This window comes from Anomaloglossus baeobatrachus, chromosome 2 (assembly GCF_048569485.1).
Source record: "Anomaloglossus baeobatrachus isolate aAnoBae1 chromosome 2, aAnoBae1.hap1, whole genome shotgun sequence".
NCBI classification, from domain to species: Eukaryota; Metazoa; Chordata; class Amphibia; order Anura; family Aromobatidae; genus Anomaloglossus; species Anomaloglossus baeobatrachus.
Genome location: NC_134354.1, coordinates 342,469,162 through 342,541,250, shown reverse-complemented (window position 1 = coordinate 342,541,250; position 72,089 = coordinate 342,469,162). Strand labels below are relative to the sequence as shown.

General features: G+C 44.5%; 4 non-coding genes across 4 annotated transcripts; all 4 read right to left on the bottom strand.

Moving 5' to 3' along the window:
• Positions 1-32,021: 32,021 nt before the first annotated feature.
• On the bottom strand, positions 32,022-32,094 carry TRNAV-UAC (transfer RNA valine (anticodon UAC)). Its single transcript has one exon. It is a non-coding gene; the product is annotated as a tRNA-Val (tRNA).
• A 416-nt stretch (positions 32,095-32,510) lies between these two features.
• On the bottom strand, positions 32,511-32,583 carry TRNAV-CAC (transfer RNA valine (anticodon CAC)). Its single transcript has one exon. It is a non-coding gene; the product is annotated as a tRNA-Val (tRNA).
• A 2,134-nt stretch (positions 32,584-34,717) lies between these two features.
• Positions 34,718-34,790, bottom strand: TRNAV-UAC (transfer RNA valine (anticodon UAC)). The gene has a single exon. It is a non-coding gene; the product is annotated as a tRNA-Val (tRNA).
• A 1,152-nt stretch (positions 34,791-35,942) lies between these two features.
• On the bottom strand, positions 35,943-36,015 carry TRNAV-UAC (transfer RNA valine (anticodon UAC)). Its single transcript has one exon. It is a non-coding gene; the product is annotated as a tRNA-Val (tRNA).
• Between the last annotated feature and the right edge of the window lie 36,074 nt (positions 36,016-72,089).

Genomic DNA, 72,089 nt, shown 5'->3' with positions numbered 1-72,089 from the left:
TTGGTGATGGAAGCCAAAACATCCCGTCATTCGGCAACAATGCCAAGAACTTCATATATTGTAGTTGCATAGGGTATTATTTCAACACCAAGAACAGATTGGTTTCACTGGGGATTGAACCCAGGACCTTTTGCATGTGAAGCAGACGTGATGACCACTACTCGATGAAACCTGTGAAATCCTGCAAAGCAATGGCAATTGGAGACGATTTTGACCGCCAGGGAAAAAAAAAAAAATTCAAAGTTCTGTTGATGATGGAAGCCAAAACATCCTGTTATTCGACAACAAAGCCAAGAACTTCATATATTGTAGTTGGATAGGGTATTATTTCAACACCAAGAAGAGATTGGTTTCACTGTGGATTGAATCCAGGACCTTCTGCGTGTTAAGCAGACGTGATGACCACTACAGTATGAAACCTGATGAAAAGTTACTGTGTATTGGCTAGCAGAGCAGAATTGTGACTGACGGGGCCTTTTTATTGCTGAAGGAAAGTATTTTTGATAATGAAACATTTACAATTTTTATTACATATTTTACCAGTTTTATTCCTACAAAGGGATATTGCTTAAATTGAAGTTTACATTGAATGTGTTACTTTTTTCTACACAGTTTAGTCGTTTGCTTTTGTATTTATGGGAACTATATATTTTTAAACAAACAGGATTTTTATAATATGGGATTATGTTTTCTGCTAAAATGGTCAATAAAAAAGAAAGCCAAAATCGTAGCTCTTTGTGTTGGAAGCCAAAATGTATTGTCATTTGGCAATGAAAGCAAGGATTTTAGATATTACAGGTTGATGGCAAATTACTTCAACAGCGAAAACGGCTTGTTTTTACTGGGGATTGAACCCAGGACATTCTGCGTGTGAAGCAGACGTGATGACTACTACACTTTGAAACCTGTGAAATCCTGCAAAGTAATGGCAATTAGAGACGAGTTTTGACCACCAGGGAAAAAAAAACTAATTCGTAGTTCTATTGGTGATGGAAGCCAAAACATCCCTTCACTCGGCAACAATGCCAAGAACTTCATATATTGTAGTTGCATAGGGTATTATTTCAACACCAAGAACAGATTGGTTTCACTGGGGATAAAACCCAGGACCTTCTGCGTGTTAAGCAGACGTGATGACCACTACACTATGAAACCTGTGAAAACCTGCAAAGCAATGGCAATTGGAGACGATTTTGACCGCCAGGGAAAAAAAAAAAAATTCAAAGTTCTGTTGGTGATGGAAGCCAAAACATCCTGTTATTCGACAACAAAGCCAAGAAGTTTATATATTGTAGTTGGACAGGGTATTATTTCAACACCAAGAAGAGATTGGTTTCACTGGGGATTGAACCCAGGACCTTCTGCGTGTTAAGCAGACGTTATGACCACTACACTATGAAACCTGATGAAAAGTTACTGTGTATTGGCTAGCAGAGCAGAATTGTGACTGACGGGGCCTTTTTATTGCTGACGGAAAGTATTTTTGGTAATGAAACATTTACAATTTTTATTACATATTTTACCAGTTTTATTCCTACAAAGGGATATTGCTTAAATTGAAGTTTACATTGAATGTGTTACTTTTTTCTACACAGTTTAGTCGTTTGCTTTTGTATTTATGGGAACTATATATTTTTAAACAAACAGGATTTTTATAATATGGGATTATGTTTTCTGCTAAAATGGACAATAAAAAAGAAACCCAAAATAGTAGTTCTCTTTGTGATGGAAGCCAAAATGTATTGTCATTTGGCAACGAAACCAAGAATTTTATATATTACAGGTTGATAGCAAATTACTTCAACAGCGAAAACAGATTGGTTTCAATGGGGATTGAACCCAGGACCTTCTGCGTGTGAAGCAGACGTGATGACCACTACACTATGAAACCTGTGAAATCCTGCAAAGCAATGGCAATTGAAAACGAGTTTTGACCGCCAGGGGAAAAAAATTATTAGTTCTGTTGGTGATGGAAGCCAAAACATCCTATTATTCGGCAACAAAGACAAGAACTTCATATATTGTAGTTGGATAGGTTATTATTTCAACACCAAGAACAGATTGCTTTTACTGGGGATTGAACCAGTGTGAAGCAGACGTGATGACTACTACACTATGAAATCTTCTGGAAAGTTACTGTGTATTGGCAAGCAGAGCAGAATTGTAACTGACGGGGCCTTTTTATTGCTGAAGAAAAGTGTTTTTGGTAATGAAACATTTACAATTTTTATTACATATTTTACCAGTTTTATTCCTACAAAGGGATATTGCTTAAATTGAAGTTTACATTGAATGTGTTACTTTTTTCTACACAGTTTAATCGTTTGCTTTTGTATTTATGGGAACAATAAATTTTGAAACAAACAGGATTGTTATAATATGGGATTATGTTTTCTGCTAAAATGTTCAATAAAAAAGAAACCCAAAATCGTAGTTCTCCTTGTGATAGAAGCCAAAATGTATTGTCATTTGGCAACGAAACCAAGAATTTCATACTTTACAGGTTGATAGGAAATTACTTCAACACCGAAAACAGATTGGTTTCACTGGGTATTGAACCCAGAACTTACTGCATGAGAAGCAGACTTGATGACAACCACACTAGAAAACCTGTGAAATCCTGCACAGTAATAAAAATTAGAGACGAGTTTTGACTAGAGTTGAGCGCGGTTCGTGGTTCGTGGTTCATGGTTCTCCAGTTCGCAGCTCGAGTGATTTTGGGGGCTGTTCTAGATCGATCTAGAACTCGAGCTTTTTGGTAAAAGCTTGATAGTTCTAGATACGTTAGAGAACGGTTCTAGCAGCAAAAAAAACAGCTAATTCCTAGCTGGCTTTCCGCTGTAATAGTGTAAGTCACTTTGTGACTCACACTATTATGACATTTCAGTGTATAGTGTGCGGGAACAGCGCATTCAGATCACTGCTGTATGGATAATGGCGATCGCCATTTTTTTTTTTCCTTGTCTTCCTTCCCTAAGCGCGCACGTGTAGTGGGGAGGGCCAGCATGTCAGCCAATCCCAGACACACACAGCTAAGTGGACTTTTAGCCAGAGAAGCAACGGCATGTGTGATAGGATGTCCATGTCACATGTCCCTGCATTATAAAAACGGACATTTTCCTCCAGCATGCCATTATCTGCCTTCTGCGTCCTTGGTGTCAGACATCACTGGCGCAGCTCCTATCGCCGATACAGCTGTTTACACTCCATACACAGCGCTGGACAGCATAGGGATAGCACTTTCTATCAGTCCTTTTAAGGGCTCATACCGGCAGGGTCAGAGCCATGGGTGACAGGTCCTGAAAACAGAGTTTAACAGCTACACAAGATGACAGCGTCTATATAGCTAAGGCCAGGGATTTCCTCGCTGCATTTCTCCATTAGGAGGGATAGAAAGGCAGGCTTTCTTTCCTCTTCCCAGAGACCCACAACCCTGCCACTGTACCCTCCTGCCCTTTGCACACTCCAACACATTGTTACTAAGCCATTATACTAGCAAACACTGAGTGAACTTAGTGGTATCCTAAACGTGGCTATTGGACTTCTGTATAGTCCCAGTAGTGCACAGATATTTTCAGCACCTCTGCCTGCATTGCACACTCAAACTCATTGTTACTAAGCTATTATACTAGCAAACACTGAGTGAACCTAGTGGCATCCTAAACGTAGCTATTGGACTTCTGTATAGTCCCACTAGTGCAAAGATATTTGCAGCACGTCTGCCTGCATTGCACACTCAAACTCATTGTTACTAAGCTATTATACTAGCAAACACTGAGTGAACTTAGTGGCATCCTAAACGTGGCTATTGGACTTCTGTATAGTCCCAGTAGTGCACAGATATTTGCAGCACCTCTGCCTGCATTGCACACTCAAACTCATTGTTAATAAGCCATTATACTAGCAAACACTGAGTGAACCTAGTGGCATCCTAAACGTGGCTATTGGACTTCTGTATAGTCCCACTAGTGCACAGATATTTGCAGCACGTCTGCCTGCATTGCACACTCAAACTCATTGTTACTAAGCCATTATACTAGCAAACACTGAGTGAACCTAGTGGCATCCTAAACGTGGCTATTGGACTTCTGTATAGTCCCACTAGTGCAAAGATATTTGTAGCACGTCTGCCTGCATTGCACACTCAAACTCATTGTTACTAAGCCATTATACTAGCAAACACTGAGTGAACCTAGTGGCATCCTAAACGTGGCTATTGGACTTCTGTATAGTCCCACTAGTGCAAAGATATTTGCAGCACGTCTGCCTGCATTGCACACTCAAACTCATTGTTACTAAGCCATTATACTAGAAAACACTGAGTGAACCTAGTGGCATCCTAAACGTGGCTATTGGACTTCTGTATAGTCCCACTAGTGCAAAGATATTTGCAGCACGTCTGCCTGCATTGCACACTCAAACTCATTGTTACTAAGCCATTATACTAGCAAACACTGAGTGAACCTAGTGGCATTCTAAACGTGGCTATTGGACTTCTGTATAGTCCAAGTAGTGCACAGATATTTGCAGCATGTCTGCCTGCATTGCACACTCAAACTCATTGTTACTAAGCCATTATACTAGCAAACACTGAGTGAACCTAGTGGCATCCTAAACGTGGCTATTGGACGTCTGTATAGTCCCACTAGTGCAAAGATATTTGCAGCACTGCTGCCTGCATTGCACACTCAAACTCATTGTTACTAAGCCATTATACTAGCAAACACTGAGTGAAATTAGTGGCATCCTAAAGTTGACTATTGGACTTCTGTATAGTCCCACTAGTGCACAGATATTTGCAGCACGTCTGCCTGCATTGCACACTCAAATTCATTGTTACTAAGCCATTATACTAGCAAACACTGAGTGAACCTAGTGGCATCCTAAACGTGGCTATTGGACTTCTGTATAGTCCCACTAGTGCAAAGATATTTGCAGCACGTCTGCCTGCATTGCACACTCAAAGTAATTGTTACTAAGCCATTATACTAGCAAACACTGAGTGAACTTAGTGGCATCATATAAGTGGCTGTTGGACTTCTGTATTGTCCCACTAGTGCAAAGATATTTGCAGCACGTCTGCCTGCATTGCACACTCAAACTCATTGTTACTAAGCCATTATACTAGCAAACACTGAGTGAACTTAGTGGCATCATAAAAGTGGATGTTGGACTTCTGTATTGTCCCACTAGTGCAAAGATATTTGCAGCACGTCTGCCTGCATTGCACACTCAAACTCATTGTTACTAAGCCATTATACTAGCAAACACTGAGTGAACCTAGTGGCATCCTAAACGTGGCTATTGGACTTCTGTATAGTCCCACTAGTGCAAAGATATTTGCAGCACGTCTGCCTGCATTGCACACTCAAACTCATTGTTACTTACTAAGACATTATAATACCAAAAATTGAGTAAACTTAGTGGCATACAAGAAGTGGCTGTTGTACTCCATTAGTGGCCCACTAGTGCAAATCTATGTGCAGCACCTGTGCAGGACACCCTCCTGCTCTGTTTTTAATAAGCTATAATGATAGCAAAAAATACTGCCATTTAGTGGCATCATAGAACTGGATGTTGTATTCCATTATTGTCCAACTGGTGCCAAGCTATTTCTAGCACCTGTGCAGGACACCCCCCTGCTCTGTTTTTAATAAGCTATATTGATAGCAAAAAATACTGCCATTTAGTGGCATCATAGAACTGGATGTTGTATTCCATTATTGTCCCACTGGTGCCAAGCGTTTTCTAGCACCTGTGCAGGACACCCTCATGCACATTTTGCTACGCTAATGTTATAGCAAACTCAGGGAATTCATTGCTGCATTTGATAATTCGGAGGGATAGAAAGTGAGGCTTTCTTTAGCTTTTCCTTCTGTTCATAGACAGCATCTCCAAGTCCACACCCGAAGAGCAATTTCTCCTCCACATGTAAGTGTGGAGAGGCAGCTAGTGCACATGCGTGTTCCGATTTACCCCAGCTGCAGCCCAACTACAGTGTTTCTCCTAGTGAGTATGCTCAGCCTGACTGTGCCATTCCTGACGCTAAGTCTTCATTTCGGGATACAGCGCATGCTCCCACACTTAGTGTGAAAAGCCTCTTTGCACAGGTACTTGCATTCCGTGCCGGGTCTAAGTCCTGTTTTGTGCCGAGACACCATGCTAAAGCTGATAGTCTTTTTTCAGAGACTCTATTTCATGCAACTGACCATGCTCAGGCACTTACTGCATCAGAAACTAGGTCCGGTAATGAACTCTTTGGCCCTGCCCCTGATGTGGGGGGGCCATATAGACCACAGGGCATCAGGTGTCCTGACGATGTGGCGAGGCCACTCCCAAATGGCTTGCAGAGGCCCGCCCCTATGACTTGTCACCTCATTATTGATGGTCAGACGATGACTTGTGAGGTGTTTGTGTTGTGGCAGTCATGAGGTCATTATTGAAGTTGCGGTTCCAAATAGGACGCTAGTTATGCCACTCATGACGTGTCACTCTGCTTTTGTCTCCAGGAGGTGCATTGTGGTCCACCCTGGTTTGGGGCGGACCCAGGTTATAAAATGGGCTGGAGCCAACAAGGAGGTGCGCAGTCTTCTATTATGCTCCGAAAGAGCACACCTCCATGTGTTGAACCCATTGCGGCTTTAGGCCAGAGGTAGGCAGGGATAGGGCGTCAATGCAGGCCGCCACCACAGTTGGTAACCCAGAACGGTTAAGACCAGCTCCTCTGCTTCAAGTCCTGCTTGTGCAGCCCAGTGGCATTAACAGGCCTGCTGCTGCTGATGTGCCTGCTGTCCACAGGTGTGGCCCCAATGCACACGGTCAGCGTACTCAATGGCCCCTGTGATGTTAACAGGGAGTTCCTGGGCTGGGTGGGCGTGTGGACCCTGTGACGCTAACAGGGCTCCCAGTCTCAAGATCCGAGTGGCGTCTAACTCGGTTCGGGCAACTATTAGTTTCATAGCCACACAGATCTGTATCCTCCACCTAACTTTCCATTTGCCAACCTCTCCTTTTCCATCTGGGAGCACGGTGGACATTGACTGCTGATGGGGATATATACCTTTCTCTTTCTTTTCTTACTAATTTTCGTTATATACCAGTAACATAGTATATACCACCTTATCCAAATCTGCCAGTCCCACCGTAACAGATGGTGTTTCTTCATCAAATGTTACTTTTGCTTAACCACCAAACCCACTCACAAAAACTTTTTTCCCCTTTCCAACACACCTGTTCCCCTTTCCACCAGCATTTGTCCTTTTTCAACTCATTTGGTATATGACCAAAAGTGCAACTCTGCAGGGACACCATACTTAATGCCATCTCAGCCCAGCAGCCAGCCCTCGGTCCCTCAGATGTGGACAAGTAAAAGCCCATTTCCTCCTATCCATGACAAAGCGTTGAGATTCACTCTGTGCAGCACTGGTGTTTACTGGAAAAGCAGATCTAAGAATCCGTACCACCTTCTGCAGATACTCCTGTATACGTGCGTCCCTTTCTATGGCTGATATTATTTCGCCAAATTTTGTCTTGTAACGGGGATCTAACAGTGTGGCAACCCAGTAGTTAGCATTACTTCGAATTCGTACAATCCGAGGGTCATGTTGTAGGTAGTGCAGCAAGAAGGCGCTCATGTGTCTTGTGCATCCAGGAGGACCAAGCCCTTGGTTTGTTGGTGGCAGAGAGGTGAGAATCGTGCCTCCTTCCTCTGCCCTCTCCCCCCAACCTCGCACAACCGAAATGTGAGCAAGCTCTCACTCATCTGCTGAGTCTTCCATGCCCATCGCAAGTTCGTCCTCCATTTCTTCATGGGCTCCTGCACCTTCCTCAACAATTTTTGCTGATACTATGTGCCCTTGTTAATCCCTATCCCCCACCATGACTGCCGCCTAGGTGCCGCTCAACGTATGGACCTTGTACATCTTATTATCCCTTCTGCATATGACTCCTCCTGTACTTCCTCCCCTTCCTCTTGGACCAACACCTGACTCCGAATAATGCTTACAGTGTGCTCCATCTTGTAGATGACCAGAATTGTCACGCTGAGAATGGCATCGCTAGTGCTAAACATCTTCGTCGACATTTGTAAACTGTGTAGAAGGGTGCATAGGTCCTTGATCTGACACCACTCCAGCAGCGTGATCTGCACCACCTCTGGATCAAGTTAGCCCAGGGTATACATCATACCGTATTTCAGCAGGGCTCTGCGGGGCTTCCACAGACGCTGCAACATGAGCAGATTCCAATTCCTGCGTTTTGGAACATCGTATTTCCAGCGTTTAACCGCCAGACCCTAAGACTTCAGGAGCGATGAAAGTTGTTGAGCTGCTGGGTGCGAAGGATGAAAGTGAGCACATAGCAGCGTGCCCGCTGCACAAGGCCATGTAGGCCGGGATGGTATTTTAAAAATTGCTGGAGAATCAGATTCAACACATGAGCCATACAAGTCATGTTTGTCACATTGCCCTGACGAAGGGCCGCAGACAGGTTTGCATCATTGCCGCACACGGCTGTTAAGTTACCAACGTAGTCCACTTAATCAATTTGTACTCCGGTCGCCAGGTGACAACGTGTTCCTTTCGTGCATAGTGCTGATGATGGGAAAGGAGTCGATGCCTGCGGCGCAGGTGGACGCAGGTTATGGTCACCCACTGGGTTGCGTTACCTTGACAGATACAGAGCCACAGGCTGAATGTAGGTGGTGGGTATCTCACAGATGAAGTACCATCATTCAGCTACAACCAATGGGAAGACACCACACCCTTTTTTAGGCCCCTCCTGTCTGCAGACCACTGCCAGACAAAGCTATGAACCTTTTGTTACTGTTACCCCCAGTTCAGTTTTATGAGTTTGTGTGCTTGTTACCTGACTACTTTTCCTGCTTGCTGTTTATATACTTCGTTGGCCGATCCGCATTTCACCTCTGCTTGTTTTCTGATTAAGTCCTGGCCATCCCATTCTGTTCCTCTTCCTCAATTAATGTTTTTGACCCTGCATGACTACTATTCTCTGGAACTGCAGCCTTCCACAGGTATTGATCAACTTGTTCCCTGTGTAATTCCAAATCACTGTATAGGGGTTAAAGGGTTTCAGGGTTCTGGGTGTCCAGCTTGGTGAGTGGCTTGCCTCTAGCCTATCCTTTACAGCCCATCTGAGTGTGTCGATCCAGGCAGGCGTTACACCGTGCCCTCTGCAGAAGGCCATGTAGGCCGGGATAGTGTTTTAAAAATTGCTGGACAACCAGGTTCAACACGTGAGCCATACAAGGCACGTGTGCCACATTGTCCTGAAGAAGGGTCGCAGACTGGTTTGCATCATTGTCGCACCCGACCTTCCCTGGCTGCTGGTTGAGTGGAGACAACCATTGATGAAACTCGGTCTCACTCTCCAGAGCTAACCGTCCACAATTCCTCAGCGGTGTCTCACATTTCCCCTACATTTCAAAGTAAACATTTGACCGCCTGATGGCCTTGAGCTCTGCTGCCAGCATAGTAAGGAGGTGTGTGGGATTCCTTGGGCGCAGTTACAAGGAAGGGTGGACTGACCACACAGGGTTTGGGCCGAGGTGGAGGACCCACACGAGGTTGAGGAGGCAGAAGCAGTGGAGGAACTTGTACATACAGAGGAAGGATTGACTTGTACAGCAAACCCTTCTCCATCTCTCACCATAGTTACCTAGTGCCCAGTCAGCAACATGTAACTCCCCTGTCCATGCTTACTGGTCCAAGTATCTGTGGTGAAATGCACCCTGTCACACACAGAGTTTCTCAAGGAATCGGTGAGGTTGTGTGCGACCTACTGTGGTAGCGCGGGCACGCCTTTCTTGGAGAAGGAGTGACGACTGGCCATCGGCTCTTGGGGTACTGCAATGGGCATAAGGTCTCGAAAATCCTCGGTCTCAAAAGGGTGTAAAGGCAGCCTTTCTGTTGCCAACAAGTTGCAGATGATGAAACTCAACCTCTTAGGCATGTCATGCCCTTCGAAAATCATGTAAAACACAGCGAAGGGACTCCAACCACAGTCTCCCTCGTTTCCACTAATTGGGCCCCACACACCCCACTTGACTGGCATCACTTTATCCCTCTTTTCAAAATGAAAACGATGCTTTGCATGAAGCACTCTCAAAAATACACGTGTCTTTCCCGTCCCCTGGCTGACCCAAGGGAAGAAAAGTCCTCTGAGAGCCATGACTTGTTCATCTTGGTTCTTTTAGAAACACAGCGAGGGGACTCCAACCACAGTCTCCCTCGTTGCCACTAATTGGGCCACACACACCCCACTTGACTGGCATCAGTTGACCCCCCTTTTGAAAAAGAAAAAGATGCTTTGCATGAAGCACTCTCAAAAATACGCGTGCCTTTCCCATCCCCTGGATGACCCAGGGGAAGAAAAGTCCTCTGAGAGCCACGACTTGTTCATCTTGGTTCTTTTAGAAACACAGCGAGGGGACTCCAACCACAGTCTCCCTCGTTGCCACTAATTGGGCCACACACACCCCACTTGACTGGCATCAGTTGACCCCCTTTTGAAAAAGAAAAAGATGCTTTGCATGAAGCACTCTCAAAAATAGGCGTGCCTTTCCCATCCCCTGGCTGACCCAGGGGAAGAAAAGTCCTCTGAGAGCCATGAGTTGTTCATCTTGGTTCTTTTAGAAACACAGCGAGGGGACTCCAACCACAGTCTCCCTCGTTGCCACTAATTAGGCCACACACACCTCACTTGACTGGTATCAGTTGACCCCCCTTTTGAAAAAGAAAAAGATGCTTTGCATGAAGCACTCTCAAAAATACGCGTGCCTTTCCCATCCCCTGGATGACCCAGGGGAAGAAAAGTCCTCTGAGAGCCATGACTTGTTCATCTTGGTTCTTTTAGAAACACAGCGAGGGGACTCCAACCACAGTCTCCCTCGTTGCCACTAATTGGGCCACACACCCCCCACTTGACTGGCTTCAGTTGACCCCCCTTTTGAAAAAGAAAAAGATGCTTTGCATGAAGCACTCTCAAAAATACGCGTGCCTTTCCCATCCCCTGGCTAACCCAGGGGAACAAAAGTCCTCTGAGAGCCATGACTTGTTCATCTTGGTTCTTTTAGAAACACAGCGAGGGGACTCCAACCACAGTCTCCCTCGTTGCCACTAATTGGGCCACACACACCCCACTTGACTGGCATCAGTTGACTCCCCTTTTGAAAAAGAAAAAGATGCTTTGCATGAAGCACTCTCAAAAATACGCGTGCCTTTCCCGTCCCCTGGCTGACCCAGGGGAAGAAAAGTCCTCTGAGAGCCATGACTTGTTCATCTTGGTTCTTTTAGAAACACAGCGAGGGGACTCCAACCACAGTCTCCATCGTTGCCACTAATTGGGCCACACACACCCCACTTGACTGGCATCAGTTGACCCCCCTTTTGAAAAAGAAAAAGATGCTTTGCATGAAGCACTCTCAAAAATACGCGTGCCTTTCCCATCCCCTGGCTGACCCTGGGGAAGAAAAGTCCTCTGAGAGCCATGACTTGTTCATCTTGGTTCTTTTAGAAACACAGCGAGGGGACTCCAACCACAGTCTCCCTCGTTGCCACTAATTGGGCCACACACACCCTACTTGACTGGCATCAGTTGACCCCCCTTTTGAAAAAGAAAAAGATGCTTTGCATGAAGCACTCTCAAAAATACGCGTGCCTTTCCCGTCCCTTGGGTGACCCAGGGGAAGAAAAGTCCTCTGAGATCCATGTCCACATTGTCAGTGGACAGACACGTGTGCTTATCTGCCAGCAGACCTTCAGCAGCACTGAAGAAAGGTTCCGAGAGAACGCTGGCTGCAGGACACGACAAGATCCCCAAAGCGTACGTGGCAATCTCAGGCAATTTATCCAGATTGGAAGCCTAAAAAGAGCAGGGCTCAAGTTACACAGTAATGGCATCGATGTTTCCTTGCATATACTCATATATCTGTGTGTCCTCCTCTTTTTCCTTGTCCAGCTCTTTTGTTTTCGCATGAGTATATGTCCTTGTCACTTTCCCATGTGTTTGTGTTGTATTGTGAGTTGTTTGTCACCTTTTGGACACCTTTGAGGGTGTTTTCTAGGTGTTTTTATATCTTTGTGAATGCCAGCCATTGTTTCCTATGCAGTTCGAGTCCGGTTCGTCGAACGTTCGACGAACCAAACTCGAACGGGAGCTCAGTTCGGTGAACCGACCTCGAGCAGAACCGCGACTGGTTCGCTCATCTCTAGTTTTGACCGCCAGGGGAAAAAAAAAAATAATTCGTAGTACTGTTGGTGATGGAAGACAAAACTTCCCGTTATTCGTGAACAAAGCCAAGAAATTTTTATATTGCAGGTTGATAGAGTATTACTTCAACACCAAGAACAGATAGGTTTCACTGGGGATTGAATCAGGACCTTCTGCATGTAAAGCACACATGATTACCACTACACTATGAAACCTGCCAAAAAAAATTATAGAGTATTGGCTATCGGAGCAAAATTGTGACTGACAGGGCCTTTTTATTGCTTAAGAAAAGTATTTTTGGTAATGAAAAATTTACAATTTTTATTACATATTTTACCAGTTTTAGTCCTACAAAGGGATATTGCTTAAATTGAAGTTTACATTGAATGTGTTACTTTTTTCTACACAGTTTAGTCGTTTGCTTTTGTATTTATGGGAACTATATATTTTGAAACAAAAAGGATTTTTATAATATGGGATTATGTTTTCTGCTAAAATGGTCAATAAAAAAGAAACCCAAAATCGTAGTTCTCTTTGTGATGGAAGCCAAAATGTATTGTCATTTGGCAACGAAACCAAGAATTTCATATACTACAGGTTGAGAGCAAATTACTTCAACACCGAAAAAAGATTGGTTTTACTGGGGATTGAACCCAGAACGTTCTGCATGTGAAGCAGACTTGATGACCACCACACTAGAAAACATGTGAAATCCTTCAAAGTAATGGCAATTAGAGACGAGTTTTGACCACCAGGGGAAAAAAAAATAATTCGTAGTTCTTTTGGTGATGGAAGCCAAAACATCCTGTTATTCGACAACAAAGCCAAGAACTTTATATATTGTTGGTTGATAGGGTATTATTTCAACACCAAGAACAGATTGGTTTAACTGGGGATTTAACTCAGGACCTTTTGCGTATTAAGCAGACGTGATGAACACTACACTATGAAACCTGATGGACAGTTACTGTGTATTGGCAAACAGAGCAGAATTGTGACTGACGTGGCCTTTTTATTGCTGAAGGAAAGTATTTTTGGTAATGAATAGTGATGAGCGAGTATGCTTGTTACTACTCGATACTCGCACGAGTATCACTGTACTCGGGCAACTTGGCGGGGACTAAGTAATCTCGCGATACTCGTGCTGTACTCGTGGTCTTCATCCCTGCATGTTGGCGCTCTTTTGAGAGCCAGCCCTTATGCAGGGATTGGCTGGCAGACCACTGCAATGCCACAGCCCTGTTAGTTGTGGAATTGCAGTGATTGGCCGGCCTGCACAGCGTGACCGAGCCTTTATACCGGCGGGCGCGCTGTGCTCTGCACACAGCCATCCAGACAGTCAGTGCAGGGAGAGTGTTGCTGCTTCAGGGAAAGGTTTGCGGCCCTTTATAGCTATTTCCGTAGCAGGGCTGCAAACAGTGTGACCAGAAGTCCTTCTTAGGACTATTATAGTTGTATACAGGCAGGCAGGGTATAGCCAGGTCGGAGTACAGTAGCAGAGTCTTTCTCAGGACTATTGTTGCTGTATACAGGCAGGGTATAGCCAGGTCGGAATACAGGCTAGTGACTAGAAGAGTCCTTGTCAGGACTATTGTAGCAGTATACAGGCAAGCAGGCAGGCAGGGTATATAGCCATTCCTAGTGGTGACCGTATACCAGCCTTCATCATATCTGGGGCTGGTGTACAAAGTCTAAAACAATCCAGATAGTGTCAGACTTCTCAGTAATTGTCGCTCCTAAAAACCTGTTAGGTTCTTAGTGCGTCCGTGCTTGCATTTAAAAACCGCACGTGTGTGCCTGTCGGTGGCAGCGTACAGGTTCACGTTTTGCACAAACTATTATATAACGCACAAGTCTAGTGAATAATACACGTCAGTCAGCAGTGTCTGATAGTGTCAGACTTCTCAGTAATTGTCACTCCTAAAAACCTGTTAGGTTCTTAGTGCGTCCGTGCTTGCATTTAAAAACCGCACGTGTGTGCCTGTCAGTGGCAGCGTACTGGTGCACGTTTTGCACAAACTATTATATAACGCACAAGTCTAGTGAATAATACACGTCAGTCAGCAGTGTCTGATAGTGTCAGACTTCTCAGTAATTGTCGCTCCTAAAAACCTGTTAGGTTCTTAGTGCGTCCGTGCTTGCATTTAAAAACCGCACGTGTGTGCCTGTCGGTGGCAGCGTACAGGTGCACGATTTGCACAAACTTGGATATAACGCACAAGTCTAGTGTATAATACACGTCAGGTAGCAGTGTCTAATAGTGTCAGACTTCTCAGTAATTGTCACTCCTAAAAACCTGTTAGGTTCTTAGTGCGTCCGTGCTTGCATTTAAAAACTGCACGTGTGTGCCTGTCGGTGGCAGCATACAGGTGCACGTTTTGCACAAACTATTATATAACGCACAAGTCTAGTGAATAATACACGTCAGTCAGCAGTGTCTGATAGTGTCAGACTTCTCAGTAATTGTCGCTCCTAAAAACCTGTTAGGTTCTTAGTGCGTCCGTGCTTGCATTTAAAAACCGCACGTGTGTGCCTGTCGGTGGCAGCGTACAGGTGCACGTTTTGCACAAACTATTATATAACGCACAAGACTAGTGAATAATACACGTCAGTCAGCAGTGTCTGATAGCGTCAGACTTCTCAGTAATTGTCGCTCCTAAAAACCTGTTAGGTTCTTAGTGCGTCCGTGCTTGCATTTAAAAACCGCACGTGTGTGCCTGTCGGTGGCAGCGTACAGGTGCACGATTTGCACAAACTTGGATATAACGCACAAGTCTAGTGTATAATACACGTCAGGTAGCAGTGTCTAATAGTGTCAGACTTCTCAGTAATTGTCACTCCTAAAAACCTGTTAGGTTCTTAGTGCGTCCGTGCTTGCATTTAAAAACTGCACGTGTGTGCCTGTCGGTGGCAGCATACAGGTGCACGTTTTGCACAAACTATTATATAACGCACAAGTCTAGTGAATAATACACGTCAGTCAGCAGTGTCTGATAGTGTCAGACTTCTCAGTAATTGTCGCTCCTAAAAACCTGTTAGGTTCTTAGTGCGTCCGTGCTTGCATTTAAAAACCGCACGTGTGTGCCTGTCGGTGGCAGCGTACAGGTGCACGTTTTGCACAAACTATTATATAACGCACAAGTCTAGTGAATAATACACGTCAGTCAGCAGTGTCTGATAGCGTCAGACTTCTCAGTAATTGTCGCTCCTAAAAACCTGTTAGGTTCTTAGTGCGTCCGTGCTTGCATTTAATAACTGCACGTGTGTGCCTGTCGGTGGCAGCGTACAGGTGCACGATTTGCACAAACTTGGATATAACGCTCAAGTCTAGTGTATAATACACGTCAGTCAGCAGTGTCTGATAGTGTCAGACTTCTCAGTAATTGTCGCTCCTAAAAACCTGTCAGGTTCTTAGTGCGTCCGTGCTTGCATTTAAAAACCGCACGTGTGTGCCTGTCGGTGGCAGCGTACAGGTGCACGATTTGCACAAACTTGGATATAACGCACAAGTCTAGTGAATAATACACGTCAGTCAGCAGTGTCTGATAGTGTCAGACTTCTCAGTAATTGTCGCTCCTAAAAACCTGTTAGGTTCTTAGTGCGTCCGTGCTTGCATTTAAAAACCGCACGTGTGTGCCTGTCAGTGGCAGCATACAGGTGCACGTTTTGCACAAACTATTATATAACGCACAAGTCTAGTGAATAATACACGTCAGTCAGCAGTGTCTGATAGTGTCAGACTTCTCAGTAATTGTCGCTCCTAAAAACCTGTTAGGTTCTTAGTGCGTCCGTGCCTGCATTTAAAAACCGCACGTGTGTGCCTGTCGGTGGCAGCGTACAGGTGCACGATTTGCACAAACTTGGATATAACGCACAAGTCTAGTGAATACACGTCAGCACAGCATTGCAAAATGCGCAAGTTCGTTGGCAAGGAACAAGGAAGTGGACGTGATGGTGGTGCAGGCAGATGCCAAGGTCGTGGGCAAGCTCTAATTTCGCCACAACAAAGGGCCACATCTAGTCACTCGCACGTCCTGTCCCAAATTCTTGGGGACCGCAGCAGTACACCGCTCTTGAACCAAGACCAGTGTCAACAGGTTGTTAGTTGGATAGCGGATAATGCTTCCAGTCAGATTGGCTCCACCACAAACACTCTGTCTTCCACACGGTCAAGTGTCAGTAGCCGTGATACTGCACCGCTTATTTCAGAACCTGATCCTCCTTCCTACTACAAGGCTGAGTACACGTCCTCGGACATTACTGATCCCACACTTGGACACTCGGAAGAGCTGTTCACGTTTCCATTCGCACATTCTGGCCTCTCGCCAGCTCATGTTGAAGTGGGTCATGAGGAGATCGTATGTACAGATGCCCAAATATTTGAGCAGCCACGTTCTCACGAAGTTGGCAACGTGTCTCAACAAGGGGTGGACGATGATGAGACACAATTGTCAAGAAGTCAGGAGGAGGAGCAGGGTGCGGAAGAGGAAGACGATGTGGTGGATGATCCAGTAACTGACCCAACCTGGCAGGAGGATATGCAGAGCGAGGACAGCAGTGCACAGGGGGAGGGAGGCGTAGCATCCCAACAGGCAGTAAGAAGCAGGGTGGTGGCTCCAGGCAGAAGTCAGGCAACCGTTCCCCGGAACAACAACACGACACAATGTGCCTGTACAAATGTTAGGTCTTCCCTAGTCTGTCAGTTTTTTAAGTTGGCTCCAGATGATTCTAAAAAGGCCATTTGCAACACCTGCCGTGCCAGCATCAGCAGGGGTACCAAAACTAGCAGCCTGACCACCACCAGTATGATCAGGCACATGTCAGCCAAGCACCCGACTTTGTGGGAAGTACAACAGAGTCGAGGAGCAGTGCTTGCTGATGTCACTGCTACGTCTTCGCTTGTTGTGCATGCGAGCCAATCCCCTGTCCATGCTGCCTGCGAACAAGCCTCCTCTGGTCCTGCACCTGCAGTTGCCTACGCAGAAATAACACCATCATCAAGCACGTCCTTGTCCCATCGCAGCGTTCAGTTATCCATTCAGCAAACCTTTGAACGCAGGCGCAAATACACTGCCAACACCCCACATGCCACAGTTCTAAATGCTAACATTTCGCGACTGCTTGTGCTGGAAATGTTGCCTTTTAGGCTGGTCGAGACAGAAGCATTCCGCGACCTGATGGCGGCAGCTGTCCCACGTTACTCGGTCCCCAGCCGCCACTATTTCTCCCGATGTGCCGTCCCCGCGTTGCATAACCACGTGTCACAAAACATCACACGTGCCCTGAACAACGCTGTTTCACCCAAAGTCCACCTAACCACAGACACGTGGACAAGTGCTTGTGGGCAAGGCCGCTACATCTCGTTGACGACACACTGGGTTAATATTGTGGAAGCTGGGACCCAGTCTCAGCGAGGGACGGAACACGTCCTTCCCACACCAACGTTTGCAGGCCCTACCTCAGTCAGGGTTTCACCCACACTCTACAGCTCCGGAATGTCATGCTCTTCAGCCTCCTCCTCCTCCTGCGCATCCTCATCCACTTTACCCTCCACACCAGTCCCAAGCTGGAAGCACTGCAGCACTGCCTCGGCGAAGCGGCAACAGGCTGTGCTGAAGCTAATCTGCATAGGTGACAAACCCCACAATGCAGAAGAGGTGTGGACAGCTCTGAAACAGCAGGCAGATCACTGGCTCACACCTCTGAACCTGAAGCCAGGAAAGGTCGTGTGTGACAATGGCCGGAACCTGGTGGCAGCTTTGAGGCGAGGCCAGCTGACACATGTTCCATGCGTGGCCCATGTGCTCAACCTCGTGGTTCAGCGGTTTCTAAAGTCATACCCAGAGCTGTCTGATCTGCTGGTAAAAGTTTGCCGCCTGTCTGCACATTTTCGAAAGTCACCTACTGCTTCAGCCGGCCTTGCCGGCTTTCAGCGCCGTTTGCATCTTCCGGCTCACAGACTGGTGTGTGATGTCCCCACGCGTTGGAATTCAACTCTGCACATGTTGGTCAGGATATGTGAGCAGAAGAGGGCAGTTGTTGAGTACCTGCATCACCTAAGCCGTCGGGAAATGGGTCAAACTTTACACATAACACCTGAGGAGTGGAGATGGATGTCCGACCTATGTACCATCCTCCAAAACTTTGAGGACTCCACCAAGATGGTGAGTGGTGATGACGCCATTATTAGCGTCACCATACCGCTTCTCTGCCTTCTAAAACGGTCTCTGCTCAAAAACAAACATGATGCATTGCAGGCGGAGCGCGATGAGTTGCAGCAAGAAACATTAGTGGGTGTGGGTGATAACACAGAGCCCAGCCTCGTCTCATCACAACGTGCAGTGGAGGACTATCACGAGGAGGAGGATGAAGACATGGAGCAACTCTCCGGCCAAATTGAGGATATGACATGCACACCAGTCATATCCTCGGTTCAGCGTGGCTGGCCAGAGGACAGGGTAGATGAGGAGGAGGAGGAGGACAGTATGTTCAGTCATCGTGTTGGTCAGGATACTGAAGTACTGGCTGTTAAGAGTCTGGCGCACATGGCTGACTTTATGGTAAGCTGCCTGTCTCGTGACCCTCGCGTTAAGAACATCTTGGCCAACAATCATTACTGGTTGGTAACACTGTTAGACCCACGCTACAAGGAGAACTTTATGTCTCTTATTCCCGAGGCGGAGAGGTCAACCAAAATGCAGCAGTTCCGGAAGGCCATAGTCACAGAAGTAGGCAAAGCATTCCCCTCACAAAACGCTAGCGGCATAGGTCAGGAATCAGTGGACACCCAAGGCGTACAGCCGAGAGAGGCACAAGTCCAATCCGCCAGAGGTAGGGGAACAGTCTTTAAGATGTGGGACAGTTTTCTCAGCCCCTCATGTACCACAGCCCCTGAGGTGCGGGGTAGTGCCACAAGAAATTCTAAGTTTGCCCAGATGCTCAAGGAGTACCTTGCAGATCGAACAACTGTACTCCGACATTCCTCTGTGCCTTACAATTATTGGGTATCCAAGGTGGACACGTGGCATGAATTGGCTCTCTACGCCTTGGAAGTCCTGGCCTGCCCTGCCGCTAGCGTTTTGTCAGAGCGTGTTTTTAGTGCCGCAGGTGGAATCCATACAGATAAACGCACCCGCCTGTCAACTGAAAATGCTGACAGGCTGACTCTGATCAAGATGAACAAGTGTTAGATTGGGCCAGACTTCACCACACCACCAGCAAATGAGAGCGGAATTTAAAGTTTGAAACGGGAATTTGCCATGTACCTCCACTCACCCATGGGTACACACTTCTGGATTTTGGATAATCGCTGGACTGCTCCTCCTTCTCCTCATGCACCACCATGATGACCGATACAGTAGTTAGGCCTTTGTTTCAGGAATACCCCCAGTGGTAAATTTTTTCGCCCATTCTTTTGGAATGGACATTACAACGACAGGAGACCCGCTCCTTTGCAATGGGAACAATGTTTTGAGGCCCTCATGCACATCTCTATCCAGGGACAACGTGGAGCCTCCCAATTTTTGGCTGCCCTGCCAAAGGGCTATACTACAATAGACCCACTTCCTTACAATGGGCACTTCAGGGTTACAGGCCCTCATGCACGTCTCTATCAAGGGACAACGTGGAGCCTCCCAATTTTTGGCTGCCCTGCCAAAGGGCTATACTACAATAGACCCACTTCCTTACAATGGGCACTTCAGGGTTACAGGCCCTCATGCACGTCTCTATCCAGGGACAACGTGGAGCCTCCCATTTTTTGGCTGCCCTGTCAAAGGGCTATACTACAATAGACCCACTTCCTTACAATGGGCACTTCAGGTTTACAGGCCCTCATGCACGTCTGTATGCAGGGGCATGGGTGAACCTCACAATTTTGGACTGCCCTGGCAAAGGAAAAAACTACAAAGACTCACTTCCTCAAAATGGGCACATTAGACTCAAGAGGCCTTCATGTACGTCTCTTCTTAGGGACATCGGAGTGCCACACAATGTTTTAGGTAAAATCTTTCATGTATTAATCTCAAAAAGTAACATACACCAGCTCTATCTCACTATCGGGTATGTGCCCTTAACATTTCTGCCATGAAAATTCATTTTGGTGTCATTTTGGAAGGTTTTCTGGTGAGTCCGTAAAAATGGTGTAAAACGCGGACAAAATTGTTCACAGCTGTGACTTTTGAGTGATAAATGCTTCAAGGGGTCTTCCCCATGCTGTTGCCATGTCATTTGAGCACTCTTCTGAGACTTTTGTGACATTTTTAGGGTTTCTACATGCTGCCGGGGGTCATTTCATAAAAATACTCGGGTCTCCCATAGGATAACATTGGGCTCGGTGCTCGGGCCGAGTACACGAGTATCTTGGGATGCTCGGCCCGAGCCTCGAGCACCCGAGCTTTTTAGTACTCGCTTATCACTAGTAATGAAACATTTACAATTTTTATTACATATTTTACCAGTTTTATTCCTACAAAGGGATATTGCTTAAATTGAAGTTTACATTGAATGTGTTACTTTTTTCTACACAGTTTAGTCGTTTGCTTTTGTATTTATGGGAACTATATATTTTGAAACAAACAGGATTTTTATAATATGGGATTATGTTTTCTGCTAAAATGGACAATAAAAAAGAAACCCAAAAATTAAACCCAGGACCTTCTGCGTGTTAAGCAGACGTGATGACCACTACACTATGAAACCTTACAGAAAGTTACTGTGTATTGGTAAGCAGAGCAGAATTGTGACTGACGGGGCCTTTTTATTGCTGAAGGAAAGTATTGGTTACATAGTTACATAGTTACTTAGGTTGAAAAAAGACCTAGGTCCATCTAGTTCAACCTTCCTCCACCAGTTCTACATTTAGTCACTAAGTCATTTATAACCAACCATGTTTTGTGTACTGAGGAAATCATCCAGCCCTTTTTTAAAAGCTGTTATAGTATCTGCCATTACTACCTCTTGTGGTAGGGCATTCCACATCTGACTGCTCTAACTGTAAAGAACCCTTTCCTATTTAGCTGTTGGAATCGCTTTTCTTCCACTCGCAGTGAGTGCCCCCTGGTCCTTAGTACTGTCTTTGGAAGAAATAAGTCATCTGCCAGTCCTTTATATTGACCACACATGTATTTATACATATAAATGAGATCTCCTCTGAGACGTCTTTTTTCTAAGCTAAACATATCTAACTTTTTCAACCTGTCATCATATGGGAGGCCTTCCATTCCTTGTAATAGTCTAGTTGCCCGCCTTTGAACTGACTCTAACTTCTGAATGTCCTTTTTAAAATGTGGAGCCCAAAACTGGATCCCGTATTCCAGATGTGGCCTTACAACTGATTTATAGAGGGGTAACAATACGTTGGGATCACGGGATCTAATCTCTCTTTTTATACACCCTAAAATCTTGTTTGCTTTAGCAGCTGCTGCTTGACATTGAGTGCTGCTGCTCAGCTTATTTGTAATGAGAATACCCAAGTCCTTCTCCTGTTCTGTAGTCCCGAGTTTACTTCCATTTAATGTATACGCAGCTATAGGATCACTCCATCCTAGGTGCATTACTTTACATTTATCAACATTAAATCTCATTTGCCAAGTATCTGCCCATTCTGACATCTTATCCAGATCTTTTTGTAATATTGTACTATCCAGGTCAGTTTTTAATATCCTACATAGTTTGGTGTCATCGGCAAAGACTGACACTGTACTATCAATCCCATCCACAAGGTCATTAATAAAGAGATTAAAAAGAATCGGTCCAAGCACAGATCCCTGCGGCACCCCACTGCTGACTATAGCCCATTTAGAGAATGTACCATTTATGACTACTCTTTGTTTCCTATCTTTTAGCCAATTCCTTACCCAGTTGCATATTGTGTCCCCTAGTCCTTGCTTCTGGAGCTTTAGTATAAGGCTATTTTGTGGTACAGTATCAAATGCCTTTGCAAAGTCCAAATAAATCACATCAGCTGCATTACCAATATCCAGGTTTGAACTTACCCCCTCATAGAACCCCAACAGGTTGGTTAGACACGACTTATCTTTCATGAATCCATGCTGTTTGTCAGTTTTCATATTATTTTCTGCAATATATTTTTGCATGTCATCCCTTAAAATGCCCTCAAAAACTTTGCATACTACTGATGTCAGGCTTACTGGACGGTAGTTGCCTGGATCTACCCTCTTACCTTTCCTAAATATCGGTACCACATCAGCAATCCTCCAATCCTGAGGCACCAACCCTGTTACAAGTGAGTCTAAAAAGATGAGATACAGCGGTCTGTCGATTACGGAGCTCAATTCCCTCAATATTCGTGGATGAATGCCATCTGGCCCTGGGGATTTGTCAATGTTTAATTTACTCAGACGTAGGCGTACTTCATCTTGTGTTAAATTAATTATATCGGGTGGTGAACTTTGATTTTTCACTTGTTGAATGATCCCTGGTACAGTCAGTTCCTTGGTGAATACAGATGAGAAATGCCTATTTAATATCTCAGTCTTTTGTTTGTCCTCTATAACTAACTTGTTATTATATTTTAAGGGGCCGATACTATCCTTTGTTTTCCTTTTGGCATTAATGTATTTATAAAAGATTTTGGGATTTATTTTAATGTCATTGGCGATTTTTGTTTCAGTAGCTAATTTTGCTTGTTTGATTTCTTTTTTACATTTCCTATTGATATCTTTATACTTCTGAAATGCTATTTCTGTATTCTCAGCCTTTAAGATTTTAAATGCCCTTTGTTTTTGTTTTATTATACTTTGTACAGTCTTAATTATCCATAGTGGTTTCTTTTTATTCCTGGACATTTTATTACCAGAGGGTATACGTTTTTTACAGGACTCTAGTAGTATATCCTTAAACTTACCCCATTTATGTTCGGTATCCCCAGTTATTATGACTTTGTCCCAATCTACACAATTAAGCTCTTCCCTTAATTTGTTGAAATCAGCTTTCCTAAAATTCCAGGTTTTAGCATTCCCCCTTTGAAATGTTCTATTGAATATTATGTTGAAGCTTACCATATTATGATCGCTGGTGCCAAAGTGCTCCCGGACCTGTAGATCTGAAATTGTATCCGGTCTATTTGACAGGACCAGATCTAGCAAATTATCTCCCCTGGTCGGTTCACCTACCATCTGAGAGAGGAAATTGTCTTGAATAGTAAATAAGAACTTACAGATTTTAGCAGAACCAGAAGATTCTATGTCCCACTGTATGTCTGGATAGTTGAAATCCCCCATAATAAGAACCCGATTATTATTATTAGCTGCCTTTTCAATTTGTTCCAGCATTTCACCCTATATTTGTTGAGGTATGTTAGGAGGCTTATAGCAAACTCCAATTAGTATTTTTCCATTATTCCCCTCCCCATGTACATTTACCCATACTGACTCTACATTGTTGCTGTTCCCCTCAAAGTCCTCATACAACACAGGTTTTAGGTATATATTTTTTTTTTATTTTTTTTTTTTTTTTTAAATTCTTTATTTTAAAGCCAAACTCGTAACAAACAATACATCCCCTGCTCCCAACTGGGACGCAGGTATTATTACAGAAATGACGGTAGTATATATACAGTCTGCACACATATGCAATTCCCATCCCCGCTACTACTCAGGTCTGGCCCAGTTTACATATTTTATAAGCCGACCCAACTTAATGCAAGTAGGGAGAAGAGCGAAGAAAAAGAAATCAGAGCCTGAACCAAGATTGAAGGCCTGTAGAGAAAGAAAGAAATAAAGAAAGGGGAAGGAGAAGAGGGCAGAAGAGAAGATCAGGGAATAAAGTAGAGAGAAAGGAAAAGAGGGGGAGAAAGAAGGCGACAAGAGAAGAGAAGAAGAAAAAAAAAAAAAAAAAAAGGAGGGTAAATCAGGAATCCTGAGGTTCCGTGACCAAGTCCGCGTACTCCGCCGAGGAGGTGAACTCTATCCATGGGAACCGTGTCCTATAAAAGTCCTCCTGGCGATCGTTAATAGAGGATGTCAAATCCTCCATATGCATCAGATCGTTAATCCGCGAAACCCACTGCGTCACCGTGGGGGGGGTAGTAGACTTCCAACCAAGCGGAACGCAAGACCTGGCAGACATGACCAGGAATCTAAGCAAAGATCTCCTATATTTAGAAACTGGGAGTTCGGATAGCTGTAGAATGAATAGCTCCGGACCCATTGTTTCAGAAGTACCGGTCACTCGTCTGATTACCTCCCCCACTTCTGACCAAAACCTCTGCAGAGAAGGGCAAGACCAAAAAATGTGCACAAAATCACCCTCCCCCAGACCACATCTCCAACAAACCGGGTCAACTGAGGGAAACATTCTATGGAGTCTGGTCGGGACCCTGTACCACCTGGCCAACAGTTTGTAATTAGCTTCCAGCAGTCTGGAACTGATCGAAGTTCTATGTGCTAGCTGGAGGATTTTGTTTCTTTGTGAGTCGGATAAACTAATCCCCAGGTCCCTCTCCCACTGCAACAGGTAGGCCGGGGGGGGCAAATCCCCCGGATCTGATAGCATGTTGTATACCAAGGATAGTGAGTGCCTTACGACTCCCTCTCCCAGACACAACTTTTCAAATCCCGTGGGCGGTCCGACATATCGGCTGAAGCGAGGGAGGGAAAGCATGTAGTGCCTCAACTGCATAGCCCTCCAATCCCCCATGGAACCCGGAGGCAAGAAGCCCCGGATATCTGTCAGTGAAAGCCAATCCCCCTCTCTACCCAGATGACAGGCTCTGAATTTGCCCCCTTGAACCCACTTTCTGAAGACCGGGTCCAAGAGACCAGGACGGAATTCCGGGTCACCTAGTATGGGTGTCATAGGGGAAGGCACTGGCAAAAGAAGACGTCTGACCTCCCCTCTCGAACAGCATTCAACAGTGGCGCCAATGGTAGAGTGAGATCTCAGAGCAGGCAGGGGGAGGTTCAAAAGCCAAGGGATGGCCGGAAGATGTATTTCCGAGAAGCTCTGTTCTAGGGCTACCCACGGCTTTGTGCTGGAATGGCGGCACCAGTCCAACACCCTAACCATGTGCGTGGCCAGATAGTACTTTTTAAGGTCTGGGATACCCAGGCCTCCCCTATTCTTAGGCCTGCACAAAAGAGATCGGGAAAGTCTCGCAGGTTTGTTGGCCCAGATAAATTTGATCTGTAGAGAGGCCAGTTCCTTGAAGAAAGAGCTAGGGATCCTAATCGGCAAGGATTGAAAAAGATATAAGAGACGTGGCAGGATATTCATCTTCAATATTGCACATCTCCCGAACCATGTGAAGTAGTCCTTCCCCCAGTTGGCGCAGTCTTTTCTAATTGATTGCAGGAGCGGGAGATAATTCAATTTGTAGATTTGACTAGGGTCCGCAGGCACCTGGACGCCCAGATACTTCAAGGCCTGGCTAGCCCACCTAAACTCGAACGCGGATTGTAGCGAAGTGACCAACTCAAGGGGAATAGATATATTTAGGGCCTCCGATTTTGACATATTAATTTTAAAGTTAGATAATGAGGAGTAGATTTCCAGCTCTCTCATAAGATTAGGGAGGGAAACCCGAGGGTTGGTAATAAAAAAAGTAAATCGTCCGCATAAGCCGCGATTTTATAAGTAGAACCTGAGACGTTGGGGCCCGATATGTTAATGTTGCTTCTGATCCGGCTGAGCAGGGGTTCCAGAGTCAGTATAAAAATCAAAGGCGAGAGAGGACAACCCTGCCTTGTTCCATTGCGGATGGGGAATCTCTCTGAGAGGAGACCGTTCACTCTAACTGCTGCCGAAGGGATGCTGTACAGGGAACAAATCCAAGCAAGCATCATGCTCCCCAACCCCACAGCCCGCAGAACCTCCTCCATAAAAATCCAGTTGACTCTGTCGAACGCTTTTTCTGCGTCGGTCGACAGAAGCATCAAAGGCAGCCCAACGGATTTAGCCTTGTGTATTATGTTCAAAGACTTAGTCGTGTTGTCCCTTGCTTCCCTGCCCGTCATGAACCCAGCCTGATCCGGGTGAACAATCTCCCCCAGCAAAGGGGAAAGTCTGTCCGAAAGAATCCTAGTGAAGAGCTTCAGATCTGTGTTGAGGAGGGAAATGGGTCGGTAACTAGAGCACGAAGTAGGATCTTTGCCCTCTTTAGGGATAACTACTATATTAGCAGCCAGGGTATCCCTTGGCAAGGGAGCAGCTTCCGAATGTGGGCCATGGTTGAATGCTGATAGAAATGGGGAAATCAAAATGGAATCCAACCTTTTGTAATAGAGCAGAGGGAAACCATCTGGGCCAGGAGCCTTGCCTGTGGGGGATTTTTTAAGTGCGGACCAGTATTCCTCCTCCGAGATGGGCCTTTCCAGATCGGCCGCATCCTCCGGCTTAAGATGTCTCAAGCCGGAGTCCGCGATGTACATCCGTATACGTTTACGCAATTCCGTCCTGGCCCTCTCAGACCGCCCCCCATCAATTGCATAAAGGGTGGAAAAGAAATCTTTAAAAGCGGAGGCAATGTCTTTCGGCAAAGTAGCCCATCTGTCTCCCGCGATGTGCACCTTAGAGACGTATCCTCTCGCTCTCTGAGTCCTCAGAGCTCTAGCCAGGGTCCTGCCACTCTTATTGCCAAATTCATAGAAATGCCGTCTACACCTAGCCAATGTTCCCCTAGCTTTGCAGCCTAGTAGGGTCCTCAGTTCCTCCCTCTTCTTGACCAAAATGGCCCCCACATCCCCTCCCAGAGACCCCTTGTGAATTGCCTCCAGCCCTCTAATGTCTGCCAAAAGGGATGTAACCCTAGCTTCTCTTTCTCTCTTCAGGCGTGCTCCATGTTTGATGAACAGTCCCCTCACCACACATTTGTGTGCCTCCCAGACTATACCCGGGGAAACCTCCCCCCCCCCACTGTCTCTGAAATATTCCCGCAAGGCCTCCCTTATTTCCTGCATTGTCACCGGTTCGTCGAGTAGCGAAGTGTTCAGGGTCCATTGACTCTGCCTCCCAATGGGGTAGCCGAGGGATAGAGTTATTGTGATCAGGGCGTGATCCGAGAATGATATGCACTCGATTGAGGAAGCCACCAGAGAATGTAGATCCCCATGTTTAAGGAAAAAGAGGTCTAACCTGGAGTAGCAATCATGCGCTGCCGAGTACAATGAGAAATCTTTGTCTGATGGGTGCATCAATCGCCAAGTGTCTATTAGTTGATGGTCATGTAGACCCCGTCGCAAGCGACGTAGTACCGAATGTGGCAAACTGGACACCCCTTTGGAGCTATCCCTCGGCGGCTCCAACACAACATTAAAGTCACCCCCGAAGACCAGAGTGCCCTCAGAGAATTCCTCTATCTGCTCAAGATAACGCAGCAATGTAGGGCATTGACCCGAATTTGGCAAGTAGACCGCCACAAAAGTGAAAGTCTGTGTAGCAATGCGTCCCTTGAGCATCAGAAGCCTTCCCTGATCATCCGATCGAGAGTCCAGCAGTTCCCAAGGGAGCGTACTGGACAATAAGATGCTCGTGCCCCTGGATCTAGGGTCCGGGGAGGGTGAATGGTGCACTACAGGATACCTTCTGTCGGCAAGTTTGTATGGTTTTGCCTCACAGTAGTGTGTTTCTTGGAGGAAAGCGACCTGAATTCTGTTTTTCCATAGTAGGTTCAGGAGAATAGACCGTTTCTCCGGGCTGTGAAGACCCTTAACATTCAGTGATCCCACCCGAAGCTCGGCTTGTCTCTGCTTTGTCATACTCCGTCACGGACCTCTGGAGGAACGAACAACAAATTACACACCCACACAAAAAAAAAAAAAAAAAAAAAAAGAGAGGGAATAAGAGGGGGGAAGGAAAGGAGGAGGGAAACGGATGAGTGGAAGAGGGAGGGTTGAGAGAATGTAGCCAAGCGAAAGCAAAGACCCTTTAGCAGGGGATAGAGAAAGATGTAGAGGAGCACAAAGTGTAAAGAAAGAGAGTGGAAAAGCAGCAGATCTGCCGCACGCAGTACCAGGGACCAGCCCAGAAACTGCTTAGGGAAAGTTAGGGACAAGAACTGACATGTGGCCAGAGCTCCATCCCGCGCCTCACATATGTATGCTTGGTGACCCAGACCCCAAACAAACGGGGAGAGTCCGTCAAATTACCTCCCGCCCAAGACGGAAATGCAAGACCCCCCCCTTCCTCAAACGACCCAACGTCAATAGAACAAAGTTGCATTGAACGTAAGTCAGTACGCTGTGGTCTGTTGGGCCAGTCGCACAGCCAGAACCCTTGCCAGCGGAGTAAGGAGGCAACCCCCAGCCATACTCCTCTCCCGACCCCTCAGCCACCACTTTGGTCACTTCCCCGACCCATCAGCAACCAAGAGATTTCATGACCCTCCAAGATCATCACAATGGGAGGATTGGACGCCATCCCTCCTCCTTCGCCTCCCAGTTGGGGCCTGAGGTTCCCACTCCATCCAGTCCGGGATAGAGCAGTCTGGTATTCCAAGAAAGTCATACAATTTTGAAAGCTCAGAGTGCCTCCTCAATTGGAACACAGAGTCCCCCTTGCGGACAATCAGATGAAAGGGGTGGCCCCATCTGTACGATGCACTTGCCTCTTTGATTTTGAGCAGAAGAGGGTGTAGCAACCGTCTCATGTATAGTGTACGGCCGGAGACATCCGGGAAGAGCTTCACCACAGCCCCGTCTACATCCACAGAGCCCTGCGACCAGGCTCCCTGAAGAATCCTCTCTCTATCCCCATAATAATGCAAGCGACATAAAACGTCTCTGGGGAAGGAAGCAGATCTGGGGCCAGGCCTTGCGACCCTATGAATTCTGTCAAAGAGATAGGCGGCCTCAGGTGGGCGATCAGTGACTTGATTGAATATGGATAAGACTTTGGTGCGCAGCACACCTTGGGGCCAGTCCTCCGGTATACCCTTCAGCCTTATATTATTTCTTCTGCCCCTGTTTTCTTGATCGTCCAATAGCAGAGCAAGCTCCCTAATGCGGGCATTAGAAGTCTCACAGTCCCGTTCAATCCTCTCCATTCTACCCTCCAGAGACTCCTGTGCTTGCTCTGTAGCCTCTATTCTATCTTCCAGCACCACCATTTCCTCTCTCAGGGTAGTCAGCGCCATCTGCTGGGAGGATTCTATTCTAGCCACCACATCCTCCAGATCTTTTTTGCTAGGGAGGGCCAATATAAGCTCCCTCAGAGCCTGCAAATCATCCCGAGGGGGGCCGGGGGGCTGGTCGTCTGCCATCAAGGGGTCTTCTGCTTGCCCCAGAGAAGGAGGGGTACCTGGAGTGCAGAGGGACACCGAGAATCCCATTACAGGTGATCCCCCGGATGTCATGGCCTCCTCTGTCTCCTCAGTGACATGCTGTGTGGCCGGGCCTGTGGGTCCCCCCCTCCTCCATGCTTCTATACCTTGATCTGCCGCCGCCGGTCTCCCTGCTGTGACGTTCGCTCGTTTCTCCCCTCCACCCGACATCCGAGCTGCTGCAGAGGCTGTGGGCGGGCGCCGGGTCGCACCAGGGGAATCCCCAGCCGGGGAACGCTGCTAAGACACCGGCGCCATCTTGTCCTGGGCCGCCGGCGGGAGCTCCCGGCCCGACCCTGCCAGGTATCTGGAGAGGCTCCCCTGGGACTTCCGGCCCACTCCGGGGGATGCGGAGGCGGGGGCACCGCCCGGTCTTCTCTTGGGGGCCATCCTGGACGAGGAGGGACCACCGGAGTCTGTAATATTAAGCTGTGGGCGCGGGAGCTCTGGAGGTAAGCTTCCTCACGCCACCATGTCTAGGACACGCCCCCTAGGTACATATTTTACCAGTTTTATTCCTACAAAGGGATTTTTCTTGAAATTAAGTTTACATTGAATGTGTTACTTTTTTCTACATAGTTTAGTCATTTGCTTTTGTATTTATGGGAACTATATATTTTGAAACAAACAGGATTTTTATAATATGGGATTATGTTTTCTGCTAAAATGGACAATAAAAAAGAAACCCAAAATCGTAGTTCTCTTTGTGATGGAAGCCAAAATGTATTGTCATTTGGCAACGAAACCAAGAATTTTCTATATTACAGGTTGATAGCAAATTACTTCAACAGCGAAAACGGCTTGTTTTTACTAGGGATTGAACCTAGGACCTTCTGCGTATGAAGCAGACATGATGACATCTACACTTTGAAACCTGTGAAATCCTGCAAAGTAATGGCAATTAGAGACGAGTTTTGATAACCAGGGGAAAAAAAAATAATTCGTAGTTGTATTGGTGATGGAAGCCAAAACATCCCGTCATTCGGCAACAAAGCCAAAAACTTCATATATTGTAGTTTGATAGGGTATTATTTCAACATTAAGAACAGATTGCTTTTACTGGGGATTGAACCAGTGTTAAGCAGACGTGATGACAACTACACTATGAAACCTGATGGAAGGTTACTGTGTATTGGCAAACAGAGCAGAATTGTGACTGACGGGGCCTTTTTATTGCTGAAGGAAAGTATTTTTGGTAATGAAACATTTACAATTTTTATTACATATTTTACCAGTTTTATTCCTGCAAAGGGATATTGCTTAAATTGAAGTTTACATTGAATGTGTTACTTTTTTCTACATAGTTTAGTCGTTTGCTTTTGTATTTATGGGAACTATATATTTTGAAACAAACAGGATTTTTATAATATGGGATTATGTTTTCTGCTAAAATGGACAATAAAAAAGAAACCCAAAATCGTAGTTCTCTTTGTGATAAAAGCCAAAATGTACTGTCATTTGGCAAAGAAACCAAGAATTTTATATATTACAGGTTGATAGCAAATTATTTCAACAGCGAAAACGGCTTGTTTTTCCTAAGGATTGAACCCAGGACCTTCTGCGTGTGAAGCAGATGTGATGACAACTACACTTTGAAACCTGTGAAATCCTGCAAAAATAATGGCAATTAGATACGAGTTTTGATAACCAGGGGAAAAAAAAATAATTCGTAGTTCTATTGGTGATGGAAGCCAAAACATCCCGTCATTCGGCAACAAAGCCAAGAACTTCGTATATTGTAGTTGGATAGGGTATTATTTCAACACCAAGAACAGATTGGTTTCACTGGGGATTGAACCCATGACATTCTGTGTGTGAAGCAGATGTGATGACTACTACACTTTGAAACCTGAGTAATCCTGCAAAGTAATGGCAATTAGAGACGAGTTTTGACCGCCAGGGGAAAAAAAAAAATAATTCGTAGTTCTGTTGGTGATGGAAGCCAAAACATCCTGTTATTCGGCAACAAAGCCAAGTACTTAATATATTGCAGGTTGAAAGAGTATTATTTCAACACCAAGAACAGATGGGTTTCACTGGGGATGGAACCTAGGACCTTCTGCATGTTAAGCAGACGTGATTACCACTACACTATGAAACCTGACAAAAAATGTAGAGTATTGGCTATCGGAGCCGAATTGTAACTGACGGGGCCTTTTTATTGCTGAAGAAAAGTGTTTTTGGTTAATGAAACATTTACAATTTTTATTACATATTTTACTAGTTTTATTCCTACAAAGGCATTTTGCCTAAATTGAAGTTTATATTGAATGTGTTACTTTTTTCTACATATTTTGGTCTTTTGCTTTTGTATTTATGGAAACTATATTTTTTAAACAAACAGGATTTCTATAATATGGGATTATGTTTTCTGCTAAATTGGTCAATAAAAAAGAAACCCAAAATCGTAGTTCTCTTGGTGATGGAAGCCAAAATGTATTGTCATTTGGCAACGAAACAAATAATTTCATATATTACAAGTCGATAGGAAATTACTTCAACACCGAAAACAGATTGGTTTCACTGGGGATTGAACCCAGGACCTTCTGCGTGTAAGGCAGACGTGATGACCACTACACTATGAAACCTGACCAAAAATTATAGTGTATTGGCTATCGGAGCCGAATTGTAACTGATGGGGCCTTTTTATTGCTGAAGAAAAGTGTTTTTGGTTAATGAAACATTTACAATTTTTATTTCATATTTTACTAGTTTTATTCCTACAAAGGGATTTTGCTTAAATTGAAGTTTATATTGAATGTGTTACTTTTTTCCACATAGTTTGGCCTTTTGCTTTTGTATTTATGGGAACTATATTTTTTGAAACAAACAGGATTTTTATAATATGGGATTATGTTTTCTGCTAAAATGGTCAATAAAAAAGAAACCCAAAATCGTAGTTCTCTTGGTGATGGAAGCCAAAATGTATTGTCATTTGGCAACGAAACCAAAAAGTTCATATATTACAAGTCGATAGGAAATTACTTCAACACCGAAAACAGATTGGTTTCACTGGGGATTGAACCCAGGACCTTCTGCGTGTGAAGCAGACGTGATGACCACTACACTATGAAACCTGTGAAATCCTGCAAAGCAATGGCAATTGGAGACGTGTTTTGACTGCCAGGGAAAAAAAAAAAAATTCGTAATTCTGTTGGTGATGGAAGCCAAAACATCCCATCATTCGGCAACAAAGCCAAGCACTTCATATATTGTAGTTTGATAGGATATTATTACAACACCAAGAACAGATTGGTTTTACTGGGGATTGAACGTAGGAACTTCTGCGTGTTAAGCAGACGTGATGACCACTACACTATGAAACCTGATGAAAAGTTACTGTGTATAGGCTAGCAGAGCAGAATTTTGACTGACGGGGCCTTTTTATTGCTGAAGGAAAGTATTTTTGGTAAAGAAACATTTACAATTTTTATTACATATTTTACCAGTTTTAGTCCTACAAAGGGATATTGCTTAAATTGAAGTTTACATTGAATGTGTTACTTTTTTTCTACACAGTTTAGTCGTTTCCTTTTGTATTTATGGGAACTATATATTTTAAAACAAACAGGATTTTTATATTATGGGATTATGTTTTCTCCTAAAATGGTCAATAAAGAAGAAACCAAAAATCGTAGTTCTCTTTGTGACGGAAGCCAAAATGTATTGTCATTTGGCAACAAAACCAAGAATTTTCTATATTTCAGGTTGATAGCAAATTACTTCAACAGCGAAATTGGCTTGTTTTTACTGAGGATTGAACCCAGGACCTTCTGCGTGTGAAGCATACGTGATGACTACTACACTTTGAACCCTGTGAAATCCTGCAATGTAATGGCAATTAGAGACGAGTTTTGACCACCAGGGGAAAAAAAAATAATTCGTAGTTCTATTGGTGATGGAAGCCAAAACATCCCGTCATTCGGCAACAAAGCCAAGAACTACATATATTGTAGTTGGATAGGGTATTATTTCAACACCAAGAGCAGCACTGGGGATTGAACCTAGTTTATATTGAATGTGTTCCTTTTTTCCACATAGTTTGGTCTTTTGCTTTTGTATTTATGGGAACTAGATTTTTTGAAACAAACAGGATTTTTATAATATGGGATTATGTTTTCTGCTAAAATGGTCAATAAAAAAGAAACCCAAAATCGTAGTTCTCTTGGTGATGGAAGCCAAAATGTATTGTCATTTGGCAATGAAACCAAGAATTTCATATATTACAAGTCGATAGGAAATTACTTCAACACCGAAAAAAAGATTGGTTTTACTGGGGATTGAACCCAGAACGTTCTGCATGTGAAGCAGACTTGATGACCACCACACTAGAAAACCTGTGAAATACTGCAAAGTAACGGCAATTAGAGACGAGTTTTGACCGCCAGGGGCAAAAAAAAAATAATTCGCAGTTCTGTTGGTTATGGAAGCCAAAACATCCCGTCATTCGGCAACAAAGCCAAGAACTTCATATATTGTAGTTTGATAGGGTAATATTTCAACACCATGAACAGATCGGTTTTGCTGGGGATTGAACCCAGGAGTTTCCGCGTGTTACACAGACGTGATGACCACTACACTATGAAACCTGAAGGAAAGTTACCATGTATTGGCTAGCAGAGCAGAATTGTGACAGATGGGGCCTTTTTATTGCTGAAGGAAAGTATTTTTGGTTAATGAAACATTTACAATTTTTATTACATATTTTACCAGTTTTATTCCTACAAAGGGATTTTGCTTAAATTGAAGTTTACATTGAATGTGTTACTTTTTTCTACATAGTTTGGTCTTTTGCTTTTGTATTTATGGGTAGAGTTGAGCACGGTTCGCGGTTCGAGGTTCTCCAGTTCGCGGCTCGAGTGATTTTGGGGGCTGTTCTAGATGGAACTAGAACTCGAGCTTTTTTGCTAAAGCTCGATAGTTCTAGATACGTTCGAGAATGGTTCTAGCAGCAAAAATCCCCAATCACTGGGGATTGAACCCAGGACCTTCTGCGTGCTAAGCAGACGTGATGACCACTACACTATGAAACCTGTAAAATCCTGCAAAGTAATGGCAATTAGAGACGAGTTTTGACCGCCAGGAAAAAAAAAAAAATAATTCGTAGTTCTGTTGGTGATGTAAGCCAAAACATCCTGTTATTCGGCAACAAAGCCAAGAACCTTATACAAGGCAGGTTGATAGGGTATTATTTCAACACCAAGAAAAGATGGGTTTCACTGGGGATTGAACCCAGGACCTTCTGCGTGTAAAGCAGACGTGATGACCACTACACTATGAAACCTGAGGGGAAGGTACTGTGTATTGGCAAGCAGAGCAAAATTGTGACTGATGGGGCCTTTTTATTGCTGAAGGTAAGTATTTTTGGTTAATGAAACATTTACAATTTTTATTACATATTTTACCAGTTTTATTCCTACAAAGAGATTTGGCTTAAATTGAAGTTTACATTGAATGTGTTACTTTTTTCTACATAGTTTATTCGTTTGCTTTTGTATTTATGGTAACTATATATTTTGAAACAAACTGATTTTTTTATATGGGATTATGTTTTCTGCTAAAATGGTCAATAAAAAAGAAACCCAAAATCGTAGTTCTCTTTGTGATGGAAGCCAAAATGTATTGTCATTTGGCAACAAAACAAAGAATATTATATATTACAGGTTGATAGCAAATCACTTCAACAGCGAAAACGGCTTATTTTTACTGGGGATTGAACCCAGGACCTTCTGCGTGTGAAGCAGATGTGATGACTACTACACTTGAAACCTGTGAAATCCTGCAAAGTAATGGCAATTAGAGACGAGTTTTGACCACCAGGGAAAAAAAAAATAATAATTCGCAGTTCTATTGGTGATGGAAGCTAAAACATCCCGTCATTCGGCAACAAAGCTGAGAACTTCATACATTGTCGTTTGATAAGGTATTATTACAACACCAAGAACATTTATGTTTCATTGGGGATTGAACCTAGGACCTTCTGCATGTTAAGCAGATGTGATTACCACTACACTATGAAACCTGACAAAAAATGTAGAGTATTGGCTATCGGAGCCGAATTGTAACTGACGGGGCCTTTTTATTGCTGAAGAAAAGTGTTTTTGGTTAATGAAACATTTACAATTTTTATTACATATTTTACTAGTTTTATTCCTACAAAGGCATTTTGCTTAAATTGAAGTTTATATTGAATGTGTTACTTTTTTCTACATAGTTTAGTCTTTTGCTTTTGTATTTATGGAAACTATATTTTTTAAACAAACAGGATTTCTATAATATGGGATTATGTTTTCTGCTAAATTGGTCAATAAAAAAGAAACCCAAAATCGTAGTTCTCTTGGTGATGGAAGCCAAAATGTATTGTCATTTGGCAACGAAACCAATAATTTCATATATTATGAGTCGATAGGAAATTACTTCAACACCGAAAACAGATTGGTTTCACTGGGGATTGAACCCAGGACCTTCTGCGTGTAAGGCAGCCGTGATGACCACTACACTATGAAACCTGTGAAATCCTGCAAAGCGAAGGCAATTGGAGACGAGTTTTGACCGCCAGGGGAAAAAAAAATAAATTTGTAGTTCGGTTGGTGATGGAAGCCAAAAAATCCCATCATTCGGCAACTCTGTGAGAGTGACTACAGGCTCCCGGCTGTAAGCGGTGGCACGGGTTGCCATAGCAACGCTGCTCCGATCACGTGATTCCGGTGCCGCTGCGTGCTGGTAGCGGGACGTCCCCGTCACTGCTACCAAGCGCATTGCTATGGCAACGGTTATCTCCGTGATTGACCGGCTGTGTCAGCCGGTCAGGAGCCGGCTTCTGCGGACGCTGGTAACTACGGTAAACATCGGGTAAGCAAGAAGCCCTTTCCTTGGTTACCCGATGTTTACCGTAGTTACCAGCATCCGCTGCTCTCACGCTGCCAGTGCCAGCCCCCTGCATACATAACCAGACTACACATCGGGTTAAATTAACCCGATGTGTACTCTGGCTAGGAGTGCAGGAAGCCAGCGCTAAGCGGTGTGCGCTGGTAACCAAGGTAAATATCGGGTTGGTTACCCGATATTTACCTTTGTTACCAAGTGCAGCATCGCTTCGACGCGTCGCTGCTGGCTGGGGGCTGTGGTCACTGGTTTCTGGTGAGATCTGCCTGTGTGACAGCTCACCAGCAACCCGTGTAGCGACGCTCCAGCGATCCCTGCCAGGCCAGGTTGCTGGTGGGATCGCTGGAGCTTCGCTTAGTGTGACGGTACCTTAAGGGAACTTGGAAGCAGAGCGGGGAGTCGAGCTAGAGCACCCTGTAACAGATATGCAATGACAGGTTCTACATGACGCGTCATAGTCATGTGACCAGTCTGTAGCCAATGAGATAACAGGCACCTGACTGGTCACATGGCTATTTTTCACGTCATGATAGGTCCTGCATCACTGCTGGCAGTGCTGGTTACCGGGAGGATTCAGCGATCATCGGATGGAATAGCGGCAGGAGACAGAGTGCAGGAGGGATCGCGGGAACCGGTAAGTGTTATGGCAATGTTTATTAACTGTATGTGTACATTTATAATGTGTTTTTATTTGTTTGTGATTGCCTCCTATTGTTCCCCATGTGGTTCGAGTTCGGTTCGTCGAACGTTCGCCGAACTCGAACGAGACCTTCGTTCGGCGAACCGAACTCGAGCCGAACCACGCCCGGTTCGCTTATCTCTAATTAACAGTCATTATGAAGTCACAGTATCCACACATTATCCACACACGGAGTCAAAGTTAACAACAATGGTAACTGGCAGTTAATTTATATATTGTGGAAAATTATATGGGCCACAATATGGTGGCAAGGGAGACTTATTTAATATATATTTTTTAATAATGAATCATGAGGTCTCTGCAAAGATTTATTTGATGATTTTTGGCTGTGTCTGCCTAGATGTAGTACAAAGTACAAGGATTGTTGAGATTATAATTTAAATTGTGACTATTCATGTCAAACTGTTATCTATGGTATAATTAATGCTTTTGTTATGCTCAGTGTGTGGAAAATCAGCCACACACCTCCACGGCAAGCTGTCAGATTAACACTATCAGATGAAAACCGCATGTTGTAATCAGTGCCATTAAATCAGTAGCTGGATCATTCATAAACTTCACATAGGAAAACCTCTGTTGTGAACACTGGGATACCAGCCCCAAGCTTTTTTTTTAGGGACGTGAACACACCCTGCTAACAATAGGATCATTGTGAATCACACGATCGCAGATAGTATAAGGCTATGTGCCCACGCTAGAATGTCCCTGCGGATTTTTCTGCCTGAAAATCCGCGACTTTCGCGGCAAATCCGCACCCGCGGATTTGCCGCGAATTTACTGCGGATTTACCGCGGATTTGCCGCGGATTTTGATGCGGATTTCATTTTTTTTTTCCCCCATTCAAAACCAAAAATCCGGACCAAATCTGCACCAAACAATTGACATGCTGCAGATTTTTCCGGATCAAAATCCGCGGCAAATTCGCAGCCGAAAAATCCGCAGCATGGACACAGCATTTCCAAAATGCCATTGAAATGGCTTGGAAGTGCCGCTGCTGCAGATTTTCGGGAAATCCGCGGCAAATCCGCGGCAAAATCCGCGCAAAATCCGCGGTAAATCCGCAGCATGGGCACATAGCCTAAAGCAAACTTGAAAGTTCACCATTACAGAAGCAGACCTACGTGTTGCAAATGTTCGTTTACTACTAGACATTATAAAATCAAATTATCCACACACTGAGTCAAGATTGATAACAATGGTAACTGGCACTCGATTTATACATTGTGGAAAATTCTATAAGCCACAATATGATGGCAAAAGAGACTTATTTAATATATATTTTTTAATAATAAATCATGAGGTCTCTGCGGAGATTCAGACCATGAGGGAAAGTAGTTCCTAGTCTGAATATCCACCAGACCTCTCTTTTACGTAAAAATGTTTCTAAGTTACCCCCTCTATAAGACTTCTGTATTTTTTCTATGCCATATACTCGTAGGGTGTCAAATTGTCCATTGTGTTTATTAATGAAGTGTTTTGATAATTGGGAGGTGCCTCTGGAAGTTTTTTTGTGTTTTATGTCGTACAGATGTTCCTTAATGCGTATATGCAGTTCCCGTTTAGTACTACCTATATATTTTAATTTGCAGATTGTGCATTCTGCCAAGTAGATAATATATGTACTTTTACAGTTTCTAAAGGTTTTAATTGCATAGCTACTACTGGCATTATTATTATCAAAGGATGTGATTTTTTTAGAAGTTAATGGACATAATTTGCAATGTTTCCTGGCACATTGGTAGAAACCCTTTAAGGATAACCAGTTAGTGCCTATAAAGTTCGATTTCTTACTGATAATGTCACTTGGGGATAATTTGTCACCCAGAGAGGTTGATCGTTTAGCAACCACTCTACAGTTGTTATCGAGAATTTTTTTCAGAACTCTGTCTGTTTTTAATGTATTTAAATTACGATAAAAGATTTTACGTATATCATTAAATTGGTTGCTGTATTGTAATGCAAGGGTAATGACTGAATTAATGGTAGATTGATTCTTAGATGAATTATGGGGATGAACTTTAGTTGGAGTGATTCGAGATTTTACGATTTTTTGTGCTCTATTGAGCATCCAGTTCTTATATCCTCTGTTTCTAAGTCTAGAATTAATTGTATTTATTTCAGTTTGTAAGGTTGTTTGTGAATTACAATTCCTATAAGCACGTTGAGTTTCCCCTACTGGTATAGCTTTAATAGTATGTATTGGGTGATGGCTTGCTGCATGCAATATGTTGTTACCTGATACTTGTTTTCCATGGGTGCATGTTTAAATGTAACCATTACTATGCCCCATCAGCCGCAAATCAAGGAACTCCACAGCAAATTGCTGGAAGTTCACTTTAAATTTTATGTTGAGAGGATTATTGTTTAAATAGGTAGTGAGGTCTGATACGAGAGACCCACCGCCCGCCCACACCAGGAGGACGTCATTGATGAATCTCCCATACCAGACCACACACTCTGCAAATGGATTGTCATCGCTGTAAATATACATTTCCTCCCACCAACTCATAACTAGGTTTGCGACTGACAGGGAATATTTAGCACCCATAGATACTCCTACCCTTTGGATGAAAAATGTAGGATCAAATAGAAAGTAGTTATTAGCCATAAGAAACTTAATGGTGTCCAATATGAACAACACCTTTTCATTGTCAAAATTCGAATATTTTACCAAATGATGTTGAACCGCCATTAATGCTACCTGCTGGGGTATTGAAGTATATAAAGAGATGACATCTGCTGTTATCCACCCATAACCATTCTGCCATTTGATGTTTTTGATTCTGATAGTGTCTCTAAGGTAACCTGGGACTCGACGGGCCAGAGGCTGCAACACCGAATCAATCCATTGTCCAAGCCTCTCACCCACCGAGCTAATACCTGACATTATAGGCCGCATGGGAGGTGGATTTTCCCCTTTGTGTGTTTTAGGTAACCCGTATAAAATGGGTATTTTGGGGGTATCAATTACGAAATATTCAGCATGTTTTTTACTATAGCAACCAAGGGAGGCCCCTTCACTTATTAACTTGTGAATTTTTTTGTTGATGGTAAGGGTGGGATCGGTGGCAACAGGGGCATATGTATTATTATCTGATAACAAAAGATACATCCAATCAATATAATCAGTCTTATCCATTAGTACCACCGATCCCCCATTATCAGATTTTTTGATGATAATATTACTATTATTTTCTAGTTGATGTAGTGCCTCCCTCTGCTGGACATTCAAGTTATTGAGATTGGTGTTTTTGCCCGAATCATGTAGTAATCTCAAATCCCTTTCCATATTTTTTTGAAAATCAACTATGGCTTCACATCTTTCATTTAAGGGATAAAAATCTGGATTGGGGACTCGAGCTGCAATATTGCTATCAAAGGGGGACTCTGGTTTGTGTTGATTATCTAGGTCTTCCAATGACAATAATGCAAGTTGTTCTCTAAAATCAAAATTTGCATACACATTTTCATGCTTAGCCTTATTAGTGTTTAATTGTGCATCAGCCTCTTCTTTATAACAGCATTACGAACAAATCTATAGATATCACACAATGTACCAAAAAAAATCAAAATTGTTTGTTGGGGCAAAATTTAAACCCAGTGCAAGAAGTGCTCTTTGTGTTTCTGACACATTATGTGACGACAAATTAATGACATCAAAATTGGCATCTAGGTCTAAGTCCTTTTTGGACGTAGGGCATAACCTTTTGGATTTATGCTTCCTACCTCCTCTTCTACATTTCTTTTGAAATTTTTCTGTTTTCTGTAGTAGTTTTTTGAAGGTTGAAATGTTGATTCAACAGATGATTCATCAGTAGTGTATACCATAGAAGTGTCCAGATCAGAGGAACCAAATGAGACTTTAGATTTCATTTTGGGAGTTTTTAGTATGGAGCGCGGGCTTTTCCATTTATTTGCATTCTCCCATCTGCCCCATTCATAGACTTGGTTAGATGAATAGTCATGTAAGTCCCTATTAAGCTTGCGTTTTTTCATGTGCATAATACTTGATTCAATTTTATCAACAGATACTTGTATGCGATTAATAGTTTCCAGAAAATCTTCTTCCGAAACAGTAGATTTAAATGTAGATTTTGCTTCATCCAAACTTGTCTGGGTCTCTTTAAGTGTGATCTCTTCATGTTCGATAATTAGACCCATGAGCTTCAGAGAGCAAAAAGATAATAAATCATTCCATTTGGAGACAAATTCTTCAGAATAGACTGTGTTGGGAATTTTTTTCAGGCGTAAGCCCCTTGGAATAATAGACTTTTCAGCATAGTTCTTTAAGGTGGTTACATTCCACCAAATTCTATTTTCTTTTTCTGCCAATTTTTGCAATATTTTCACTGATTCATCGCTTGATACAGAAATGGCAGGTGCATGCGTGTTTGTAGCACCAAATAGTAACTTTGCTTTATCTAGGCGTTGGCTACGGCCATTCATCTTACTGGTTAGATGAACAAAATGGGTTAAGTCCAGAAAGGTAACAACGTTGTATGCTCAATTAGTATGGAAAGCAAAGCCACGGGAGTCCCGAAAGGCAGAAAATAATCCAGTAATATATATCAGCTCACTGTGTGTAGGCACACTCCTGGTTGTCCCCTGGAGCACAGACAGGCACTGCCATAGCCTAGTATTGCAAATAAAGAAGAATGGATGTCCAGCTCTTTAGGCAGAGAAACCAAGGTCTTTAATTCATCACGCAGATACAATGAAAAACATGACCAGCACTACACGTTTCAGGTGAAACACTTATTTCAACACCATGAAGAGATTTGTTTTACTGGGGATTGAACCTAGGACCTTCTGCATGTTAAACAGACGTGAAGACCACTGCACTATGAAACCTGATAGATACTTACTGTGTATTGGCTTGCAGAGCAGAATTGTGACTGACGGGGCCTTTTTATTGCTGAAAGAAAGTATTTTTGGTTAATGAAACATTTACAATTTTTATTACATATTTTACCAGTTTTATTCCTACAAAGGGATTTTGCTTAAATTGAAGTTTACATTAAATGTGTTATTTTTTTCTACATAGTTTAGTCGTTTGCTTTTGTATTTATGGGAACTATATATTTTAAAACAAACAGGATTTTTATAATATGGGATTAAGTTTTCTGCTAAAATGGTCAATAAAAAAGAAACCCAAAATCGTAGTTCTCTTGGTGATGGAAGCCAAAATGTATTGTCATTTGGCAACGAAACCAATAATTTCATATATTACAAGTCGATAGGAAATAACTTAAAGTCCGAAAACGGATAGGTTTCAGTGGGGATTGAACTCAGGACCTTCGGCATGTGAAGCAGACTTGATGATCACCACACTAGAAAACCTGTGAAATACTGCAAAGTAATGTCAATTAGAGACGAGTTTTGACTGCCAGGAAAAAAAATAAATAATTCGTAGTTCTGTTGGTGATGGAAGCCAAAACATCCCATCATTTGGCAACAAAGCCAAGAACTTCATATTTTGTAGTTTGATAGGGTATTATTTCAACATCAAGAACAGATTGGTTTTACTGGAGATTGAACCAAGGACCTTCAGCGTGTTAAACAGACGTGATGACCACTACACTATGAAACCTGACAGAAAGCTACTGTGTATTGGCTTGCAGAGCAGAATTGTGACTGACGGGGCCTTTTAATTGCTGAAGGAAAGTATTTTTGATTAATGAAACATTTACAATTTTTATTAAATATTTTACCAGTTTTATTCCTACAAACGGATTTTGCTTTAATTGAAGTTTACATTGAATGTGTTATTTTTTTCTACAAAGTTTAGTCGTTTGCTTTTGTATTTATGGGAACCATATATTTTTTGAAACAAACAGGATTTTTATAATATGGGATTATGTTTTCTGCTAAAATGGTCAATAAAAAAGAAACCCAAAATCGTAGTTCTCTTGGTGATGGAAGCCAAAATGTATTGTCATTTGGCAACGAAATCAAGAATTTCATATATTACAAGTCGATAGGAAATTACGTCAACACCAAAAATGGATTGGTTTTACTGAGGATTGAACCCAGGACCTTCAGCGTTTGAAGCAGATGCGATGACCACTACACTATGAACCCTTTGAAATTCTGCAAAGTAATGGCAAATAGAGACGAGTTTTGACCGCCAGGGGAAAGAAAAACAAATTCGTAGCTCTGTTGGTGATGGAAGCTAAAAGATCCCGTCATTCGGCAACAAAAGCAAGAACTTCATATATAACAGGTTGATCGTGTTTTATTTCAACACCATGAACAGATTGGTTTTACTGCGGATTGAACGTAGGACCTGCTGCGTGTTTGGCAGACGTGATGACCACTACACTATGAAACCTGATGGACTGTTACTGTGTATTGGCTTGCAGAGCAAAATTGTGACTGACGGGGCCTTTTCATTGCTGAAGGAAAGTATTTTTTGGTTAATGAAACATTTACAATTTTTATTACATATTTTACTAGTTTTATTCCTACAAAGGGATTTTGCTTAAATTGAAACTTACATTGAATGTGTTACATTTTTCAACATAGTTTAGTCATTTGCTTTTGTATTTATGGGAACTATATATTTTGAAACAAACAGGATATTTATAATATGGGAAGATGTTTTCTGCTAAAATGGTCAATAAAAAAGAAACCCAAAATCGTAGTTCTCTTGGTGATGCAAGCCAAAATGTATTGTCATTTGGCAACGAAACCAAGAATTTCATATTTTACAGGTTGATAGGAAATTACTTCAACACCGAAAACGGATTGGTTTCACTGGGGATTGAACCCAGGAACTTCTGGGTGTGAAGCAGAAAAGTTTGTGATTTCTTCTGGTGGACCAACCCAAATCAGTAGCATGTCATCCAGGTAACTGCCATACCAAAGGATGCTACTGCTGCTGCTGCTGCTGCTGAATGGGTTGGCATCACCGTATAAAAACTGTTCCTTCCACCTCACCATGACAATGTTAGCTAGCGAGGGGGAGAATCGAGCCCCCATACTGACTCCCCTACACTGCAAATAATACTGTCCATCAAAGGTAAAATAATTGTGTTGTAAGAGAAACTGTACAGCCATCAAAATAAAATCCTTAAGTTCAGTTTCATAAGTGCTGAATCTGTCCAGATTTTGTGACAGAGATCTTAATGCTATATTGTGTGGTATTGAAGGGTACAATGAAATTAAATCGCATGAGAGCCATCGATAGTTTTTTTGCCAATGAAATCTATCTAATGCTTTGACAATCTCTTTCGTGTCTTTGATAAAACCTGGGATGTTATAAACCAATGGTTGCAAAAATTGATCCACCCAACCTCCTAATTTTTCCCCCAAAGACCCTATGCCGGAGGGGGGGAGGAAAAATGTTTTTATGTATTTTACGTAATGAATGGTATATTGGTACCACAGGAAATGACACAAATAGATTGTCTTTTATTTTACTATCAATGGCTCCCATTCAAACACCCTCTTCCAAGATTTTTAACATAAGAATATTGTAATGGTCAGTAGGATCCTTTTGTAGTTCAGCATAGGTATCCAGGTCCTGTAGATCAGAGAGAGTTAATTTCTTATATAGGCCAGAGTCGAGCAGGACAATCAACCCTCCTTTATCTGCTTGTCTGATCACTATGTTAGTATTATGAATTAGTTCAGACAATGCGGTTCTTTCTCCTTTTGTGAGATTATCTCTGTGGGGGGAGAATGTCCTGCTCAGCTCTGTTAATTCTTGGACTATCAGTTCTTGAAAAGTGTCCATTATCATTGGTCATGATTGAACTGGATAATATGTCTAATTAGACAACTGAATTTTTGATCTAATGTCTTCAGAGTAAAATTGCTGATTCTGGTCCGACTGGAGAAGATGGAGGTCCATGATGGCTTTTTGTTCTTGAAACAATGGGTAGTCATTTGCAATATAAGGTTTATCAGTTGGTACAATAGTCTTTTGGATATTTACTGTTGTCTCTGTATCTTGAAAGAAGTGTCGCTTTAACGTTATATTTCTGGCAAATTTTTTCAGGTCTAAGCTGGTATGGAAGACAACAAAATTAGTATTAGGTGAGAATCCCAAGCCCTTGCTTAATAGAGAAATTTGATTCTCTGAAAGGATATAAGCAGATAGGTTCCAGACTGGCACATTATCTAATTGTAATTTCGTGCTCCTTTTATGTTTTTTTTTATGAAATCCTTGCGAAGTAATGGCAATTAGAGACAAGTTTTGACCACCAGGAAAAAAAAAAACAAATTCGTAGCTCTGTTGGTGATGGAAGCTAAAAGATCCCGTCATTCGGCAACAAAAGCAAGAACTTAATATATAACAGGTTGATCGTGTTTTATTTCAACACCATGAACAGATTGGTTTTACTGCGGATTGAACGTAGGACCTGCTGCATGTTTGGCAGACGTGATGACCACTACACTATGAAACCTGATGGAATATTACTGTGTATTGGCTTGCAGAGCAAAATTGTGACTGACGGGGCCTTTTCATTGCTGAAGGAAAGTATTTTTTGGTTAATGAAACATTTACAATTTTTATTACATATTTTACTAGTTTTATTCCTACAAAGGGATTTTGCTTAAATTGAAACTTACATTGAATGTGTTACATTTTTCTACATAGTTTAGTAATTTGCTTTTGTATTTATGGGAACTATATATTTTGAAACAAACAGGATATTTATAATATGGGAAGATGTTTTCTGCTAAAATGGTCAATAAAAAAGAAACCCAAAATCGTAGTTCTCTTGGTGATGCAAGCCAAAATGTATTGTCATTTGGCAACGAAACCAAGAAATTCATATTTTACAGGTTGATAGGAAATTACTTCAACACCGAAAACGGATTGGTTTCACTGGGGATTGAACCCAGGAACTTCTGGGTGTGAAGCAGAAAAGTTTGTGATTTCTTCTGGTGGACCAACCCAAATCAGTAGCATGTCATCCAGGTAACTGCCATACCAAAGGATGCTACTGCTGCTGCTGCTGCTGCTGAATGGGTTGGCATCACCGTATAAAAACTGTTCCTTCCACCTCACCATGACAATGTTAGCTAGCGAGTGGGAGAATTGAGCCCCCATACTGACTCCCCTACACTGCAAATAATACTGTCCATCAAAGGTAAAATAATTGTGTTGTAAGAGAAACTGTACAGCCATCAAAATAAAATCCTTAAGTTCAGTTTCATAAGTGCTGAATCTGTCCAGATGTTGTGACAGAGATCTTAATGCTATATTGTGTGGTATTGAAGGGTACAATGAAATTAAATCGCATGAGAGCCATCGATAGTTTTTTTGCCAATGAAATCTATCTAATGCTTTGACAATCTCTTTCGTGTCTTTGATAAAACCTGAGATGTTATAAACCAATGGTTGCAAAAATTGATCCACCCAACCTCCTAATTTTTCCCCCAAAGACCCTATGCCGGAGGGGGGGAGGAAAAATGTTTTTATGTATTTTACGTAATGAATGGTATATTGGTACCACAGGAAATGACACAAATAGATTGTCTTTTATTTTACTATCAATGGCTCCCATTCAAACACCCTCTTCCAAGATTTTTAACATAAGAATATTGTAATGGTCAGTAGGATCCTTTTGTAGTTCAGCATAGGTATCCAGGTCCTGTAGATCAGAGAGAGTTAATTTCTTATATAGGCCAGAGTCGAGCAGGACAATCAACCCTCCTTTATCTGCTTGTCTGATCACTATGTTAGTATTATGAATTAGTTCAGACAATGCGGTTCTTTCTCCTTTTGTGAGATTATCTCTGTGGGGGGAGAATGTCCTGCTCAGCTCTGTTAATTCTTGGACTATCAGTTCTTGAAAAGTGTCCATTATCATTGGTCATGATTGAACTGGATAATATGTCTAATTAGACAACTGAATTTTTGATCTAATGTCTTCAGAGTAAAATTGCTGATTCTGGTCCGACTGGAGAAGACGGAGGTCCATGATGGCTTTTTGTTCTTGAAACAATGGGTAGTCATTTGCAATATAAGGTTTATCAGTTGGTACAATAGTCTTTTGGATATTTACTGTTGTCTCTGTATCTTGAAAGAAGTGTCGCTTTAACGTTATATTTCTGGCAAATTTTTTCAGGTCTAAGCTGGTATGGAAGACAACAAAATTAGTATTAGGTGAGAATCCCAAGCCCTTGCTTAATAGAGAAATTTGATTCTCTGAAAGGATATAAGCAGATAGGTTCCAGACTGGCACATTATCTAATTGTAATTTCGTGCTCCTTTTATGTTTTTTTATGAAATCCTTGCGAAGTAATGGCAATTAGAGACAAGTTTTGACCACCAGGAAAAAAACAAACAAATTCGTAGTTCTAATGGTGATGGAAGCCAAAATATCCCATCATTCGGCAACAAAGCCAAGAACTTCATATACTGTAGGTTGATAGGAAATTACTTCAACACCGAAAACAGCTTGTTTTCACTGGGGATTGAACCCAGGACCTTCAGTGTGTGAAGCAGACATGATGACTACTACACTATGAAACCTGTGAAATCCTGCAAAGCAATGGCAATTGGAGACGAGTTTTGACCGCCAGGGGAAAAAAAAAAATCGTAGTTCTGTTGGTGATGGAAGCCAAAACAACCCATCATTCGGCAACAAAGCCAAAAACTTCATATATTGTAGTTTGATAGGGTATTATTTCAACACCAAGAACAGATTGGTTTTACTGGGGATTGAACCCAAGACCTGCTACGTGTTAAGCAGACGTGATGACCACTACACTATGAAACCTGGTGAAAAGTTACTGTTTATTGGCTAGCAGAGCAGAATTTTGACTGACGGGGCCTTTTTATTGCTGATGGAAAGTATTTTTGGTAATAAAACATTTACAATTTTTATTGCATATTTTACCAGTTTTATTCCTACAAAGGGATATTGCTTAAATTGAAGTTTACATTGAATGTGTTACATTTTTCTACACAGTTTAGTCGTTTGCATTTGTATTTATGGGAACTATGTATTTTGAAACAAACAGGATTTTTATAATATGGGATTATGTTTTCTGCTAAAATGGTCAATAAAAAAGAAACCCAAATTCGTAGTTCTCTTTGTAATGGAAGCCAAAATGTATTGCCATTTGGCAACGAAATGAAGAATTTCATTTCTTACAGGTTGATAGGAAATTACTTCAACACCGAAAACAGGTTGGTTTCACTGGGGATTGAACCCAGAACTTACTGCATGTGAAGCAGACTTGATGACAACCACACTAGAAAACCTGTAAAATCCTGCACAGTAATGGCAATTAGAGACGAGGTTTGACCGCCAGGGGAAAAAAAAAATAATTCGTAGTACTGTTGGTGATGGAAGACAAAACATCCCATTATTCGTGAACAAAGCCAAGAACTTTTTATATTGCAAGTTGATAGAGTATTACTTCTACACCAAGAACTGATAAGTTTCACGGGGGATTGAATCAGGACCTTCTGCATGTAAAGCACACATGATTACCACTACACTATGAAACCTGACAAAAAATTATAGAGTATTGGCTATCAGAGCAAAATTGTGACTAACGGGGCCTTTATATTGCTGAAGAAAAGTATTTTTGGTAATGAAAAATTTACAATTTTTATTACATATTTTACCAGTTTTATTCCTACAAAGGTATATTGATTAAATTGAAGTTTACATTGAATGTGTTACTTTTTTCTACACAGTTTAGTCGTTTGCTTTTGTATTTATGGGAACTATATATTTTGAAACAAAAAGGATTTTTATAATATGTGATTATGTTTTCTGCTAAATTAGTCAATAAAAAAGAAACCCAAAATCGCAGTTCTCTTTGTGATGGAAGCCAATATGTATTGTCATTTGGCAACGAAACCAAGAATTTCATATACTACAGGTTGAGAGCAAATTACTTCAACACCGAAAAAAGATTGGTTTCACTGGGGATTAAACCCAGAACGTTCTGCATGTGAAGCAGACTTGATAACCACCACCCTAGAAAACCTGTGAAATCCTGCAAAGTAATGGCAATTACAGACGAGTTTTGACCGCCAGGGGCAAAAAAAAAATAATTCGTAGTTCTGTTGGTTATGGAAGCCAAAACATCCCGTCATTCAGCAACAAAGCCAAGAACTTCATATATTGTAGTAGGATAGGGTACTATTTCAACACCAAGAACAGATTGGTTTTACTGGGGATTGAACCCAGAACCTTCTGCGTGTGAAACAGACGTGATGACCACTACACTATGAACCATGTGAAATCCTGCAAAGTAATGGCAATTGGAGACGAGTTTTGACCGCCAGGGGAAAAAAAAAAAATTCGTAGTTCTGTTGGTGATGGAAGCCAAAACATCCTGTTATTCGACAACAAAGCCAAGAACTTTATATATTGCTGGTTGATAGGGTATTATTTCAACACCAAGAACAGATTGTATTCACTGGGGATTTACCTCAGGACCTTTTGCGTATTAAGCAGACGTGATGACCACTACACTTTGAAACCTGTGAAATCCTGCAAAGTAATGGCAATTAGAGACGAGTTTTGACCGCCAGGGGAAAAAAAAAATAATTCGTAGTTCTGTTGATGATGGAAGCTAAAACATCTCATCATTCGGCAGCAATGCCAAGAACTTCATTTATTGTAGTTTGATAGGTTATTATTTCAACACCAAGAACATATTGGTTTTACAGGGTATTGAACCCTGGACCTTCGGCATATTAAGCAGACGTGATGACCACTACACTATGAAACCTTGTGGAAAGTTACTGTGTATTGGCAAGCAGAGCAGAATTGTGACTGACGGGGCCTTTTTATTGCTGAAGGAAAGTATTTTTGGTTAATGAAACATTTGCAATTTTGATTACATATTTTACCAGTTTTATTCCTACAAAGGGATATTGCTTAAATTGAAGTTTACATTGAATGTGTTACTTTTTTCTATACAGTTTAGTCGTTTGCTTTTGTATTTATGGGAACTATATATTTTAAAGCAAACAGGATTTTTATAATATGGGATTATGTTTTCTCCTAAAATGATCAATAAAAAAGAAACCCAAAATCGTAGTTCTCTTGGTGACGGAAGCCAAAATGTATTGTCATTTGTAGAGTTGAGCGCGGTTCGCGGTTCGAGGTTCTCCAGTTCTAAGCTCGAGTGATTTTGGGGGCTGTTTGAGATCGAACTAGAACTCGAGCTTTTTGCAGAAGCTCGATAGTTCTAGATACGTTCGAGAACGGTTCTAGCAGCAAAAAGCAGGGCTTTTTACAGCTACAGTGTGCAGGAGCCATCTCTGGCAGCCTGCCAGAAGCTGGTAACCAAGATAAACATTGGGTATCCAACCAAAGCGCTTTGGTTAGTAACCCGATGTTTATCCTAGTTACGTGCAGGAAGCTCACACTTCCCCGCTCAGCTCGCTCCGCCCCCTCCTGCCCGCAGCATGTACACACGTACACACACACACACACACACACACGGTCCCTTCGGCTTACCTGCGGTGATGAAGTCCCGCCATCCCGACCTCAGCGCTGTCACTGTCCTCCATGGCCGCCGCTTGTCACATCACCTCTCGCTTCCGACCCGAGACTGACTAGCGGTGACGTCACGGGCCTCTCGCGATATTTGGCTGTGAAAGCGGTGGAGCTCAGGTAACTGCACTGCTCTCCCAGCCAATGGGGAACATCCTGCTCTTCATTGACTGGAACAGTGTGGATCGTCATGGCAACCCCTTGGATTACACCAGACCTGGATTTGTTTTTCATTCTTATAAATTGGTTAAAGAGGGAATGTTTTGGGGAGTGTTTTTTCAAATAAAAATGTGTTTGTCGTCTATTTTTTTTTATTACTGACTGGGTTGGTGATGTCGGGTATCTGATAGACGCCTGACCTCACCAACCCCAGGGCTTGATGCCAGATGACATTACACATATGGTATTAACCCCATATATTACCCTGTTTGCCACCGCACCAGGGCGTGGGATGAGCTGGGGCGAAGCACCAGGATTGGCGCATCTAATGGATGCGCCACTTCTGGGGCGGCTGCGGCCTGCTATTTTTAGGCTGGGGAGAGTCCAATAACCAAGGACCTCCATAGTCTGAGAATATCAGACCCCAGCTGTCTGCTTTACCTTGGCTGGTGATCCAATTTTGGGGGGACCCCTACGTGTTCTTTTTTTTTAATTATTTATTTCATTTATAATAACAGCGTGGGGTGCCCTCAGTTTTGGATTACCAGCCGGGTACAAATAGGCAACTGGGGGTTGGGGGCAGACGTACCTGCCTGCTGTACCTGGCTAGCATACAAAAATATGGCGAAGCCCACATAACTTTTTCAGGGGGCAAAAAACTTCTGCATACAGTCCTGGATGGAGTATGCTGAACTTTGTAGTTCTGCAGCTGCTGTCTGTCTGTATGGAGAAGAGCAGACAGCAGCTGCAGAACTACAAGGCTCAGCATACTCCATCCAGGACTGTATGCAGACGTTTTTTGCCCACCAAAAAAATGACGTGGGCTTCGCCATATTTTTGTATGCTAGCCAGGTACAGCAGGCAGCCACGGGCTGCTTCCAACCCCCAGTTGCCTATTTGTACCCGGCTGGGAACCAAAAATATAGGGAAGCCCATTTTTTTTTAATTATTTCACTTATTTCATGAAATAATTAAAAAACAAATGACGTGGGCTTCGCCCCATTTTTGTGTCCAGCCGGGTACAACTAGGCAGCTGGGGATTGGAATCCGCAGCATAGGTTAGCCCGAGGTTTCTGGGCGCCTCTGCTGCGGATTTCAGTCCGCAGCCGTCCCAGAAAATGGCGCTCTCATAGAAGTGCCATCATCTGGCGCTGTATCCAACTCTTACAACAGCCCTGGAGCCGGGTGGCTTGTTGGGTAATCATGAGTTAATACTGGCTTTGTTTTACTAGCCAGTATTAAGCCAGAGATTCTTAATGTCAGGCACGTTTGACCCGGCCATTAAGAATCTACAATAAAGGGTTAAAAAAAAGACACCACACAGAGAAAAAATACTTTAATAGAAATAAATACACAGACACATTAGAGACTCCATCTTTATTACCCCCTGTCAGCCCTCCACGATCCTGCTCTTCTGTCTTCTTTCTTTCTAGTGTAGTAGTAGTGATGATTGTAGTGAGGATGAGGTTCACCAGCCCATCACTTGGAGCTGGGGAACCTCATCCTCAGTACAATCCTCACTAGTGTAGTAGTAGTGACGATTGTAGTGAGGATAAGGTTCACCAGCTCATCACTTGGGGCTGGGGAACCTCATCCTCAGTACAATCCTCACTACAATCGGGAAGCAGCGTGCAGCCTTCACTCCGTGAGTGATGAGTGCTGGCTGTCAGCGGTAACAGCGGTAACTAGAGATGAGCGAACCGGTCCCGGTTCGGCTCGAGGTCGGTTCGCCGAACGGAGGTCCCGTTCGAGTTCGGCTCGTCGAACGTTCGACGAACCGAACTCGAACTGCATAGGAAACAATGGCAGGCAATCACAAACACATAAAAACACCTAGAAAACACCCTCAAAGGTGTCCAAAAGGTGACAAACAACTCACAACACAACACAAACACATGGGAAAGTGACAAGGACATATACTCATGCGAAAACAAAACAGCTGGACAAGGAAAAAGAGGAGGACACACAGATATATGAGTATATGCAAGTAAACATCGATTCCATTATTGTGCAACTTGAGCCCTGCTCATTTTAGGCTTCCAATCTTGATAAATTGCCTGAGCTCGCCACGTACGCCTTGGGGATCTTGTCGTGTCCTGCAGCCAGCGTTCTCTCGGAACCTGTCTTCAGTGCTGCTGGGGGTCTGCTGGCAGATAAGCACACATGTCTGTCCACTGACAATGTGGACATGGCTCTCAGAGGACTTTTCTTCCCCTGGGTCAGCCAGGGGACGGGAAAGGCACGCGTATTTTTGAGAGTGCTTCATGCAAAGCATCTTTTTCATTTTGAAAAGGGGGTCAAGTGATGGCAGTCAAGTGGGGTGTGTGTGGCCCAATTAGTGGAAACGAGGGAGACTGTGGTTGGATTCCCTTCGCTTTTGAAAAAAGAACCAAGATGAACAAGTCGGGGCTCTCAGAGGACTTTTCTTCCCCTGGGTCATCCAGGGGAGGTGAAAGGCACGCGTATTTTTGAGAGTGCTTCATGCAAAGCATCTTTTTCATCTTGAAAATTGGCTCAACTGATGCCAGTCAAGTGGGGTGTGTGTGGCCCAGTTAGTGGAAACGAGGGAGACTGTGGTTGGAGTCCCCTCGCTGTGTTTCTAAAAGAACCAAGATGAACAAGTCATGGCTCTCAGAGGACTTTTCTTCCCCTGGGTCAGCCAGGGGACGGGAAAAGGCACGCGTATTTTTGAGAGTGCTTCATGCAAAGCATCTTTTTCATTTTGAAAAGGGGCATCAACTGATGTCAGTCAAGTGGGGTGTGTGTGGCCCAATTAGTGGCAACGAGGGAGACTGTGGTTGGAGTCCCCTCGCTGTGTTTCTAAAAGAAACAAAATGAACAAATCATGGCTCTCAGAGGACTTTTCTTCCCCTGGGTCAGCCAGGGGACGGGAAAGGCACACGTATTTTTGAGAGTGCTTCATGCAAAGCATCTTTTTCATTTTGAAAAGGGGCATCAACTGATGTCAGTCAAGTGGGGTGTGTGTGGCCCAATTAGTGGCAACGAGGGAGACTGTGGTTGGAGTCCCCTCGCTGTGTTTCTAAAAGAAACAAAATGAACAAATCATGGCTCTCAGAGGACTTTTCTTCCCCTGGGTCAGCCAGGGGACGGGAAAGGCACGCGTATTTTTGAGAGTGCTAAATGCAAAGCATCTTTTTCATCTTGAAAATTGGCTCAACTGATGCCAGTCAAGTGGGGTGTGTGTGGCCCAGTTAGTGGAAACGAGGGAGACTGTGGTTGGAGTCCCCTCGCTGTGTTTCTAAAAGAACCAAGATGATCAAGTCATGGCTCTCAGAGGACTTTTCTTCCCCTGGGTCAGCCAGGGGACGGGAAAGGCACACGTATTTTTCAGAGTGCTTCATGCAAAGCATCTTTTTCTTTTTCAAAAGGGGGCTCAACCGATGCCAGTCAAGTGGGGTGTGTGTGGCCCAATTAGTGGCAACTAGGGAGACTGTGGTTGGAGTCCCCTCGCTGTGTTTCTAAAAGAAACAAAATGAACAAACCATGGCTCTCAGAGGACTTTTCTTCCCCTGGGTCAGCCAGGGGACGGGAAAGGCACGCGTATTTTTGAGAGTGCTTCATGCAAAGCATCTTTTTCATCTTGAAAATTGGCTCAACTGATTCCAGTCAAGTGGGGTGTGTGTGGCCCAGTTAGTGGAAACGAGGGAGACTGTGGTTGGAGTCCCCTCGCTGTGTTTCTAAAAGAACCAAGATGAACAAGTCATGGCTCTCAGAGGACTTTTCTTCCCCTGGGTCAGCCAGGGGATGGGAAAGGCACGCGTATTTTTGAGAGTGCTTCATGCAAAGCATCTTTTTCTTTTTCAAAAGGGGGCTCAACCGATGCCAGTCAAGTGGGGTGTGTGTGGCCCAGTTAGTGGAAACGAGGGAGACTGTGGTTGGAGTCCCCTCGCTGTGTTTCTAAAAGAACCAAGATGAACAAGTCATGGCTCTCAGAGGACTTTTCTTCCCCTGGGTCAGCCAGGGGACGGGAAAGGCACGCATATTTTTGAGAGTGCTTCATGCAAAGCATCTTTTTCATCTTGAAAATTGGCTCAACTGATGCCAGTCAAGTGGGGTGTGTGTGGCCCAGTTAGTGGAAACGAGGGAAACTGTGGTTGGAGTCCCCTCGCTGTGTTTTACATGCTTTTAGAAGGGCATGACATGGCTTGGAGGTTGACTTTCAGCATCTGCAAACTGTTGGCAACCAAAATGCTGCCTTTCCAACCTTTTTAACCGAAGATTTTCGAGACCTTATGCCCATCGCAGTGCCCCAAGAGCCGATGCCCAGGCGCCACTCCTTCTCCAACAAAGGCGTGCACGCGCTACACCAGCATGTCGCACTAAACATCACTGATTCCTTGAGAAACTCTGTGTGACAGGGTGCATTTCACCACAGATAATTGGCCCAGTAAGCATGGACAGGGGCGTTACATGTCGCTGACTGGGCAATGGGTTACTGTGGGGAGAGATGGAGAAGGGTCTGCTGTACAAGTCTTGCCGTCCCCACGAGTTGTTTCAATCCTTCTTCTGTATGTAGAAGTTAATACACTGCTTCTGCCTCTTCAACCTCGTGTGGGTCCTCCACCTTGGCGCAAACCCTGTGTGGTCAGGCCACCCTTCCTTGTAACTGCGCACAAGGAATACCACACACCTCCTTACTAGAGTTGAGCGCGGTTCGTGGTTCGTGGTTCTCCAGTTCGCGGCTCGAGTGATTTTGGGGCATGTTCTAGATCGAACTAGAACTCGAGCTTTTTGCAAAAGCTCGGTAGTTCTAGAAACGTTCGAGAACGGTTCTAGCAGCCAAAAAACAGCTAAATCATAGCTTGGTTTCTGCTGTAATAGTGTAAGTCACTCTGTGAATCAAACTATTATCACATTTCAGTGTATAGTGTGCGTGAACAGCGCCTTCAGATCACTGCTGTTTCTATAATGGCGATCGCCATTTTTTTTTTCTTGTCTTCCTTCCCTAAGCGCGCGCGTCTTGTGGGGCGGGCCAGCATGTCAGCCAATCCCAGACACACACACAGCTAAGTGGACTTTGAGCCAGAGAAGCAACGGCATGTGTGATAGGATCTGCATGTCACATGTCCCTGCATTATAAAACCGGACATTTTCTTCACGGACGCCATTATCTGCCTTCTGCGTCTTTGGTGTCAGACATCACTGTCGCAGCTCCGTCTTCCTGAGTCCTATAGCCGATACAGCTGTATGCGCTGCATACACAGCGTTAGACAGCTTAGGGAGAGCACTTTATAGCAGTCCTTTTAAGGGCTCCAACCGGCAGGGTCAGAGAGCCATAGGTGACAGGTCCTGCAAACAGCAACAGCGTCTGTGTAGCCCAGGTCAGGGATTTCCTACCTGCATTTCACCATTAGGAGGGAATAGAAAGGCAGTCTTCCATTCCTCTACCCAGAGCACCACAATCCTGCCACTGTACCCTCTTGTCCTCTGCACACTCCAACTGATAACTAAGCCATTATACTAGCAAACACTCAGTGTACCTAGTGGCATCCTATACGTGGCTATTGGACTTTGCTATAGTCCCACTAGTGCAAAGACATTTGCAGAGCGCGTCTGCCTGCATTGCACACTACAACTCATTCTAACCAAGCCATTATACTAGCAAACACTCAGTGTACCTAGTGGCATCCTATACGTGGCTATTGGACTTTGCTATAGTCCCACTAGTGCAAAGACATTTGCAGAGCGCGTCTGCCTGCGTTGCACACTACAACTCATTCTAACCAAGCCATTATACTAGCAAACACTCAGTGTACCTAGTGGCATCCTATACGTGGCTATTGGACTTTGCTATAGTCCCACTAGTGCAAAGACATTTGCAGAGCGCGTCTGCCTGCGTTGCACACTACAACTCATTCTAACCAAGCCATTATACTAGCAAACACTCAGTGTACCTAGTGGCATCCTATACGTGGCTATTGGACTTTGCTATAGTCCCACTAGTGCAAAGACATTTGCAGAGCGCGTCTGCCTGCGTTGCACACTACAACTCATTCTAACCAAGCCATTATACTAGCAAACACTCAGTGTACCTAGTGGCATCCTATACGTGGCTATTGGACTTTGCTATAGTCCCACTAGTGCAAAGACATTTGCAGAGCGCGTCTGCCTGCGTTGCACACTACAACTCATTCTAACCAAGCCATTATACTAGCAAACACTCAGTGTACCTAGTGGCATCCTATACGTGGCTATTGGACTTTGCTATAGTCCCACTAGTGCAAAGACATTTGCAGAGCGCGTCTGCCTGCGTTGCACACTACAACTCATTCTAACCAAGCCATTATACTAGCAAACACTCAGTGTACCTAGTGGCATCCTATACGTGGCTATTGGACTTTGCTATAGTCCCACTAGTGCAAAGACATTTGCAGAGCGCGTCTGCCTGCGTTGCACACTACAACTCATTCTAACCAAGCCATTATACTAGCAAACACTCAGTGTACCTAGTGGCATCCTATACGTGGCTATTGGACTTTGCTATAGTCCCACTAGTGCAAAGACATTTGCAGAGCGCGTCTGCCTGCGTTGCACACTACAACTCATTCTAACCAAGCCATTATACTAGCAAACACTCAGTGTACCTAGTGGCATCCTATACGTGGCTATTGGACTTTGCTATAGTCCCACTAGTGCAAAGACATTTGCAGAGCGCGTCTGCCTGCGTTGCACACTACAACTCATTCTAACCAAGCCATTATACTAGCAAACACTCAGTGTACCTAGTGGCATCCTATACGTGGCTATTGGACTTTGCTATAGTCCCACTAGTGCAAAGACATTTGCAGAGCGCGTCTGCCTGCGTTGCACACTACAACTCATTCTAACCAAGCCATTATACTAGCAAACACTCAGTGTACCTAGTGGCATCCTATTCGTGGCTATTGGACTTTGCTATAGTCCCACTAGTGCAAAGACATTTGCAGAGCGCGTCTGCCTGCGTTGCACACTACAACTCATTCTAACCAAGCCATTATACTAGCAAACACTCAGTGTACCTAGTGGCATCCTATACGTGGCTATTGGACTTTGCTATAGTCCCACTAGTGCAAAGACATTTGCAGAGCGCGTCTGCCTGCGTTGCACACTACAACTCATTCTAACCAAGCCATTATACTAGCAAACACTCAGTGTACCTAGTGGCATCCTATACGTGGCTATTGGACTTTGCTATAGTCCCACTAGTGCAAAGACATTTGCAGAGCGCGTCTGCCTGCGTTGCACACTACAACTCATTCTAACCAAGCCATTATACTAGCAAACACTCAGTTTACCTAGTGGCATCCTATACGTGGCTATTGGACTTTGCTATAGTCCCACTAGTGCAAAGACATTTGCAGCACGTCTGCCTGCGTTGCACACTCCAACTAATTATAACTAAGTTGCATTGTCAGGGATATTTATTCTTTATTATTCTGCTGTTAATAAAGCTAGACCACCACTGCAATCTTCACCACCTCTCAATTTTTACTACCACATTTTCAGTCCACAATCTTGTCGCAATCAACATGAGTGGCAAAATGACAGATGCTGGTGGAAAGGGGAAGAGGCGTGGTGGAAAAGGCAAAAAAGGTTTTGTCCGTGGGGAAGGTGGCAAAGCTCCATTATCATCTGCTGAAGATAGACCATCTACCAGCAAAAGTAAGATGTCTACTACTTACCGTGGACAATCCGATGTGCTCCCTTTTTTACGGACACGAACAACAGGAAGAAAGGTAGATGATGGGCAAAAAAGGAAAATGCTTGAATGGATCTCAAGTGGTCCAACAAGTGCCCTCTCAGCCACTTCAAGTACCGCATCCAAAAAACACCAGTCCTCTGAGTTGTCATCCCAATCACACTTGATTTCTCCCAGCTCTGAAGTCTCCATCAGCCCTGCACAGTATGGTGGAACTGAGATGGCTGAGTCTGCAGAGCTGTTCAGTCACACTATAGCCTGGGAATCAGAGGTCTGCTCCCAAGCTACAGTGAGTACAGAACAGGAAATGGTCTGCAGTGATGCCCAGAACCTTTGTGACTCAGATTCAGGCCGTGAGGACCAAGTTTCTGAGCATAATGTTGACCCTTTGTCACAAACTGTAACACCTGTGGTTATAGACAATGAGGAACATACTGATGAAGATGAGACGCAGATACCCGATTGGGATGACAACTTAAATATTCCGTCAGGGCAAGAAGAGGCTCGGTCTGAGGGGGAGGGGAGTGCAAACACAACAATTGATGATGACGTTCTAGATCCCACCTACTGTCAACCCCCAGTCAGGCACTCGAGGAGGTCAACAGAGGCGGTGGAGGAGGATGCAACCGACGACGAAGTTACCTTGCGCCTTCCTGGACAGAGTCGGAGCACTGGTAGCACGTCTACAACTGCATCCTCAGCCACCACTCTGCCTATGAGCATTATTCGGGGTGGATCAACAGGTCGCATGGCCTCTAAGCCTTGCCTAGCCTGGTCCTTTTTTCACATCGAAAAAGATCGCCCAACTCATGTGATATGTAACATTTGTCATGATTCTCTTAGTAGAGGTCAAAAGCTCAGCAGTTTGACAACTTCTTCCATGAATCGTCACATGAATAAATATCATAAGTCCCGGTGGGAAGCTCACCGTGCTGCAATGCGGCCTAGCGGAGCGAACCATCCACCGCCCGCCCCTTCCACTGCATCCGCGCGCTCTTCATCTTCTAGGACTGTGGGGACAGCTGCCACACCTGTTTTTCCACGCAAAACTTCCACCACTGTAACCGCAACAGGCAGTTTGCTTGTAAGGTCGTCAGTTGGTTTGGAAGGGGAAACAAGTGAGTGTGTACAGCTCTCTCAGACATCGATAGCACCAACGTTGGATGAAGGCAACATCATGTCTCCGCCTGCACTTTCCTCACAAACCTGCATTTTTCCAGGGACACCCTACTCAACACCGTCTACACACAGCAGCCAGATCTCTGTCCCTCAGATGTGGTCAAATAAAAGGCCACTTCCTCCGACCCATGACAAAGCTAAGAGGTTGACTCTATCCCTCTGTAAGCTGTTGGCTACCGAAATGCTGCCTTTCCGCCTAGTGGACACACAGGATTTTAGAGACCTTATGTCTGTCGCTGTGCCCCAGTACCAGATGCCTAGTCGCCACTACTTCTCTAAGAAAGGTGTGCCCGCGCTACACCAGCATGTCGCACACAACATCACCGCTTCCTTGAGAAACTCTGTGTGTGAACGGGTGCATTTCACCACCGATACTTGGACCAGTAAGCATGGACAGGGACGTTACATGTCGCTGACTGGGCACTGGGTAACTATGGTGATAGATGGTGAAGGGTCTGCTGCACAAGTCTTGCCGTCCCCACGACTTGTGTGTCAATCCTCTGTCTGTCCAAGTTCCGCCACTGCTTCTGCATCCTCCACCTCATCTGGGTCCTCCACCTCCGCCCCAAGCCTGCCTGGTCAGGCCACCAGCGTTCTCACTGCGCAGAAGGAATCACGCACCCCTCATTACTATGCTGGCAGCAGAGCGCAACGGCATCAGGCGGTCTTTAGCTTGACATGTCTTGGTAATAAGAGTCACACAGCTGAGGAGTTGTGGTCAGCTTTGCGGTCCGAGTTTAATAAATGGTTGTCTCCACTCAAACTGCAGCCTGGTAAGGCCGTGTGCGACAATGCTGCAAACCTGGGTGCGGCACTTCGCCTGGGCAAGGTGACACACGTACCTTGTATGGCTCACGTGTTGAACCTTGTCGTGCAGCAATTTTTAACACACTATCCCGGCCTAGATGGCCTTCTGAACAGGGCACGAAAACTGTCAGCTCACTTCCGCCGTTCAAGCGCCGCAGCAGAGCGACTTGCATCGCTCCAGAAGTCTTTCGGCCTGCCGGTTCATCGCCTGAAATGCGATGTGGCGACACGCTGGAATTCAACTCTCCACATGTTACAGCGACTGTGGCAGCACCGCAGAGCCCTGGTGCAATACGTCATGACGTATAGCCTGGGCCAACGAGATGCAGAGGTGGGGCAGATCACCCTGATGGAGTGGTCTCAGATCAAGGACCTATGCACCCTTCTGCACAGTTTCGACATGGCGACGAATATGTTTAGCGCTGACAATGCCATTATCAGCATGACGATTCCAGTCATTTACATGCTGGAGCACACGCTAAACACTATTCGGAGTCAGGGGGTGGGACAACATGAAGGGGAGGAACTACAGGAGGATTCATATGCGCAAGGGACAACAACATCACCAAGGTCCAGACGTTCATCATCACCAACGCAGCAGGCATGGGACCATGGGGGACAGGGATCGACAAGGGCGCATAGTAGCAGGCGAAATGTTGAGCAAGGTGCAGGAGAACATGAAGAAATGGAGGACGAACTGTCCATGGACATGGAAGACTCAGCGGATGAGGGAGACCTTGGTCAAATTTCAGTTGAAAGAGGTTGGGGTCAGATGTCAGAGGAAGAAAGAACGGGTAGCACCTCTATGCCACAAACACAGCATGGACTTGGTCCGCATGGCTGCGCAAGACACATGAGTGCCTTTTTGTTGCACTACCTCCAACATGACAGTCGTATTGTCAAAATTAGAAGTGATGATGACTACTGGATTGCCACACTATTAGATCCCCGGTACAAGTCCAAATTTTGTGACATAATTCCAGCCATAGAAAGGGACGCACGTATGCAGGAGTATCAGCAGAAGCTGTTACTAGATCTTAGCTCGGCTTTTCCACCAAACAACCGTGCAGGTGCAGGGAGTGAATCTCCCAGTTGTAACTTGACAAACATGGGACGGTCTCGTCATCTTCAACAGTCTACCCGTACCAGTAGGACCTTTTCTGGTGCCGGTAACAGCAATTTTATGGAATCTTTTCATAATTTTTTTAGACCCTCTTTTGCAAGGCCACCAGAGACAACAAGTCTGACACATAGTCAACGGCTGGAGAGGATGATACAGGAGTATCTCCAAATGAACATCGATGCCATGACTGTGCAACTGGAGCCTTGCTCCTTTTGGGCTTCAAACCTACAAAAATGGCCAGAGCTCGCAACTTACGCCTTGGAGATTTTGTCGTGTCCAGCTGCCAGCGTTGTCTCTGAACGTGTATTCAGTGCTGCTGGGTGTGTGCTGACAGATAAGCGCACGCGTCTGTCCAGTGACAATGTGGACAGACTGACGTTCATCAAAATGAACAAGTCATGGATCCAGAAGGAATTTACTACCCCTGTGTCATCCTGGGGAGAGTAAATGCTTGTGGATTTGGAATGTGCTTGATGCAAATCAAAACATCCTGTTTGCAACTAGGGCCCAAGTGCTGCCACTGATGGGGTGGGTGTCTGTGTGGCCCAATTTTTGGAAAAAAGGGAGACTCCGCTTGGAGTAACCCTTGCTTGCTGTGTTTTTAAAAGAAGCCAAGATGAACAGAGCTGGGATCAGGAAAGACTTTGCTACCTACCCCGGTGTCATCCTGTGGACGGCTAAGAATAGCGTATTTTTGAATGTGCTTGATGCAAATCAAAACATCCTGTTTGCAACTAGGGCCCAAGTGCTGCCACTGATGGGGTGGGTGTCTGTGTGGCCCAATTTTTGGAAAAAAGGGAGACTCCGCTTGGAGTAACCCTTGCTTGCTGTGTTTTTAAAAGAAGCCAAGATGAACAGAGCTGGGATCAGGAAAGACTTTGCTACCTACCCCGGTGTCATCCTGGGGACGGCTAAGAATAGCGTATTTTTGAATGTGCTTGATGCAAATCAAAACATCCTGTTTGCAACTAGGGCCCAAGTGCTGCCACTGATGGGGTGGGTGTCTGTGTGGCCCAATTTTTGGAAAAAAGGGAGACTCCGCTTGGAGTAACCCTTGCTTGCTGTGTTTTTAAAAGAAGCCAAGATGAACAGAGCTGGGATCAGGAAAGACTTTGCTACCTACCCCGGTGTCATCCTGTGGACGGCTAAGAATAGCGTATTTTTGAATGTGCTTGATGCAAATCAAAACATCCTGTTTGCAACTAGGGCCCAAGTGCTGCCACTGATGGGGTGGGTGTCTGTGTGGCCCAATTTTTGGAAAAAAGGGAGACTCCGCTTGGAGTAACCCTTGCTTACATTGTTTTTAAAAGAAGCCAAGATGAACAAGTCATGGGTCAGCAAAGACTTTGCTACCTACCCCGGTGTCATCCTGTGGACGGCTAAGAATAGCGTATTTTTGAATGTGCTTGATGCAAATCAAAACATCCTGTTTGCAACTAGGGCCCAAGTGCTGCCACTGATGGGGTGGGTGTCTGTGTGGCCCAATTTTTGGAAAAAAGGGAGACTCCGCTTGGAGTAACCCTTGCTTACATTGTTTTTAAAAGAAGCCAAGATGAACAAGTCATGGGTCAGCAAAGACTTTGCTACCTACCCCGGTGTCATCCTGGGGACGGCTAAGAATAGCGTATTTTTGAATGTGCTTGATGCAAATCAAAACATCCTGTTTGCAACTAGGGCCCAAGTGCTGCCACTGATGGGGTGGGTGTCTGTGTGGCCCAATTTTTGGAAAAAAGGGAGACTCCGCTTGGAGTAACCCTTGCTTGCTGTGTTTTTAAAAGAAGCCAAGATGAACAGAGCTGGGATCAGGAAAGACTTTGCTACCTACCCCGGTGTCATCCTGTGGACGGCTAAGAATAGCGTATTTTTGAATGTGCTTGATGCAAATCAAAACATCCTGTTTGCAACTAGGGCCCAAGTGCTGCCACTGATGGGGTGGGTGTCTGTGTGGCCCAATTTTTGGAAAAAAGGGAGACTCCGCTTGGAGTAACCCTTGCTTACATTGTTTTTAAAAGAAGCCAAGATGAACAAGTCATGGGTCAGCAAAGACTTTGCTACCTACCCCGGTGTCATCCTGGGGACGGCTAAGAATAGCGTATTTTTGAATGTGCTTGATGCAAATCAAAACATCCTGTTTGCAACTAGGGCCCAAGTGCTGCCACTGATGGGGTGGGTGTCTGTGTGGCCCAATTTTTGGAAAAAAGGGAGACTCCGCTTGGAGTAACCCTTGCTTACATTGTTTTTAAAAGAAGCCAAGATGAACAAGTCATGGGTCAGCAAAGACTTTGCTACCTACCCCAGTGTCATCCTGGGGACGGCTAAGAATAGCGTATTTTTGAATGTGCTTGATGCAAATCAAAACATCCTGTTTGCAACTAGGGCCCAAGTGCTGCCACTGATGGGGTGAGTGTCTGTGTGGCCCAATTTTTGGAAAAAAGGGAGACTCCGCTTGGAGTAACCCTTGCTTGCTGTGTTTTTAAAAGAAGCCAAGATGAACAGAGCTGGGATCAGGAAAGACTTTGCTACCTACCCCGGTGTCATCCTGTGGACGGCTAAGAATAGCGTATTTTTGAATGTGCTTGATGCAAATCAAAACATCCTGTTTGCAACTAGGGCCCAAGTGCTGCCACTGATGGGGTGGGTGTCTGTGTGGCCCAATTTTTGGAAAAAAGGGAGACTCCGCTTGGAGTAACCCTTGCTTGCTGTGTTTTTAAAAGAAGCCAAGATGAACAGAGCTGGGATCAGGAAAGACTTTGCTACCTACCCCGGTGTCATCCTGGGGACGGCTAAGAATAGCGTATTTTTGAATGTGCTTGATGCAAATCAAAACATCCTGTTTGCAACTAGGGCCCAAGTGCTGCCACTGATGGGGTGGGTGTCTGTGTGGCCCAATTTTTGGAAAAAAGGGAGACTCCGCTTGGAGTAACCCTTGCTTGCTGTGTTTTTAAAAGAAGCCAAGATGAACAGAGCTGGGATCAGGAAAGACTTTGCTACCTACCCCGGTGTCATCCTGTGGACGGCTAAGAATAGCGTATTTTTGAATGTGCTTGATGCAAATCAAAACATCCTGTTTGCAACTAGGGCCCAAGTGCTGCCACTGATGGGGTGGGTGTCTGTGTGGCCCAATTTTTGGAAAAAAGGGAGACTCCGCTTGGAGTAACCCTTGCTTACATTGTTTTTAAAAGAAGCCAAGATGAACAAGTCATGGGTCAGCAAAGACTTTGCTACCTACCCCGGTGTCATCCTGGGGACGGCTAAGAATAGCGTATTTTTGAATGTGCTTGATGCAAATCAAAACATCCTGTTTGCAACTAGGGCCCAAGTGCTGCCACTGATGGGGTGGGTGTCTGTGTGGCCCAATTTTTGGAAAAAAGGGAGACTCCGCTTGGAGTAACCCTTGCTTGCTGTGTTTTTAAAAGAAGCCAAGATGAACAGAGCTGGGATCAGGAAAGACTTTGCTACCTACCCCGGTGTCATCCTGTGGACGGCTAAGAATAGCGTATTTTTGAATGTGCTTGATGCAAATCAAAACATCCTGTTTGCAACTAGGGCCCAAGTGCTGCCACTGATGGGGTGGGTGTCTGTGTGGCCCAATTTTTGGAAAAAAGGGAGACTCCGCTTGGAGTAACCCTTGCTTACATTGTTTTTAAAAGAAGCCAAGATGAACAAGTCATGGGTCAGCAAAGACTTTGCTACCTACCCCGGTGTCATCCTGGGGACGGCTAAGAATAGCGTATTTTTGAATGTGCTTGATGCAAATCAAAACATCCTGTTTGCAACTAGGGCCCAAGTGCTGCCACTGATGGGGTGGGTGTCTGTGTGGCCCAATTTTTGGAAAAAAGGGAGACTCCGCTTGGAGTAACCCTTGCTTACATTGTTTTTAAAAGAAGCCAAGATGAACAAGTCATGGGTCAGCAAAGACTTTGCTACCTACCCCGGTGTCATCCTGGGGACGGCTAAGAATAGCGTATTTTTGAATGTGCTTGATGCAAATCAAAACATCCTGTTTGCAACTAGGGCCCAAGTGCTGCCACTGATGGGGTGGGTGTCTGTGTGGCCCAATTTTTGGAAAAAAGGGAGACTCCGCTTGGAGTAACCCTTGCTTGCTGTGTTTTTAAAAGAAGCCAAGATGAACAGAGCTGGGATCAGGAAAGACTTTGCTACCTACCCCGGTGTCATCCTGTGGACGGCTAAGAATAGCGTATTTTTGAATGTGCTTGATGCAAATCAAAACATCCTGTTTGCAACTAGGGCCCAAGTGCTGCCACTGATGGGGTGGGTGTCTGTGTGGCCCAATTTTTGGAAAAAAGGGAGACTCCGCTTGGAGTAACCCTTGCTTGCTGTGTTTTTAAAAGAAGCCAAGATGAACAGAGCTGGGATCAGGAAAGACTTTGCTACCTACCCCGGTGTCATCCTGGGGACGGTTAAGAATAGCGTATTTTTGAATGTGCTTGATGCAAATCTAGCTGTGAAGTGTACAACTGGGGCCCAAGTGCTGCCACTGAAGGGGTGGGTGTGTGTGGGGCCCAATTTTTGGAAAAAAGGGAGACTCCGCTTGGAGTAACCCTTGCTTGCTGTGTTTTTAAAAGAAGCCAAGATGAACAGAGCTGGGATCAGGAAAGACTTTGCTACCTACCCCGGTGTCATCCTGGGGACGGATAAGAATGGCGTATTTTTGAATGTGCTTGATGCAAATCTAGCTGTGAAGTGTACAACTGGGGCACAACTGCTGCCACTGAAGGGGTGGGTGTGTGGGGCCCAATTTTTGGAAAAAAGGGAGACTCCGCTTGGAGTCACCTTGCGGTGTTTTACATGACTTTAGAAGGGCGTGCCATGCCTATATCTGTGTGTCCTCCTCTTTTTCCTTGTCCAGCTGTTTTGTTTTCGCATGAGTACATGTCCTTGTCACTTTCCCATGTGTTTGTGTTGTGTTGTGAGTTGTTTGTCACCTTTTGGACACCTTTGAGGGTGTTTTCTAGGTGTTTTACTGTGTTTGTGATTGCCTGCCATTGTTTCCTATGGGCTCGAGTTCGGTTCGTCGAACGTTCGACGAGCCGAACTCGAGCCAGACCCCCCGTTCGGCGAACCGCCTCGAGCCGAACCGGGACCGGTTCGCTCATCTCTACTCCTTACTATGCTGGCAGCAGAGCTCAATGCCATCAGGCGGTCAAAGGTTTACTTTGAAATGTATGGGAAATGTGAGTCACACCGCTGAGAAGTTGTGGACGGTTAGCTCTGGAGACCGAGTTTCATCAATGGTTGTCTCCACTCAACCAGCAGCCAGGGAAGGCCGGGTGCGACAATGATGCAAACATGGGTGCGGCCCTTCGCTGTGACAATGTGACACACGTGCCTTGTGTGGTTCACGTATTGAACCTGGTTGTCCAGCAATTTTTAAAGCACTATCCTGGCCCACATGGCCTTCTGCAGAGAGCACGGTGTAACGCCTTCCTTGATCCACACACTCAGATGGGCTGTAAATGATAGCCTAGAGGGAAGCCACTCACCAAGCAGGACCCCTAGAACCCTGAAACCCTTTAACCCCTATACAGGGATTAGGAATTACACAGGGCCCAAGGTGATTAATACCTGTGGAAGGCTGCAGTTCCAGAGAATAGTAGTCAGGCAGGGTCAAAACATTAATTGAGGAACAGGAACAGAATGGGACGGCCAGGACTTAATCAGAAAACAAGCAGAGGTGAAATGCGGATCGGCCAACAAGGTACATAAATAGCAAGCAGGAAAAGTAGTCAGGTAACAAGCACACAAAATCATAAAACTGAACTGGGGTTAAAATTAACCAGAGGTTCATAGCTATGTCTGGCAGTGGTCTGCAGACAGGATGGGCATAAAAAAGGGTGTGGTGTCTTCCCATTGGTTGTAGCTGAATGATGGTATTTCATCTGTGAGATACCCACCAGCTACATTCAGCCAGAGATTCTGCATCTGTCAAGGTAATGCAGCCCAGTGGGTGAGCATAACCTGTGTCCACCTGCGCCGCTGGCATCGACTCCTCTCCCATCATCAGCACTATGCATGAAAGGAACACGTTGTCACCTGGCGACCGGAGTACAAATTGACGGAGCGTACTCCGTTGGTGACTTAACAGCCGTGTGCGGCAATGATGCAAACTTGGCTGCGGGCCGTCGTCAGGGCAATGTGACACACGTGCCTTGTATGGCTCACGTGTTGAACCTAATTCTCCAGCAATTTTTAAAACACCATCCCGGCCTACATGGCCTTGTGCAGCGGGCACACTCGCCATGTGCTCACTTCCATCGTGCGCACACAGCAGCTCAACAACTTTCATCACTCCGGAAGTCTTAGGGTCTGGCAGTTAAATGCCGGAAATGCGATGTTCCGACACGCAGGAATTGGAATCTGCACATGTTGCAGCGTGTGTGGCAGCACCGCAGAGCCCTGCTGAAATCCGGTATGACATATAGCCTGGGATAACTTGATCCAGAGGTGGTGCAGATCCCGCTGCTGGAGTGGTGTCAGATCAAGGACCTATGCACCCTGCTGCACAGTTTACAAATGTCGAAGAAGATGTTTAGCACTGGCAATGTCATTCTCAGCGTGACAATTCTGGTCATCTACATGATGGAGCACACTGTAATTATTATTCGGAGTCAGGTGTTGGGACAAGAGGAAGGGGAGGAAGTACAGGAGGAGTCATATGCGGAAGGGATAACAAGATCTACGAGGTCCAGATGGTCAGCGGCACCTATGCGGCAGTCATGGTGAGGGAGAGGGATTAACAAGGGCGCATAGTATCAGCAAAAAGTGTTGAGGAAAGTGCAGGAGCCCATGAAGAAATGGAGGACGAACTGGCGATGGGCATGGAAGACTCAGCAGATGAGTGAGAGCTTGCTCACATTTCGGTTGTGCGAGGTTGTGGGGAGAGGGCAGAGGAAGGAGGCACGATTCTCACCTCTCTGCCACCAACACACCAAGGACTTGGTCCTCCTGGATGCACAAGACACATGAGCGCCTTCTTGCTGCACTACCTACATGACCCTCGAATTGTACGAATTCGAAGTAATCCTGAATACTGGGTTGCCACACTGTTAGATCCCCGGTACAAGACAAAATTTGGCGAAATAATTCCTGCCATAGAAATGGACGCACGTATACAGGAGTATCTGCAGAATGTGGTACGCAATCTTAGATCTGCTTTTCCACTAAACACCAGTGCTGCACAGAGTGAATCTCAACGCTTTGTCATGGATAGGAGGAAATGGTCTTTTCCTTGTCCACATCGGAGGGACCGAGGGATGGCTGCTGTGCTGAGATGGCGATGAGTACGGTGTCCCTGCAGAGTTGCACTTTTGGTCATATACCAAAATGAGTTGAAAAAGGACAGATGCTGGTGGAAAGGGGAACAGGTGTGTTGGAAAGGGGAAAAAAGTTTTGGTCCGTGGATTTGGTGGTTAAGCAAAAGTAACATTTGATGAAGAAACACCATCTGTTACAGTGGGACTGGCAGATTTGGATAAGGTGGTATATACTATGTTACCGCTATATAACGAAAATTAATAAGAAAAGAAAGAGAAAGGTATATATCCCCATCAGCAGTCAGTGTCCACCGTGCTCACAGTTGGAAAAGGAGAGGTTGGCAACTGGAAGGTTTGGTGGAGGATACAGAGCTGTGTGGCTATGAAACTAATAGTAGCCTGAACCGAGTTAGACGCCATTCGGATCTGGAGACTGGGAGCCCTGTTAGCGTCACAGGGTCCACATGCCCACCCAGCCCAGGAACTCTTTGTTAACAACACAGGAGCCATTCAGTACGCTGACCGTGTGCGTAGGGGCAACACCTGTGGACAGCAGGCGCATCAGCAGCAGCAGGCCTGTTAATGCCACTGGGCTGCACAAGCAGGACTGGTAGGACAGGAGCTGGTCTTAACCGTTCTGCGTTACCAACTGTGGTGGTGGCCTGCATCGACACCCTATTCCTGCCTACCTCTGGCCTAAAGCCGCAATGGGTTCAACACATGGAGGTGTGCTCTTTCGGAGCATAATAGAAGAATGCGCACCTCCTTGTTGGCTCCAGCCCCTTTTATAACCTGGGTCCGCCCCAAACCAGGGTGAACCACAATGAACCTCCTGAAGACAAAAGTAGAGTGACACGTCATGAGTGGCATAACTAGCGTCCTATTTGGAACCGCAACTTCAATGATGACCTCATGGCTGCCATGACCCAAACACCTCACCAGTCATCGTCTGACCATCAATAATGCGGTGACAAGTCATAGGGGTGGGCCTCTGCAAGCCATTTGGGAGGACACCTGATGCCCTGTGGTCTATATGGGACCCCCACATCAGGGGCAGGGCCAAAGAGTTCATTACCGGACCTAGTCTCTGATGCAGTAAGTGCCTGAGCATGCTCAGTAGCATGAAATACAGTCTCTGAAAAAAGACTATCAGCTTTAGCATGGTGTCTAGGCACAAAACAGGACTTAAACCCAGCACGGAATGCAAGTACCTGTGCAAAGAGGCTTTTGACACTTAGTGTGGGAGCATGCGCTGTATCCCGAAATGAAGACTTAGCGTCAGGAATGGCACAGTCAGGCTGAGCATACTCACTAGGCGAAACACTGTAGTTAGGCTGCAGCTGGGGTAAATCGGCACACGCATGCGCACTAGCTGCCTCTCCACACTTAGACGTGGAGGAGAAATTGCTCTTCGGGTGTGAACTTGGAGATGCTGTCTATGAACAGAAGGAAAAGCTAAAGGAAGCCTCACTTTCTATCCCTCCGAATTATCAAATGCAGCAATGAATTCCCTGAGTTTGCTATAACATTAGCGTAGCAAAATGTGCATGAGGGTGTCATGTAGAGGTGCTAGAAATAGCTTGGCACCAGTGAAGCACTAATGGAATACAACATCCAGTTCTATGATGCCACTAAATGGCAGTATTTTTTGCTATCATTATACCTTATTAAAAACAGAGCAGGAGGGTGTCATGCAGAGGTGCTGCACATAGCTTGGTAGCAGTGGGGCACTAATGGAATACAACAGCCAGTTCTATGATGCCACTAAATGGCAGTATTTTTTGCTATCATTATAGCTTATTAAAAACAGAGCAGGAGGGTGTCATGCAGAGGTGCTGCACATAGCTTGGTACCAGTGGGGCACTAATGGAATACAACAGCCAGTTCTATGATGCCACTAAATGGCAGTATTTTTTGCTATCATTATAGCTTATTAAAAAAAGAGCAGGAGGGTGTCATGCACAGGTGCTAGAAATAGCTTGGCACCAGTGGAGCACTAATGGAATACAACAGCCAGTTCTATGATGCCACTAAATGGCAGTATTTTTTGCTATCATTATAGCTTATTAAAAAAAGAGCAGGAGGGTGTCATGCACAGGTGCTAGAAATAGCTTGGCACCAGTGGGGCACTAATGGAATACAACAGCCAGTTCTATGATGCCACTAAATGGCAGTATTTTTTGCTATCATTATAGCTTATTAAAAACAGAGCAGGAGGGTGTCATGCAGAGGTGCTGCACATAGCTTGGTACCAGTGGGGCACTAATGGAATACAACAGCCAGTTCTATGATGCCACTAAATGGCAGTATTTTTTGCTATCATTATAGCTTATTAAAAACAGAGCAGGAGGGTGTCATGCACAGGTGCTGCACATAGATTTGCACTAGTGTGACTAGACAAAAGTCCAATAGCCACGTTTAGGATGCCACTAGGTACACTGACTGTTTGCTAGTATAATGGCTTAGTTAAAAAGAGTTGGAGTGTGCAATGCAGGCAGACGTGCTGCAAATATCTTTCCACTAGTGTGACTACACAAAAGTACAATAGTCACGTTTAGGATGCCACTAGGTACACTGACTGTTTGCTAGTATAATGGCTTAGTTAAAAAGAGTTGGAGTGTGCAATGCAGGCAGACGTGCTGCAAATATCTTTCCACTAGTGTGACTACACAAAAGTACAATAGCCACGTTTAGGATGCCACTAGGTACACTGACTGTTTGCTAGTATAATTGCTTAGTTAAAAAGAGTTGGAGTGTGCAATGCAGGCAGACGTGCTGCAAATATCTTTCCACTAGTGTGACTACACAAAAGTACAATAGTCACGTTCAGGATGCCACTAGGTACACTGACTGTTTGCTAGTATAATGGCTTAGTTAAAAAGAGTTGGAGTGTGCAGAGGACAGGAGGGTACAGTGCCAGGATTGTGGGGCTCTGGGTAGAGGAATGGAAGCCTGCCTTTCTATTCACTCCTAATGGGGTAATGCAGCGACAAAATCCCTGACCTTGGCTACACAGACGCTGTCTCTGTTTTCAGGACCTGTCACCTATGGCTCTGACCCTGCCGGTTTGATCCCTTAAAAGGTCTGATAGAAAGTGCTCTCCCTAAGCTGTCCAGCGCTGTGTATGGAACGCATACAGCTGTATCGGCGATAGGACAAAGGACGGAGCTGCGACAGTGATGTCTGACACCCATGACGCAGAAGAGATAATGGCGTCCTGGAGGAAAATGTCCGGTTTTATAATGCAGGGACATGTGACATGGACATCCTATCACA